Genomic DNA, 72089 nt, shown 5'->3' with positions numbered 1-72089 from the left:
AACTGTCAGTATTTGGACAGGGCCATAAGCAAAGTGGAAGTTCTCTCCTCCTTTAGAGAAAAGTATATCCTTCTCTGATGGCCTCTTCTTTCCACTGGGGTGTCACTCACAGAGATCCTTCATATAGGACTTTTTTTTTTTTTCCTACTGTGTCTTGGCTTTCCATGCCTGAAATGCTCTCATGGGCATATCAGCCAGTCCAGAGTGCCTTAAGGGCTGATTCTGAGGTCAGAGTGCTGTTTAGGGCATTTGTGATTCTTTGATCCACTGTGTGGACTGCTTCCCATGTTGGAACATTCTCTCCTTTTTAAGTCTATCTATTGTTATTACCAGACACTTGATCTTATTTATGTGATCCCTTTAACACTTAATCCTATCTATATGATCAATTTAACACTTAATATGATCACTTTAACATGTAAGATGGCTTTAATACCACCCAGCTTAATGAAATTTAGAGTCCCATGGCAACTTTTTAGCTTTACCCTTAGGGATAAGTCCATAGGAATGGGTGCATAACTGTACAGCACCTCCCTCTCTTATTCCTAATCTTATTTTTTACTGGGATCTATTTTCAACTGAGTTTATGCACCTATGATTAATTCTGTGTTAAGTAAAAAGTTAAACCAGTGATATGAAGTAGAAAAAAAATAAAAATAAAAAAAAATAAACTGTCCTTGACAGTCAAGACAAGGGCTGTTCAAGTCATTGCTTCTCATAGTGTCAATCACTTCTACAGGTTTCCTTTTAGGTACCCTGTTAGTTAGATCAGGGAGAACATATGGTATTTGTCCCTTTGGGGCTGGCTTATTTCACTAAGTATGATGTTTTCTAGATTCATCTTTTTTGTTGCAAATGACTGGATTTCATTTTTTTTACCACTATGTAGTATTCCATTGAGTACATATCCCATAATTTCCTTATGCAGTTTTCCGTTGGTAGGCATTTAGGTTGATTCCATGTCTTAGCTATTGTGAATTGAGCTGCAATAAATATGGGGGTGCAGATAACTCTTTTATTTGCTGATTTCATTTCCCTTGGGTAAATGTATGGTAGGACTAAGATTTCTGAGGTATCTTCAAACTGTCTTCCATAGTGTTTTTACCATTTTGCATTCCCACCAACAGTGGATTAGGGTACCTTTTCTCCCACATCCTTGCCAGGATTTGTTTGTTGATTTCTATATGAAAGCCATTCTAACCCGGGTGAGGGGAACCTCCTTGTGTGTGTGTGTATGTTTTTATTTTTTTATTTTTTGATAGGCAGAATTAGAGAGAGAGAGAGAGAGACAGAGAGAAAGGTCTTCCTTCCATTGGTTCACCCCCCAAATGGCCGTCACAGCTGGTGTGCTGTGCCGATCCAAAGCCAGGAGCCAGGTGCTTCCTCCTGGTCTCCCATGCGGGTGCAGGGCCCAAGCACTTGGGCCATCCTCCACTGCCTTCCCGGGCTACAACAGAGAGCTGGTCTGGAAGAGGGGCAACCGGGGCAGAATCCGGCACCCCAACTGGGAGTAGAGCCCGGGGTGCCGGTGCCGCAGGTGCAGGATTAGCTTAGTGAGCGTGGCACCGGCCACCTCCTTGTGGTTTTGATTTGCATTTCCCTGATGGCTAGTGATCCTGAACATTTTTTCATTTGTCTTTTGGCCATTTGGATTTCCTCTTTTGAGAAATGTCTGTTTAAGTTCTTTTCCCATATCTTGGCTGGATTGTTTATTTTGTTGTTGTTGAGTTTTTTGATCACTTTATATATTCTGGTTATTAATCCTTTATCAGTTGCATGGTTTGAAAATAATTTCTCTTGTTCTGTTGGTTGCCTCTTCACTTTCCTGTTTCTTTTGCAGTACAGAAGCTTCTCAGTTTGATGTAATCTCATTTGTTGATTTTGGCTTTTATTGCTGGTGCCTCTGGGGTCTTTTCCAGGAACTCTTTGCCTGTGCCAATGTCTTGCAGGGTTTCCCCAATGCTTTCTAATAATTTGATGGTATAGGGTCATAGATTTAGGTCTTTCATCCATTTTGAATGGATTTTTGTGTAAGATGTAAGGTAGGGGTCCTGCTTCATATTTCTGCATGTGGAAATCCAGTTTTTCCAGCACCATTTGTTGAAGAGACTGTCCTTGCTCCAAGGAATGGTTTTAGCTCCTTGATAGAATATAAGTTGGTTGTAGATGCTTGGTTTGATTTCTGGAGTTTCTATTCTGTTCCATTAGTCTATCCATCTGTTTCTGTACCAGTACCAGGATGTTTTGATTATAACTGCCCTGTAGTATGTCTTGAAATCTGGTATTGTAATGCATCTGGCTTTGTTTTTGTTTATATGATTGCTTTAGCTATTAGGTCTCCTGTGTTTCCAAATGAATTTCAGCATCATTTTTTCTAGATTTGAGAAGAATGTCTTTGGTATTTTGATTGGTATTGCATTAAATCTGTAAATTACTTTCAGAAGAATGGACATTTTGATGATATTGATTCTTCCAATCCATGAACATGGAAGATTTTTCCCTGTGTGTGTGTGTGTGTGTTTTCTATTTATTTCTTTGACATTTTGTGATTCTCGTTATAGAGATCCTTGATATCTTTGGTTAAGTTTATGCCAAGGTATTTGATTTTTTTTTTTTGGTAGCTGTTGTGAATGGGATTGATCTGAAGTTCTTTCTCAGCCATGACATTGTCTATGTATACAAAGGCTAGGAGTTCCAGTAGTCTCTTAGTGGAGTCTTTTGGGTCCCTTATATATAGAATCATATCATCTGCAAATAGGGATAGTTTGACTTCATCTTTACTGATTTGAATGCCTTTGATTTCTTTTCTCGCCTGATGGCTCTGGCTAAAACTTCCAGGACTATACCGAATAGCAATGATGAGAGTGGGCATCCTTGTCTGGTTGGATGCCTGGATTTTAAATAAGAGCCCGGAAGTCTTTGCCAGTTTCCTTTCTTTTGGACACCAGAGATGTCCCTGGGAGACTTTCTGCCTTTGGCCTGGCCTCAACCATTCCCAAAGAGCCTTGTTTTTTCCTGACAAGTAAAGTATTTGGAAACCAAAAGCTGCTCGGGAGGAGAGCCCACTGGGTGCCCTTGCTTCTGGGGCTTTGTCAATGGGAAGAAGTAGAGAGAAAGTGTGGGTGGGAATTCACACCAGTGTGCAGCCGGGCATGAGAAAGACTCAGTGCCATTAGATGGTCCTTGCCTCTCAGCCCTTCCTGGAGATTGAGAAACTGCCCAATAGATGAGCGGCTTACAGGGATTTTCCTCAATTTCTCTCCTTTTGTGCTGAAAATCGACTCCCAAGATACTGACATCAGGATGTGCCTTATCCGTATCTATCCATGTCTGTGTTCCTGGGGGCATACCCACTAGGGTGTCAGTCTTTGTGCCACCGATTTGATAGACAGTGTGTGCCATTTTTTTCCATGGGTTAGTTTGAAATTTCAGGAATCTCTCCACTTTGTTGATTTTGTAATAAAAAGCATTTCCGGGATATGCATCTGAATAAATAGGCCAAGCAAATGCATCCAGGAAGGAAGGCTCTCTTCCTTTGTACCTGTTCTCTTCCCCTGCCCCAGGGCATGTGCAGCCTCACCTGTTCAGAGAGGCCACCCGGGACAGGCCCCTGGCCTGTGTAATCATCTCTACTGCCAATCAAGGTGGGTATTTATGTCACGGGTTTGCAGGTGAAGAAACCAATTTTCAAAGAAATTAACTCCTCAAATCACAGAATTAGTAAGTGGAAGTTTGGAATGCGATCACAGGCGTGTCTAGTCTATAACCCTGCATTCTTGTCCGTTCTGTCACATTACTTATCAATAATAATCCTGTGTACTATTCAAGTCTAGAACTGAATGCAACAACTTGGGTGAGTCTTAGAAAGCTGAGCGGAAAAAGTCCAACAGGAAAGTGTGTGGACTGTAGGTTACACTGAAATGAAGTTGAAAACAACTGCTGATCCAGAGGTGGAGGGCAGGGGCTGATGAATGGGAACAGGCAGTAGTGCTGGGTGAGGGCAGTGAACTTGACCTGGGTGTTGATTACCCAGGCGGTGTTCATTTTGTAAACCTGGGCACTCATGATCTGTGTGCTTCATGGACACTTCATTACAGATTTACTTTTATTCTTAATTATTTTTTAAATTTCAGAGGCAGAGAGAAGGAGACAGAAAATGCTCCCACAGGCTAATTCACTCTCCAAATGACTCTAACAGCCAAGTCTGGCCCAGGGAAAAGTCAGGAGCCAGGAACTTGGTCCAGGTCTAGCGCGTGGGTAGCAGGGACCCAAGTACTTCAGTTATCACCTGCTACCCCCCAGGGTGAGCATTTATCAGCAACTGGAATCAAAGGTGTGGCTGGGACTCAAACCCAGGCATTCTGGGTATCTCAGGTGGTGTCTTTTTAAAAGCATGCTCTATTTATTTATTTATTTATTTATTTATTTATTTATTTATTATTTACTTATTTATTTGTAATTGGAAGGTGAAGGGGGCCAGTGCTGTGGTGCAGTGGGTTAAAGCCCATATGGGTGCCAGTTCAAGTCCTGGCTGCTGCTCCACTTCTTTTTTAATTAATTAATTTATTTGAAAGGCAGAGTTCCAGAGAGATAGAGGGGGAGAGAGAGAGAGAGGGAGTGAGAGAGAGAGAGAGAGAGAGAGAGATCCTCCATCTGCTGCTTCACGCTTCACTCCCCACATGGCTGCAATGGCTGGAGCTGCGACGATCTGAAGCCAGGAGCCAGGAACCTCCTCTAGGTCTCCCATGTAGTTGCAGGGACCTAAGGACTTGGGTCATCTTCCACTGCTTTCTCAGGCCATAGCAGAGAGCTGGATCAGAAGTGGAGCAACTAGACTTGAACTGGTGCCCATATAGGATGCTGGCACTGCAGGCGGTGGCTTTACCAGCGCTGGCCCCTGCTCCACTTCTGATCCAGCTCCCTGCTAATGTGCCTGGAAAAGCAGTGGAGGATGGTCCAAGTCCTTGGCCCCTCTACCCAGTAGGAAACCCAGAAGAAGCTCCTGGCTCCTGGCTTTGGATCAGTTGTGGTTGTTGCAGCCATTTGGGGAGTGAACCAGCAGATGGAAGACCCCTCACTGTGTAACTCTATTTTAAATAAATAAAGTAAAATAATTTTTTTAAAAAGAAAGGTAGATTTACTTACTATATACTAAGTTGATCTTCTGTCTATAAAGATAATTAAAAATGAATCGTGATGAAGAATGGGATGGGAGAGGGATGGTTTACAGTTGGGAGGGAGGTTATGGGGGGAAAAACTGCTATAATCCAAAAGTTGTACTTTCGAAATTTATATTTATTAAATAAAAGTTTTCTAAAAAAAAGAAAGAAAGGTAGAGTAAGCAAGAGAGAGGATGAGATCTCCCATCTGTTGGTCCACTCAGCAAAATTCCCACAACAGCAAGGACTGGGCCAGGTTAAAGGAGCTAGAAGTTCCATCCAGGTCTCCCTCATAGTCGCAGTGACTCAGGATCTGGCGCCATCATCTGCTGCCTCCCAGGGCGCACATTAGCAGGAAGCTGGATGGGAGGTGGAGGTGGGATTTGATCCCAGGCACTGCAGTATGGGATGCAGGCTTCCCAAGCGGTGGCTTCTCCTATTCTGCCACAATGCCCACCCCGACGTGGTATCTTAACTGATGCTGCAAATGCCCACTCCTGAGGATTTACTTCAGGGAGACTGAACCTGGGGCAAGTGTTTTGGCACAGCAGGTTCAGCTGCGTGGGATGCCCACATCTCATAATGGAGTTCCTGATTGGAGTCCTGGCTACTACAAGCTTCTGATACAGCTTCCTGCTCATGCACCTGGGAGGTAGCAGACAGTAGCCTAAGTTCTTGGGCTCCTGGCATCCACGTGGGAGACCTGGATGGAGTTCTTGTGCTGGATTCTGTTCTCTGTACCTAAGTAAAGAGTCTCTGCATAATCTATTTTATTTGGTCATTGTTTTTAAAATAATTAATTTGTGAGGCAGATGGAGAGAGAAAGAGAGACACCCCATCCTCCAGTTCATTCCTCAGATAACGGCAGGGGACTGTAGCCAGGAGCACAACCCAGGTCTCGCATGTATTACAGGGATGTTACTACTTGAGCCATCACCATTACCTCCTAGCGTCCACATTTAGCAGGAAGCTGAAGTTGGGAGTGGAGCAGGGGATTGAGCATTTGAGGTGATTCATATAAATTGTTCATTCACACTTCAGTACATTATTAGTTTAGCCTTCTTTGTATTTGAGACATGCGTCTAGACTTTGAGAGCTCTGTAGAACGTGGTTCCTATCTTGGAGGATCTCAAAATCAGCTATTGCCATAATCGCCATCATTGAGAAGTGATGACCACATTCTCTCATTCATCCATGTATCCACCAGCATTTACTGACGATCTGATTATTCTCCATGAATTCCTTAGCAGCCTCTCCCACAGCACCATTGCACGCGTGGACGGAACTGGTGTTCCCGTCACCCAGCAGCTACTCCGGGCTCCACCCACCTCTCCAATATTATTGGCTTCCTCGTACACATTTAATGGAACAGGACACCTTGGGATACATAGCAGACCAGGGACAGGCCTGAAACAAAGTGCGTTCCTGAAGCTCCCGTGGACGACCTTGAACGACAGCGGCTGCCTTTGGGGCGTGGAGGTGAGAGTGGGAGTGCCTAGAGAACCCCGGGGCCTAGCGACAGCTGTGGTCTCCACGCACGCAGAGGGTCTTCACACGCAGTGCTGCTGGGGCCTCCTCCCTCCCTCCCTCCTCTGCCACCTTTCAGCATCCCACCAAGAGGCTGTCCAGGGAGCAGGCCGGCTGTGTGAGTCCAGGAGGTCCCTAACGAATTAATGGGTGAGATCTAAAAAGTTAACCAGAGTCGGCAATTCTATGTCATTTTAACAGATGTGCATGCATGCATATGTGTGGGCACTGGGTACGCTCTAGGACTGGCTGAGGTGGGTATGGTGAAATACAAAAATAGCAAGGGTTAAAGTGTAAGATTCACTGCTGCATTATTGTCTAAAGCCGCATTAGAAAAATTCTAAAGCATTAATAAAAAATAAAAAGTCCTTAAAAAAATTCTAAAGCCCCAGGCACCTTTGTTCTTCAGTATGTGAACAGTTCCTAAGTTTTATTTCCTTAGCACAAAGCCTAAAGCCCAGGGCTGATTAGCAGGAGGGGACTGGAGCGCCTGTTCTTCCCCTTGGAGGAGATAGGCAGTGACTGCAGGAGAGCCTGTGTCTCAGGAGGGCGTAGACCTAAGCTTGCATCCACACAGCTCTCGGCCCCCTGCACGTGGGGAGACAGCTCTTAGATTCACAGTCACAACCCAACTCCCCATTGCGGCTGTCACTTTGCATGGGCCCCCAAAGCCTGGCCTGTCGGCTTTGCTTATTAAGTTATCTCTCCATCCCTAGGGTAAATTTCAGTTTGTCAGAATGAATATTGGATTTTTTTTTATATTTTGCTGAATTTGATTTGCTAATATTTTGTTCAGGAATGTTTGCATCATGTTCATAAGGGATACTTACCTACTATTACTTTTTTCCTTTTTTTTTTTCTTTTTACAGTACACTTGTCTGGATATAGAATTATAGTAAAATAGACTTAGTGGAATAAGTTTGAAAGGTTTCTTGTTTCTCTACTTTTTGGAATAGTTTGAGAACAAGTGGCTTTATATTAGTTTTTCCTAAAAAGTTTGGTAAAGGGGCTAGCATTGTGGTACAGTGGGTAAAATTGATACGTGAGATGCCAGCATCCCATGTGGGTGCCAGTTAGTGTCCCAGTTGCTCCTATTCTGATCCAGCTTTGTGCTCATAGCTTGGGAAAAGCAGCCCAAGATGGCCTAAGTGTTTGGGCCCCTACAATCCATGTGGAAGATCTGGATGAAGCTCCTGGTTTCTGGCTTCAACCTGGCTCAATTGCAACCATCTGGGGAGTTAAGTAGTAGATGCAACATTCACTCTCTGTCTCTCCCTTTCTCTTTGTAACTCTGCCTTTCAATAAATAAATAAATGTTTAAAAGAAGTTTGGTAGAAATCAGTATTGAAGGGGCCGGCGCTGTGGCACAGTGGGTTAACGCCCTGGCCTTAAGTGCTGGCATTCCATATTGTCACCGGGTCTAGTCCTAGCTGCTCCTCTTCCAATCCAGCTCTCTGCTATGGCCTGGGATAGCAGTAGAAGATGGCCCAAGTCCTTGGGCCCCTGCACCCACGTAGGGGACCCAGAGGAAGCTCCTGGCTCCTGGCTTCAGATCGGCGCAGCCCTGGCCTTTGCGGCCATCTGGGGAGTGAACCAGCATATGGAAGATCTTTCTCTCTGTCTCTACCTCTCTCTTTAACTCTGTCTTTTAAATAAATAAAGTAAATCTTAAAAAAAAAAAGAAATCAGTATTGAAGCCATGTGATTTTCTACTTAGTCTTCTAGTTTCCTAAGAAAATGGATATGAGCCTACCAATTTAACTATATAGACTCTGATTTCTACTATACTGATTCTACTTTGTACAAATGGAACTGTGAAGAGTGAAAATATGAGCTACATTTAAAAGGTATTATGTACAAAGTGTGATTTTATGTATACTAATTCAATGTTATTGTATGGACATGACATAAATATGTATGTGTTGATGAATTATACTTATAAGTATATTATTGGCACATTCAACTGATAGAACAAACAAAATATTTTGTTCTCACTTGGATATTCAACTCTATGTTTTTATTGTAAAGCATTTTAGCATTCTGAGATAATGTAAAAATGGAATGACCATATGCAAGAGCTGCTGGCTCCTGTCTAAAGATTGGTACAGTTCTGGCCATTGTGGCCATCTGGGGAGTGAACCAGCGGATGGAAGACCTTTCTCTGTCTCTATGCACATAAAGCTTATTTTAGAATATATTTATATTTTTCAGTGTCATTACTATTAAATATTCTTGTTACTCTTTTGCTGTGTCCCATTTTTACATTAAAAATTTTATGTATGGAGAGAAAGCAATTATATTATACCTATATCTATACCTGTATATATTTCTGTATTTATCTATATATCTATATCTGTCTATATATATCTTCATATATAAAAAATATATATTTATATAAAATCAGGAATCTTGTAAGTATCTAGGAACATATCACACACGCATAATGAGGGACTATACTATATGGATACATTACATCAAAAGAACTCCTCAAGAGATTAGGGCATCTTTTTCTGGAGTCATCAGTTTATTGCTTTTTAAACATGTATTTATTTATGTGAAAGATAGAGTTACAGAGAGAGGGGGAGGAAGGGAAAAACAGAGATAGAGATAGATCTGCCTGTTCACTCCCTAAATGCCTGCAAAAGCCAGAGCTAGGCCAGGCCATAAACAGAAGCCACGTGAGTGACAGGGTCCGAGTAATTGATTCATCTTCTGATGCTTTCTAAGGCACGTTAGCAAGGAGCTGGATCAGAAATGGAGCAGCAAGCCTTGAACCGACATGCAAGTGTTGAAGGCAGCGTCCTAACCCCGCTACAATACAACACTGGCCCAGTTTCTAAGATTGGAAAAATGTAACTAGTTAAAATATTATTTCTATGCTTTATTCTGTGAAGTTTTGGTCCAAAATCAATCAAGCAATGCAGTTCCATTTGACCTTGCAATGATCACTGGAAAAACATTAATTAGATAATTTTGGCCAGTCCATTATTCATTTCCCACTGCCACTAAGGAAAAGAAATATTTCATCAATATTATTTTACCTCTGATGTCACTTTATCATCACTGACATAAATATTTCTCTCTATATAAAACAATTATTGAGTCCGTGATTCCCTGCTCTATTCCTCTGGTAGGCAAAAGTAAGCACACTCAAGGTTCCGCCATAAACACCTGAACACAAGGTTTTGTTATATTTTGAAGATGAAGATAGCAAGCCTTGAATGAAGAATACATGTGGACTTTAAAAAAAAAAAAAAAAAGAGGACTTCAAACTTCCAAGCTGTATAACAGGAAGGTCATAGTAAAAAATTACCAAGGATGGCAAAATTCAAGTAGAGAACATAGCAGGGGATTATGGAATTTTGTTTGAAAATGTTGTGAGATGTGCATTGTAGTACACATGGAGATTCTGTGTAGGAATTTCATGTTGCAACCTGTAGTTTTAATTAAAATGCTAAGATTTGATGTTTATAGACATTGATAATATTTAAAGTGGTGAGAATATATATGATCATAAAGGGATTGAGTGAAGACAGAAAAGTGTCAAAAACACCTTAGGGCATTTCAAGTTCACAGTTTACATTAATTCAATCATTTGCAGAAAGACTATGAGATGCACATTTTGGTAGGATATGTCTCATCTAAAGGAAGTGGCTTGGGAAAGCCTATTTGACAGGAAAAAGGTAACCACAGGAATAAAAAGAGCTGAAGGTTTAAATGTTTGAGGGTATACCCAGGTCATGAAAATTGTCAGTCTCTGAGTTTCTTTTTTTTTTTTTTTAAGATTTATTTATTTTACTTGAAAGTCACAGTTACACAGAGAGAGAAGGAGAGGCAGGGAGAGAGAGACAGAGAGAGAGAGAGACTCTTCCATCCACTGGTTCACTCTTCAAATGGCCACAACGGCCAGAGCTGAGGCAATCTGAAGCCAGGAGCCTGAAGCTTCTTCCGGGTCTCCCACATGGGTGCAGGGGCCCAAGGATTTGGGCCATCTTCCAATGCCTTCCCAGGCCATAGCAGAGAGCTGGATCAGAAGTGGAGCAGCTGGGTCTCGAACAGGTACCTATATGGGATGCTGGTGCTGCAGGCAGCAGCTTTACCCACTATGCCACAGTGCCAGCCCGTCTCTGTGTTTCTTGATCAGTAGTCCATGGACATAGTATCAACTTTTGAAGAATGTGCTTTAAAATGAGCTTCTGTCTCTGTTATGATTGTCTAATTATCCTTATATCACTAAGAGCCATACAGAATAATTTTAAATCTTTGTAAAAATGTTCTGAAAAAAGAACAGATTTTAACAAGCATTAAGTAGAAACATAACTCTTCCTAAAGTGTATAGACAAGGGCTATATTTAATAATAAAATCTCAAAATATCAATTTGACTCATATACATTACTTTTTTGTACTCTGTATATTAGTTACCACAAATAAGGGGAAACATTGATATTTGTCTTTTTGGACTGCCTTTTTCACTAAGCATAATGCTCTCCAGTGGCATCCACTTTGTTGCAGATGTCAGGATTTCATTCCTTTTTATGGCTGAGTAGTATTCCATTGTCTATGTACACTGTTATTTCTTTACCCAGTTATCCCTCCTAGGATGTCCATCAGCAGGAAGCTAGAGTCAGGAGCCAGAGCCAGGTATTGAACTCCAGAAATAGACACAGGCATCTTAACCACTAAGCTAAACATGCACCCCACCATTACAATTTGACACATTAATTTCAACCATCTTTGCTTCAAATATTTTAAGAAACAATAGCTTACAAGTAGAGATGAAGGATCCCTCTGTCCAATTCCTATTCTTCTATCATGGGTGTATATCCTTTTACTTTTTTCTTTTTTGACTTCTCAAAAATTTATTTATATTTTTAAAGCATTTTTAAAATTTTATTTGGGGGGTTGGGCTGTGGTGTAGCAGGTAAAGCCACCGCCTGCAGTGCCAGCATTCCATATGAGTGCTGGTTTCGAGTCCCGACTGCACCACTTCAGATTCAGGTGTCTGCTAAGGCCTGGGAAAGCAGTAGAAGATGCCCCAAGTCCTGGGCCTCTGTATCCATGTGAGAGACTCAGAAGAAACTCCTAGCTCCTGGCTTCAGATCAGCACAGCTCTGGCTGTTGCAGCCATCTGGGGAGTGAACCAGTGGATGGAAGTGTTCTCTCTCTCTCTCTCTCTCTCTCTCTCTCTCTGCCTCTGCCTCTCTGTAACTTTGTCTTTCAAATAAATGAATAAATATTTTTTCAAAATTTTACTTGGAATAATTGACCATGTTTATGGGGCACAGTGTGACATTTCAGTACATGTATATGAAGAGCTGATCAATCCAGTATAATTAATATTGCCCTTTCTTTGTCATTACTTCATACTTGAAGCTGTAGAGCTCCTCTTTTCTATTTGCTCTGAAATGTATAAGTGATTAGTGTTCAATTTCATACCTACTATCCTGTGTAACATTAGGAAGTTACTCTAACTCTAATTTGATACCCATTATCCAACCTCCCTCTGTCCCCTCCCGGCCTCTAATATTTATTATTCTGTGTTTGTATTGAGATATTTTAGTTTCCATATGTGAGAGACAATATGCATTGTTGGTATTTTTGTGTCTAATTTCACTTAACATCCTTCAGTTCCATTCATGTTGCCTCAAATCACAGGATCTCATTCTTTTGAATGGCTATTAACATTCTATTGTTTATAAATATACAACATTTTCTTTATCCATTCACCTGTTAAGAAACACCTTGGTTGAGTTCATATCTTGGCTATTGTAAAAAAGTGCTGCAATAAAAATGGTGATGCAAGTATCTGCTTAATGTAATGATTTCACTTCTTTTAGACATGAAGGTGGGGTTGCTGGACCATGTGGTATGTCTATTTATAGTGCTTAAAGGAATCTCCCTACTGTTTTCCATACTGGCTATACTAACTTACATTGCTATCCACAGTATGTAAGAGTTCCCCTTTCACCACATCCTTGCAAGCATTTGTCAATTTCTGTCTTTTTGATAATATCCGATCTGACTGGAATTCAGTGATGTCTCATTGCAGATTTGATTGGCATTTTCCTGATGGCTAGTGATATTGAGCATGTTTTCATATGTTCATTGGCAATTTGCATTTCTTCTTTTGAAATATGTCAATTTTTTAACTGGATTCGTTATTTTCCTCTTTTTGATTTTTTAAAAGTTTTTCATATATTCTAGATGTTATCCTCTGTCAAATAAGTACTTTACAAATGTCTTCTCTCATTCTCTAAGTTATCCATTCACTCTGTTAATTATTTCCATTTCTGTGCAGAAGCTTCTTAGTTTATATAATCCCATTTGTCTAAGTTTGCTTTTGTTTGTATGTTTAGGGTCTTATCCAAAAATCATTGCCTACACCAAAGTCTTGAAGTTTCCCATTTTCCTCCTAGAAGTGTCAAAGCTTTTTTATTTTTTTTATATTTAAGTCTTTGATCCATCTCAAGTTGATATTTTAAAAACATTGATTTATTTATTTGAAAGGCAGAGTTACACAGAGAGAGAGAGGGAGAGAAAAATAGAGAGATCATCCATCTGCTGGTTCACTCCCCAGATGGCCACAATGGCCAGAGCTGGACCACTCTGAAGCCTGGAGCCGGGAACTTCTTCCAAGTCTCACAGGTGGGTGTGGGGGCCTGAGTACTTGTGCCATCCTCTGCTGCCCTATCAGTCACATTAGCAGGGAGCTGGATCAGAAGTGGAGCAGCCAGGACTAGAACCAGTGTCCATATGCCAGCATCGCATGTAGTGGATTAACCTGCCATGCCACAATGCCGGCTGAGTTGATTTTTTTTAAAGATTTACTTACTTATTTGAAAGGCAGAGTTACAAAGAGAGGAAGAGAGAGAGAGAGAGCGAGAGAGAGAGAGAGAGAGAGAGCACTCCATCTGCTGGATAACTCCCCAAATGGCTGCAATGGCCCTAGATGGGCCAATCTGGAGCCAGGAGCCAGGCCCTTCATCTGGGTCTCCCACGAGGGTGCAGGGGCTCAAGCACTTGGGTCATCGTCCACTGCTTTCCCCGGTGCATTAGCAGGGAGCTGGATTGGAAGTGAAGCAGCTGGGACTCAAATGGGCACCGTATGGGATACTGGCACCGCAGGCAGTGGTGTTACCCTCTACACCACAGTGCCGGCTCCCTGAGTTGATTTTGATAAGTTATAAGAGGTAGGAATGATGTTTCATTTCTCTCTCTCTCTCATGAAGGAGTAAGTTGGTTTTACATAGAATCATGATGATTACAGTTCAAAATTATCTATTATATATTTTATGAGAAAACAGAAGAAAGGAGCTCCAAGACTCCAGTCATAAAGTCTTATTAAAGAAGGAGAAATTTGGGGGTGGACCTTGTGGCACAGTTAAGCTGCTGCTTGCAATGCACATCCCATATCAAAGTGCCTGAATTTGAGTCTTGCCACCAGTTCTGATCCAGCTTCCTCCTGATGTGCATCCTGGGAGGGAGCAGGTGATGGCTCAGGTACTCTGGTCTTTGCCACCTGTGTTGTAGCCATTTAGGGAGTAAATCAATGGGTAGAAGATCTCTCTCATTCTCTCTCCCTCCCCCACTCCCATCTCTTCCTATCAATTTGCCTTTCAAAGAATAAAACTAAATAAATGAAACATTTTAAAAGAAGGGGAAATGTTAATTATCCTAATCGGTTCCATGCACATTGTATTCATGTACTGAAATGGCACTGTAATCCATAAATATGTACAACTAGTTAATAAAATATTTTTAAAGTTCAATCTAAGATTCCTTTTTAAAACTTCCAAATAGAAATTCATTTTTTAATTCTTCAATTCTATATGGCTCTTGATTTGGAAAAGCAAATGTAAGGAGATCTGTAAAGTAAGCTCACAGTCTTGCTTCACTTAGAGTAAAAAATCAAGCCAGGGCTAGCATTGTGGCATTGTGGATAAAGCCACTCTCTGCAATGCCAGCCTCATGTATGGACACTGGTTTGAGTCCCAGCTGATCCACTTCCAATCCAGCTCCCTGCTAATGTGCCTAGGAAAGCAGTGGAAGATTGTCCAATTCTTTGGGCCTCTGTACCCACGAATGAGACCCAGAAGAAACTCCTGGCTCCAGGCTTTAGATGGTACCAGCTCCACACATTGAGGCCATTTTAGGAGTGAACAAGCAGCAGATGGAAGATGTATATTCATATTTGCTCTCTCCCCCCCATACTTTTTTTCTCTCTGTACACTCTGAAATTCAAGTAAATAAATAAATTTTTAGAAAAAAGAATAAATAATCAAGCCAAAGAATAATAAAGTGAATCAATGACACAGAATAAGCAAGGACATTAAAGTCGTAGCCCTAGTAATCTCTTTCCTACTTTACATGTTATGAGATATGTGAACCTTTAATATAAGCATTTAAAAATTATAATCAGTGCTTGTTTATATTTACCCATACTTACCAGTTTCTTTGTTCATCATTGCTTCTAGATTCAACTCCATTGTGAGCCCAGCTAATTTCTCTCCAGAGGGCCTCCTTTAATGCCTCATTCTTGAATGATCAGTTAGTGGACATAGAATTACTGATTGATCATTACCTTCAGCACTGTGGAAATATTATCAGACTGGTTTTGCCCTTTGTTGAGAAGTCTGTTATCAATAAGTCCAAGTGTACATCCTTTATCATTAATTTTTGTTTCTTCAGAGAATTTTTCTTTGTATCTGAAGTATCTGAATTTTAATTGATAATAAGGATAATTCAAAAAGTTGTAGAAATGGAATTAAAGCAAGTTTATTTTGGTGCAAAAATTTTTTTATCCATGTATATAAGGAATCTTCTAAAAGTTCATGCAAAGATGTGTTTATGAAAAACTATTTGGGGCTGGTGCTGTGGCATAGCGGGTAGAGCTTCCACCTGCAGTGCTGGCATCCCATGTGGGTGCCAGTTTGAGTCCCGGTTTCTCCAATTCTGGTCCAGCTCTCTGCTGTGGCCTAGGAAAGCAGTAGAGGATGGCCCAAGCCCTCGGGCCCCTGCACTCACATGGGAGGCCTGGAAAAGGTTCCTGTCTCCTTGCTTTGGATCAGCACAGCTCCGGCTGTTGTGGCCAGTTGGAGAGTGAACCAGCAGATGGAAGATTCTCTCTCTCTCTCTCTCTCTCTCTCTCTGACTTTCTATGTAACTCTGACTTTCAAATAAATTAAATAATTCTCAAAAAAAAAATAACTGCGCAAGGATTCCAAAACTATTTTGCACCAAAATAAACTTACTTTTAAATTTCTTTTCCCACAAGCTTTTTGAAGCATGTCTTCATATATCCAGGTGTGAATCTGTGATAATTTAACCTGCTCGAGACGTATGTATTTCCTCAATCTGAAGATTCATGTTTTTCACAATTCTGGAAAATCTTCAACCTTTCAACTAGTTCACAGCAAACTTTTATTCCACAAAAAGTCCTTTGAACATACATTGGGACTTCTCATTCTGTTTTCCCTGCCTCTGAAGTGCTCTATCATGTTTTCAGTTTCCCTGTCATTCATGCTGTTTCAGGCAACTTCTTCATATTTTTAACCTAAGATTCCCAGTTCTCTCATCATCATTGTTTATCAGGCTCTCTAACCTTATGATGGTGTGTTGTAGTTCTGAGATTACATTTTGTCACTGCCATTGCCACTGCCAGATGTCCCCGGGAAGAGGAAGCAAAGTCTTCCCCAGTCGGCCCCTAAGCTAATGGTAGCCAATGACCAGGGCACAGAATGCTGTGGTAGGCTGAGCCTATGCAGTTTTATTTGACAACCAATTTTCCTCCAAATCCTGTCAACATTTCATAACTTTCATTCTTCTGGGTCATTGGCTACATGTACCCCAGGGATTTGCAAGACAGATCAATTGTGCTAATCAGCAGATACATGGAAATGTCTGAAATTTGGGATGGTCACAGCTGGAGAGAGAGGCATGTGTGACTGACATTGAATGGGTACAGAAACTGCTAGGTATCCCCAAAAGGAACTCCATCCAAAATGTCATGTGGGCCCCAATTTGAGGAACCCTGCTCTAACCTAACCAACTGTAAGGGCTTTGAGATTTCTTAGCTGCAAACATGGTGATTTTCCTATGTGTACATATGAGCTTTTTTTTAATAAACTCACTCAGCGTGGAGTTGCTTGTGCTCACTGATGCATGCTTGCACTAGACCATCAGTACTTTCCCCTGCTTTTGGTTTTTGGCAGTGTGTGTACAGAAGATATTTGCCTGCAGATTTCAAGAAGAGAAATGCTTCCGAGATGGGTAGCTTTACAGAACGGAACAGAAGAGAATATAAGCTTGAGACACACACTACAAGAGTCAAATATGTGTTACATTCAATGTGTAGATGATAGCCACAGTATTTTCTGTATGCAGAAAATTTCTTCAAGAAATTTCTACCAGCAGCCTTCCAAAAACTGAGAAAACTTCCAAAACTTCCAAAACTGAGAAAGCCCTCAGTTCAGACCTTTTCCTTTGAATGATCGTCCACAGGCAGGGGTTTTACTCGATTCCGCCGTTCTGCTAAACATAACTCACAGAGAAACATGGTGGCACTTACTAGTGATAGAGTGGCTGTCGAGATTCCTGCTGGAAACACATAGCTGAAGTGTTTCCTTATCAGGATTTCTTTGTCAACAGGAAAGGTAAGGGGAAAGTCAAGAGTGCTTTGCCCATAAAAATCCACAATGAAATTCCAGATCACTACAGTGAAGGTACAGCCACAGCTGGTGAAAAGGAAGAAGACAGATATTTTGTAACACATTTGGATGAACTCTGGGTATGGTGCCTTCATCCAGCTGACCAGAACGGCCACTGTGCTGAAGATCAGAACAGTCGTCTTCATAAAAATAGGCAACACTATCAGGTCCCGCCCATATTCAATCTCAGTCGAAATGACCCAGCTTGCATTGATAGTGCTAGACATCGGCACCTCTGTTACTGAACCAGAGATGTTAACTCTTTTGTAATAGAAGGCTTCCCAAAATCCAATGAACACAAAAGGCACAGTCTGGCTGTCGAATTCCCACACGCGCCAGGATCTGCTGTTGACAAGGCTCACACCAAAAGCCCAGGACAGATAACTGAAGAAGAGACCAATGAGTTTGCAGATCCATTGCTTCATTTCAGACAAACTGAAGATGAGGTGGAGGAGTTGTGAATTCAAGCCAGGGGCACCAGAGAGGAAACAAAAAACAAAATCAGATTGCATGAGCCATGGTTTAGGGAGGGCAGCAATACCTACATCCCGTCCTTGTCAGAAAGGTATATTGAACTGTTCATTATATGCATGTTGGCCTTCAAACAATCCTCTAAATATTTTGCATAACAATAAAAGATGCCTAGGAACCCATGACGGGGTGAGGGTATGAATTCATAAGGCATTTTAGGAGCACAGTCTGACAAGATCTTTGAAAAGTTCAAATGTTTATACTTTTATCTAGCAGCTCCAGACTAAGTCTAGGCTTACAAAAACGTTTGTAAAGAGATGTTAGTTTCAGCTACATTTGCAGTTGAGAAAAATTAGACATAATCAAAATGTCTATAAATAGAGGAATGCTTAAACTGTTGTACATCTGAGATAATAGTGGAATATCATATAGCTATCACCAAGGGTGAGTTAATCAATATGAACTATAAGAAGAAATTTCTATGTTATAGCAGAAAATGAACCATAATACATGTGATATGATAATTTGTCAGAAGAAAATTCCCACCTGATTAGATATGTATATATACATATATACACACATTTTTGAAAATTTATAATATACACACCAAATGTTTAATTCTTAACATTAAATGTTTATGTTTTAGACTTTGATTCTTTACATGTTTTTCTAGTTTGTACATTTTTAAATGCAAAACACACATACATTTATACTTACTAGCAGAAGGAACACAATTCTAAGGATCTGTGTATTAAACACAACAGATCTTGCCCATTCACATTTTTTCAACCACCATTTGCTCAATTGCACCTTCGGATCTCAACATATTCTAGATGCAACTTAAAAAAATCCTGAGTTATTCATCTTCCGTGAAGCAGTTTTGACATTATAAATCAATTTACTAGGGGCTGGCGCTGTGGTGCAGTGGGTTATTGCCCTGGCCTGAAGCACCGGCATTGCATATGGGTGCTGGTCCAAGTCCCAGCTGCTCCACTTCCAATCCAGCTCTTGGCTATTGCCTCAGAGAGCAGTGGAAGATGGCCCATGTCCTTGGGCCCCTGCACCCACATGGCAGACCTGGAAGAAGCTCCTGGATCCTGGCTTTGGATCAGTGCAGCTCCAGCCATTGCAGCCAATTGGGGAGTGACTGATCAGATGGGAGAACTCTCTCTCTCTCTCTGCCTCTCTCTGTGTAACTCTGACTTTCAAATAAATGAATAAATCGTCAAAAAAATAAATCAACTTACTAGGGCCATCTGTTCATTTGAATCCTTGGGAATAAGGGGTGGGAATAATCAGGAAATTACACTGCTCAGACATCCTGCCCTATTGTTCAACAGAAAGGACTGAGGTCTGCTCTGCTGGGGTACCAGGTGTGTGGATGCTGAAAGCAACTGCCCACGCAGAAGATGTTAGGGGCATCCAAACTACATCTCCTTGCTGTGAAGCCTGATATTTACAACACTGTAGCCGCTGCTCCTCACTCTTCTGCCAAATGTATTTCCAAGTCCCTGGAAGGCTACAGTTTTACAGCGTGGGAAGTTACCGTAGTAAAATGTGTGTGGAGCTGATCACCCATTTGATTAATTCACTGTGTTATTAGTACTTCCTTGCTACTGGGGGACTGAAGAAATGGAAACGAATCAGGGATCTGGATGAGGAAAAGGAATCAAGGAGGCAGAATGTGGTAGTTGCCAAGAAAATATGTCCATAGCTGAAACCTGTGGAGTGAGACACATTTTCCTAAAAACTTAATTTGAAAGATTGAGGTGTACATTTTTAAATTTTTTTTTATTTTTGATAGGCAGAGTTAGACAGTGAGAGAGAGAGAGTTATAGACAGTGAGAGAGAGACAGAGAGAAAGGTATTCCTTCCATTGGTTCACTCCACTAATGGCTGCCACGGCTGGCAGCTGCACTGATCTGAAGCCAGGAGCCGGGTGCTTCCTCCTGGTCTCCCATGGGGTGCAGGGCCCAAGCACTTGGGCCATCCTCCACTTCCCTTCCAGGGCCACAGCAGAGAGCTGGACTGGAAGAGGAGCAACCGAGACTAGTACCCGGCGCCCCAACAGGGACTAGAACCCAGGGTGCCGGTGCTGTAGGCAGAGAATTAGCTAAGTGATCCATGGCACCGGCCAAAGTTTACATTTTTTTAAAGATTTAAATTTAAAAATTTTAAAGAGTTAAAAGTTTTACTCTTAGGGTTGGTGTTTGGCACAGTTTTTCAAGTGCCACTTGAGATGTTTGTGTTTCCCATATCAGACTGCCTGGGTTCGAGTCCTGGCTTTGTTCCTTATTCAAAATCCCTGCAACTGCTAACCCTGGGAGACAGCAGGTAACATCTGAAGTACTTGTGTCTATGCCATCCACATGGGAGACCAGGATTGAATTTCTGGTTCCACTCTACAGCAGGGCACAATCTCAGCTGTGGTGAACATTTGGGCAATGAACCAGTAGATGGAAGATCTTTCTGTGTGCCTGTGTGCCAGCCTTTGTCTGTTTCTTTATTTTAAAATCTTTCTCTATATCTCTGTCTCTGCCTCTTGATTGATTGATTGAATGAATGAATGAATAAATAAATAAAAAATTTACCGGTAGAGCCTAAAAATTCCATACATTTGGATGCTTGGAGCATGGAACACACTCTTCATGGCAGTTGAATATGTTGAACAGGGAGAAGAAATTTTCCAGCCAACTTTAAAAGAATCGCAGAGAGGGAAACACCTACAGTTAAAAAATGTATTGTTAGGTAGAGTTTCAGGCTCTGAGCAAAGCCCCAGATCCCTGAGTCTCACGAAAGAGTTCTCACATGCTTATTGTATACTTTAAGTCTTGTTTAGGCTAGGTCCTATTCCAAACACTTGGGAAATAAAACTGCATTCAGTCATCATGACAGCACAAAGATGGCTGTGTGATTATGCTCTCAGCTTTACAGGCAGGACAACTGAGTGGAGAGGTTAAAGAACGTATTCCCAATCAATCACACAGATCTACACGGCATGCCAGGCTCCAGAGCCCTGATGCCTGGAAGTAGTGCTTCTCGGCTCTCTCCATACCAGTTGGTATATAGTCACATATAATGATAGAAAAATCCCATGTCGTTTATAGTAATGGCTATTGGTGGCCATGACTATGCTGTATTAAAGGAAAGTGAATCCTTTTGTGATAGCAGCACATGGGAAAATAGAGGATGGTTGTCTTTCTGTCTCCTTTATCTTGGTTTGACTAAAGACATCATCAAAGCTGACACTTTGATCTTTTAAAAAGAACAACAAATGTCAGGATGTGGAGAAATGAAAACCCTTGCACATTGCTTTTGGGAACATAAAACTGCGGCCATTAAAAACACTATGGGTTTTCCATAGAAAAAGCACAATAGTTACCACATGATCAAGTAATTCCACTTCAGGGTGTATACTCAAAAGAATTGAAAGCAGGGTCTTGAATAGATGTTAGCACACCCTTGTTCACAACATTATTCACATGAGCCAAAATGAGGAAACAACCTGAATTTCTAGGGATAGATGAATGGGTAAACAAAGCATGCTGTATCCAAGGAAGAAAATTCTGACACAGGCTGCTCATATAAAACATGGATGAGTCTTGAAAACATTAATAAGCTAAGCTAAGTGAAGTGAATAGACCAGTCAGAAAAGATAATTCCTCTATGATCCCACATATATGAAGTGCCCACAGTAGTCAAATTCATAGAGACAGGAAGTACAGTGGAGGCTGCCAGGGGCTCAGGGCAGGAGGGGCTATGGATACCGTTGCACATGGGTCAGATGAAAAGGTTTTGGAGAAGGATGTACAACAATTAAACATACTTAATGCCACTGATATATACACTTCAAAATGGTTCAGATGGTGAATTGTATGTTCTGTGAATTTAACCACCCTGAAAATGTAATATTATGAAAAACATACTTTACAAAGAACAAAGACATGATTCATGAACGGAATGACACCCGGTGATATGGTGACACCCTCACTTTCATTTCTTTTCTTTTTTTTTTAGCATAAATTCATTTTTAAATTTGTGTTTGCAAGTCAGAGAGACAGAGAACTTGAACTCAATCCGGGTCTCCCACATGAGTAGCAGGGACCCAAGTATTTGTGCCATCAGCAGCTGTTTCCCAGGGTGTGCATTAGCAGGAAGCTGAAGTTAGGATGAAAGGAGGACTGGAACCACAGCGCTCCAGTGATCCTTCTTAGGGAAATGCAGTTGTGATGGTCATATTACCCATGCTGTAGATACCATTTACATTCAAAGTGACATGCAGGCACCCTCAATTAAAAATGCCAACAGCACAGATTTAATAGATAACACAGAAAATGTCCAAATAAAGTGGCTTGGAATGATCACTTGTAGGACCATCAAATGACATTGAACTTCTTCATGAAGATAATAAAATGTTTAAAGGACTTCCAGTAAGCCTCAAGAATCTTTTTAACTGGAGGTAAATAATAAACCATAATGGTTTCCCTTCAGCAAATCAAAAGAGAGAGTAGGAAGTTTTCTCAGTAGTATAAAGGATAGCAAGAGCCAAATGGTAAAGTAATGAATGTGAGGACGTTCTTCGGCTTCCATGACTCAGAGGGCTGCTTGATGAATTCTGAATAGACAGTATGTTACACGAGAAAAGATAAAGGACCACAGTGGTCAAGTTCCCCCTGCAAGAGCTCAGAAGTCTTTTGATAATTGAAATGTCTTTTTGGAGGTTTTGGGTCAGTCACTGTAATCTATGAGTATTCCAGGAGGAAAATGGCAAAAAGCTCCCAGTAATTGAAAGAGAAATATTCTATGAGTGGAGCCAGAGGTATTCACTGAGAAGTCAGGGTTACCCAGAGTGTGCCTTCCATAAATTTCTTAGACAAGGAACTATGGCTAGATATTGACATTCTGAAATTCATAAGGCCCTAAGGTGTGCTTTTGTTTGTTTTGATTGCAAAAGGAAGTCCCATTCTTCTCTGTATTTTACATCAATTAAGGTTGTTGGAGCAGGTGTTTGGCCTAGCAGTGAGGACACCAGTTAAATTCCTATGCCTCACCTCAGAGTGTCTGTGCTTGACTTCTAGCTCCTGACTACAGGTGGCTGCTCATGTGGACCCGCCATGAAATACTCTACTCACCGGGTATGGTGGCAGCTGTTCTGGGTGTTTCTCTCTGTCTGGACTGGGGTTGAAGAAAAGGATTGGGAGGAGGAAGGCATAACCACTACTGACCTGCACTCACCCGTCAATGTCACTGGTGACTTCTTTTGCCCTGGTCACAGCAGCAAAACATTCTGGTACTTTCCAAGTCTCAACTCCTGCTCAGGTGCTCCTGGATACCTCAAAAGGATCTCTATGGGGAAGAAAGAATGAAATTAATGCCACCATTCCTTACAGCGCCCACCAGTGTGTGTTGTGCCAATCAAAATATATAAGGCACATTCTCTTTGCTATTTTTCTGAAAACAGTGGGGGAGGGTTCCTTAAATAATCTTTTCACAAGGTGTCTCAGAAAGTCATGAGATGTCCTCTTTTACCTTGTTTCCACCAAGCAGCCCCTGCCACGTTGAACATCTCACCTTTCACATCCAGAGCCTTTTGTTGTGGTCATCCTGTTCTCTTTTGAGACTAAAGGAAGTAGGAGGGCCCATGGGCCATTATCCAGAGCCCAAGCCAAGGCTGTCAGTTCTTTTGGTGGCCAGCAGGTGGCAGACAGGGAGTTGGTGCAAGAGCCGTCCTGTCCTGCCCTAGCCATATCTCCACTGCTCACTTCTGTTTGCCTGAGGAGATGTGATGTTGATTCACTTAAGTCACACAGGTGATTTTTTTCAAAGCCCTTCTATGCTTGGTGGTCTTTGATTAGACCAGAGAAAGATTTCACTGGGGAAACATGCTGTTTCATTGGGAACTATTTTCTTTCCTTTTTTAAGGTATTCTTTTTTTAATTTATTTTTTAAAGAATACAAATTTCATAAGTGCAACTTTAAGAATATAGTGATTCTTCCCACCATACTTTGCCCTCCCACCCACACTCCCACCCCTCCACCTCCTCCCTCTCCCCTTGCTAGTCCCATTCTCCATTAAGATTCATTTTCAATTAATTTTGTACATGAAGACCAACTCTATATTAAGTAAAGATTTCAACAATTTGCATTCACACACACACACAAAAACACAAAACTGAGAACTGGTTTTACAGTTAACTCTCAATACAGCTCATTGAGGTCAGAGGTCTTGCATGGGGAGTTAGTGCACAGCGTCTTCTGTTGTTAACAATTTACACTCTTATGTGTGATGTCAGTGACCACTAGTTAGGAACTATTTTCAAAGCCATTGTTGTAGTTGTGTGGAGTTGTGTGGAACTCAGAAATTAAAGTGATTATTATCTGAATTTTAACTTACTTATGCCATTTTGGAGCATTCATTTATTGTTGACTGATGTCTTTTTTTTTTTTTTTTTGGACAGGCAGAGTGGACAGTGAGAGAGAGAAAGACAGAGAGAAAGGTCTTCCTTTTTGCTGTTGGTTCGCCCTCCAATGGCCGTTGCAGCTGGCGCGCTGCAGCCCGTGCACCGCGCTGATCCGCTGGCAGGAGCCAGGTGCTTCTCCTGGTCTCCCATGGGGTGCAGGGCCCAAGCACTTGGGCCATCCTCCACTGCACTCCCTGGCCACAGCAGAGAGCTGGCCTGGAAGAGGGGCAACCGGGACAGAATCCGGCGCCCTGACCGGGACTAGAACCCGGTGTGCCAGCGCCGCAAGGTGGAGGATTAGCCTGGTGAGCTGCGGCGCCGGCCGACTGATGTCTTTTCAACACCTGTGGTGGTGTGAGCCTTCAAGCTGCTTGAATAGAGGATGTATGTCTTGTATTTTATATCCCCACAGCTCTTGGTTGTGTGTTTGGCAGCATCCCTTGCATGAAGACATTAACATTTGGTGAATGAATTAATCAGAAAGTATGAGTTGAAGTTGTGTCTCCCGGGGTGGCCTGTTTTTAAAAAAACTTATTTTATTTATTTGAAAGAGTTATGGAGAGAGGCAGAGACAGACAGAGAGGTCTTCCATCTGCTGGTTCACTCCCCAGAAGGCCACAACATCCGGAGCTGAGTGGATCCAAAGCCAGGAGCCTTCCCCATGCTGGCAACCACACAATGCAAAGAAAACTACTGGAACATTCCTCAAAATGCAAAGGTAGACTTGAACCAAGAGAAAAACGTATCCTGTCCTTTTTGTAAACATTGAATTGTCAACTTTATTTTCATTTGAAAGGCACAGAGACAGAGACAAGGGAGAAACACAGGAAAAAAGAGATCTTCCATCTACTGGACCACTCCCCAAATGCCTCAACAGCCAGGTCTGGGGCAGGCTGAAGCCAGGATTCAGGAACTCCATCCAGGTCTCTCATGTGGGTGGCAGAGACTCAACTACTTGAGCCATCACCTGCTGCCTCCCAGCGTGTGCATTAGCAGGAAGCTGGAATGTGGAAGGACCTGGGACTAGAGCAGATGTTCAAAGTGGCATCTTATTCACTGTGCCACATTCCTTTCCTCATAACATCTTTCAGTAAGGATAGTCAGTATTATAAATATGTAAATTATCCTGAAGTTAGTTTATAAAATTCCTTTGATGCTAGTAAAATTATTAGAAGAGTTTTATGTTTCTGGTCTTGAACAAGACAAATGGATTATAAAGTTCATATGAAAAAATAAACAGAAACAGCTAAGAAAGCACTGAAGATAGGATACAAATAAGATGCCAAATAACATAACATGGTCTTTTTTTTATTCGACAGGCAGAGTTAGGGGGAGAGAGAGAGAGAGAGAGAGAGAGAGAGAGAGAGAAAGGTCTTCCTTCCGTTGGTCTCTCCCCAAAATGGTTGCTACGCCATTTTGTGCCTATCAGAAGCCAGGAGCCAGGTGCCTCCCCCTGGTCTCCCATGCGGGTGCAGGGGCCCAAGCACTTGGGCCATCCTCCACTGCCCTCCCGGGCCAAAGTAGAGAGCTGGACTGGAAGAAGAGCAGCTGGAACTAGAACCTGGCACCCATATGGGATGCCGGGGCCTCAGGCAGAAGATGAACCAAGTGAGCCACGGCTCTGGCCCTATAATATGGTCTTTTTTTTTTTAATTTTTTAATTTTTTTTTTGACAGGCAGAGTGGACAGTGAGAGAGAGAGACAGAGAGAAAGGTCTTCCTTTGCTGTTGGTTCACCCTCCAATGGCTGCCGCGGCTGGCGCACCGCGCTGATCCGATGGCAGGAGCCAGGTGCTTATCCTGGTCTCCCATGGGGTGAGGGCCCAAGGACTTGGGCCATCCTCCACTGCACTCCCTGGCCACAGCAGAGAGCTGGCCTGGAAGAGGGGCAACTGGGACAGAATCTGGTGCCCAACTGGGACTAGAACCTGGTGTGCCGGCGCCGCAAGGCGGAGGATTAGCCTAGTGAGTCGCGGCGCCGGCCACAATATGGTCTTAAAATAAGTATCTAGTGGTTGGCATTAGTTGTGAACTGGATAGGTTAAGGAACACCTAAAGGACTGATACAGCAGTATATCCAGGCATGACTGTGAGGGTGTTCCCAGAGCAGATTGGTGTGGGAGCCAGTGGACACAGTGCGATGACCCACTAGATGTGGGTATATACTGTCCAGTTGGTTGGAGGTTCACATAGAACAAAAAGGCAGAGGAAAGGTGAATTCATTCTCTCTCTCCTTTCTCTCTCTCTCTCTCTCTCTCTCTCAGGCAGAGGAAAGGTGAATTCATTCATTCTCTCCTTTCTCTCTCTCTCTCTTTCTCTCTCTCTCTTTCTCTCTCTGTCTCTCTCTCTCTCTCTCCCCCTTTCTCTCTCTCCAGGAGTTGGGACACCCTTCTTCTTCTACCCTTGAACATCACAACTCCCGAGTTCTCTGGCCTTGGGACTCTGGGACTTACACCAGAGTGGACTTGCAGCTCCTCATGTTCTCTGGCCTTCAGTCTTAGACTGAGGAGTTATACCACCCCATTCCCTGGTTCTGAGGCTTTGGGACTTGGACTGAGCCATGCTCCCATCACCCCTGGGTCTCCAGCTTGCAGATGGCCAATCATTGGACCTCTCAGCCTCATAATCATGTGTGCCAGTTCCCCTACCAACATCCTGCTTTGCATATCTCCATCTTTCTAGCTCTAGATCCTATTGTTTCTGTCTCTCTGGGGAATCTTTTTTTTTTTTTTTAATTTTTTTTTTTTTTTGACAGGCAGAGTGGACAGTGAGAGAGAGAGACAGGTGAGAAAGGTCTTCCTTTTGCCGTTGGTTCACCCTCCAATGGCCGCCACGGCTGGCGCCCTGCAGCTGGCGCACCGCGCTGATCCGATGGCAGGAGCCAGGTGCCTCTCCTGGTCTCCCATGGGGTGCAGGGCCCAAGTACTTGGGCCATCCTCCACTGCACTCCCTGGCCACAGCAGAGAGCTGGCCTGGAAGAGGGGCAACCGGGACAGAATCCAGCGCCCCGACTGGGACTAGAGAACACGGTGTGCCGGCGCCGCAAGGCAGAGGATTAGCCTAGTGAGCCGCGGCGCCGGCCTCTCTGTGGAATCTTGATGAGTACAGTCTCTATATCTTAAAGTAAGACAGTGTTGACCCATGAATCCATGAATCCATGAAAGAAGTCAAACAGAAAGTCTAGAAATTAGCAAATATCTATGAAAATTAATATCTGAAAAAGAATCTCAAATATGGTGAAATATGGATTTTTAAATTAAGTTGTAGTTGTAGAAAGGGAAAGTTATTTGCAGAAAGAGAAATTTGGCCCAATATCTCAGGATAAATTCCAAATCAATACATTAGAAGTGAAATCATTCCAGTACGGTTAGGCCTCAAGGACCATGGAGGATTTGGTTCCAAGTCCCTCAAACCTCCTTCAGATAGCAGGCTCCACAGATGCTCAGGTGTCTTACATAAACTTGCATGGTATTTGCACGTAACCCATGCATCCTCTCCTATATTCTTCATATCATCTCTAGATTACCCACAGTAACTCCACAATGTAAATGCTATGTAAACAGATGTTGTGTTGTTGGGGGATAATAACAAGAAAAATAAAGCCTGTTACATGTTCAATACAGATGTAATTTTTAAAAATATTTTTGGGGCTGGTGTTTTGGCCCAGCAGATCAAGCTGCCACCCGGGACTCTAGGGTCCTATATGAGCATCTCTTGCAGTCCTAGCTCCTCCGCTTCTGATCCAACTTCCTCTTACTGTGCCTGGAAAGCAGCACAAGATGGACCAAGTATTTGGGCCACTGCTACCCACGTGGGAGACCCAGATGGAGTCCTGGGCTCCTGCTTCAGCCTGGCACAATCCCAGTGGTTGCAGCCGCCTCGGGAGTGAACCAGTGGATGTGAGATCTCTTTGTCTCTCCCCTCCTCTCTGTAATTCTGCCTAAATAAACTCTGTCTCAGTAAATGAATTTTAAACAAATTTTCTTCCGTGGCATTAAAATTATATTTGTGAAACCAGCAGATATAGAGGGTTGACTGTATGAGGAAAAAAATGAACACACAGTTGATACTATTCAGGAACATCACTTTCATAAAATAAAGCTTGTAAAGAATTGTTTGAGGTATCTAGTGTATTGATTGTCTTGGATAAACTTTTTTCTTGCTTGTTTGTTTTGTCTTAAAAAATACCCATGGTATATGTCACTTTGGCTCCACTGCCAAAGACGAGTACATTTGATAGTAAAAAGGAATAATGAATGCAACTTAGTGAGACATTTTGAACATATAGAAAACCACAGGTTACTGTTAAGAATACTTATGGTACAATTAGGGATATTTGAGCAATGACTGGGTACTTGAGTACGTTAAGAACTTACTGTTGCCAGCGCCGCAGCTCACTAGGCTAATCCTCCACCTTGCGGCGCCGGCACACCGGGTTCTAGTCCCAGTCGGGGCGCTGGATTCTGTCCCAGTTGCCCCTCCTCCAGGCCAGCTCTCTGCTGTGGCCAGGGAGTGCAGTGGAGGATGGCCCAAGTGCTTGGGCCCTGCACCCCATGGGAGACCAGGATAAGCACCTGGCTCCTGCCATCGGATCAGCACGGTGCGCCAGCCGCAGCGCGCCAGCCGCGGCGGCCATTGGAGGGTGAACCAACGGCAAAGGAAGACTTTTCTCTCTGTCTCTCTCTCTCTCACTGTCCACTCTGCCTGTCAAAAGCAAACAAACAAACAAACAAAAAATTACTGTTAACATTTTTGGTATGATAGTGGCGAAATGCTATATTAAAATGAGAACTAGTTTTAGAAATACATACTGAAGTATCTGTGGATAAAATAATATATTGCCATGGATTTATTCCAAAATAATCTATGACTGGGTTTGGGATAGGTAGAAAGGATAGAGATGAAACATGACTGACTATATATTGATAACTATTAAAGTTGAGCCAATAGTATCTCTAGCTTTAAATAAACTTAAAAGTTCTATAATAAAAACACATAAATACTATCATGAATCCATACTCAACAGTTGAGTTGCTACACACACAAAAAAAATGAAATAGCAAAACCAAAAAAACCAGTACATTCAACAACACTGAAGGTAACTTTTTTATTTTTATTATTATTATTATTTTTGACAGACAGAGTGGACAGTGAGAGAGAGAGCCAGAGAGAAAGCTCTTCTTTTTTCCATTGGTTCACCCCCTAATGGCCGCTGTGGCCGGCGCGCTGCAGCCAGCGCACTGTGCTGATCCGAAGCCAAGAGCCAGGTGCTTCTCCTGGTCTGCTATGGGGGTGCAGGTGGGCCATCCTCCACTGCCTTCCCGGGCCACAGCAGAGAGCTGGCCTGGAAGAGGAGCAACCAGGACAGAACTGGCTCCCCAACCGGGACTAGAACACGGGGTGCCAGTGCCACAGGTGGAGGATTAACCTATTGAGCTGTGGCGCCGGCAAAGGTAACTCTTCAATTAGAAATAAATGATTTGGAGAAGGTGTTTAGAGGAGTGATTAAGACATCAATGAGAGCTTGCACATCCCTTAGTAGAGGGCCTAGATTCTAACTTCCTTTTAATGTGCACCTAGGGAGGCAAGCGGTGATGGATCAAGCACTTGGGTCCCTGCTACCAGCATGGGAGACCTGGATGGAGTTCCTGGCTCCTGGCTGTTGTGGGCATTTAGAAGGTGAACCAAGGGTGAAGCAGGCGATGAAGATCTTTCTTTGTTTCTCTCTGCTTTTCAAATAAATTAAAAGTTAACAATTTTTTTTAAAAGAAATAAACAATTAGAGCCTGCTTATTTTGTATGCATTAAATTTTAGAGTAACCACATAACCATAACTGATAAAAGTTTTTAAAAAAATATTTGAGGAAAGGGCAGAAGAGAGAGAGAGAGAGAGAGAGAGAGAGAGAGAGAGAAGAGATCTGCCATAACTGGTTCACTTCCCAAATGTTGGAAACAGCCTGGGCTGGACCAGGCGAAAGCTAGGAGCCAGGATGCCCATCCATGTGTCCCACAAGGTAGCAGGGACTCAAGTACTTGAGCAATCATCTATTGCATTTTCCTGCACATAAGCAGGGAGCTGTATCCAAAGCAGAGGAAAGGAGTGGGTACTCCAGTATGCACTGTGGCTGTCCCAAGCAACTTAACCCACTGCACCACAGCAATCCCAGAGGGAAACCTTTTGACATAGATATTTCAACACCTAACTCTGGCAAGAATGGTCACATTAGAAAGGCACTAAAGCAACCCTTACTGTGATGACTCAGAGGTTAACAATTGATTAAACTGCTAGGGTTAGGTGGAAGTTTGATTCAGAAATTACAAGAGGACTTAGGCTTCCTGTCATAGATCCTCTGATCAATCTTACCATAACTTAAGGGACAATGACCACCTGCCACCTGGTGTCATGCAATCCACATGAAGTACAGGGCACCAGCTATAGAGGACTGTTGAGCTGTGACCAAATAAGGCACGTAGAGGTAACCTGTTAAATGGAAGTAAGTTGTCTCATTTTCTTCAGCAAATTAAAATCATTTTAAAAAATTGTAAATTTAATTTCCATTTATTTGAAAAGGCAGAGAAAGAGAGAGAGAGACAGAGAGATCTTCATCTGCTGGTTCACTTCTCAAATGCCCACAACCACAACAGCCAGGACTGGGCCAGGCTGAAGCCAGGAGCCTGGAAATCCATTCAGGTCTCCCAAAATGGTGACAGGGACCCAGTCACTGAGCATTCACTGCGGCATTAACAAGAAGTTGTCATCAGAAGCACAGCTGAAACTTGAACCCAGATATGTTAATATGGGATGCAGCATCTTAACCACCGTGCTGAACACCTACTCCATTCAAAATCATTTTAAAAGTAAATAGAGTTAGGCCGGCGCTGTGGCTCACTAGGCTAATCCTCCACCTTGCGGCACCGGCACACCGTGTTCTCTAGTCCCAGTCGGGGCGCCGGATTCTGTCCCGGTTGCCCCTCTTCCAGGCCAGCTCTCTGCTGTGGCCAGGGAGTGCAGTGGAGGATGGCCCAAGTGCTTGGGCCCTGCACCCCATGAGAGACCAGGAGAAGCACCTGGCTCCTGGCTTCGGATCAGCGCGGTGCGCCAGCTGCAGGGCGCCAGCCGTGGTGGCCATTGGAGGGTGAACCAACAGCAAAGGAAGACCTTTCTCTCTGTCTCTCTCTCTCACTGTCCACTCTGTCTATCAAAAAAAAAAATAATAATAAATAAATAAAATAAAAAAATAGAGTTAGTGTTTGGCCTAGGTGGTAAGACACTGGTTAAGATGCTCATGCCCTGTGTCATGTCCCATAGTGCCCAGATTTGTTTCCTGGCTCTGGCTCCTGACACCAGCTTCCTGCCAATGCAGAGACTCTGAGGCAGAAGTGATGGTTCAAGTAGTTGCGCTCTTGTCACCCATGTAGGAGACCTGGATTGACTTCCTGGCTTCCAGCTTTGGCCAGGCTCTGCCCCAGCCATTGGGGGTATTTGGAAATGAGCCAGCACATGGGTGGTCTCTCTCTGATTCTATCAGTATCTCTCTCTGTCCCTCAAATAAATAAATGGATACTTAATGCATAAATGAAAAGCAGACAGGATACTGCATGTGTGTGTGTGGTGGTGGGGTGTAGATTAAGACTTAAGAGACAGAGTGAGCAGTTGGTGTGGAACAAATAAAACTACAGAATTATTTTTGAGGCATTGAAAAGTCTAACTGATTGGAAAGCATAATTGTGCGATTTTGTAGGTATAATATGGTTATGCAAATAAACATCAAATTCCTGGAGAGTCACATTGAAGTACATGGTAATGAAGGGACCTGATGTCAGAGGTAGGCTTTAACATACTTCGAGATTAGAAAAATCTTGACAAATGCTGAGTCTTGACAAATGCTGGTTTTGTGAAAATTCCTTATGCTGTTGTGTCTGCTTTAGCACCTCAGGGTAATCTTTGTATGACAAAGAGATATTATCACCATGACTTAGGAATTAAGAGCCATTATTTTTGGAAGCAGAAGTTTCAGAGGGAGATATGGGAGGTTAATGTATTCATATACTCTTATTTACATACATGCAGATTTAGTTTTGATTATTTATTTCAGCCAACAGCAATTAAAATACAGATCCGAAAAGATCAATTGGAAATGGGTGAAGTTTTTTTTTAATGAAAGTTCTTAATTCAACCAACCAATGAACCAAATTCAGACACAGATTATAGTAGAAGGAAAGAGTCAGCCACTTTATGTCCCATGGTCTGGAGTCCTTATAACTATTTGGAAGATTATCCTGGGTTAGTCCTTCCCATAAACTCATGGGAATCGTGGATCTGCAAAGCCGATGTTACCAGAAAATTCGTGTTTTTGAAACCTCAGGATACACGTTCCTGTCCAGGGGAAACTTGTAAAGGCAGAAAACCAAGCCACTCAAAAACATGAGGAGGGCAGAGAGAGCTGCCACTAGAATGGCACTCCCAGCTTCCTGAGTACCCAGCTTGATTGGCAGATGGAAAGATGATGGGAAGGCAATGCCTTGTACATTCACAATGGAGTAGTAATTCCAGAATGCAGTGGTTAAGACACAGACACTAGTAATTATGTACAGGACTCCAGAAGCCACAAATGGGTTGAAGAGGGTATTCGTCCCCACAATGCCCATGTACACATTTCTAAGTGCAAGGATGATAAAGGCCTTCCCCAGAAGCCCTAGAAGGTTGGCAGCCAGCAGGAGGTGTTGAGAAACACGGATACTGAGAGGGAGGAAGGTATCATTGTAGGTGTGTCGGTGACAGAATTTGGTATGTCTGTGGCTTTGGTTGGAGTCGCGGTGATGGTGGTAAATGCAGGTTCTCCATATTCCCACACTGGCAAATCCTTTGGGGGAGAGCAAGGGGTCATCCATGTACCACAATCGCCACTCTGCAAGGCCCATGGAAGTGGTGAAGAGGATCCATCCTATGGTGGAAATGGCAAAACCTGCTACTTGGCGATTGGCACTATTGACAAGTAAGGTCATGGTGGCAGCACACCCACGAGAACTGCAAACAAATACAGGGCATCATGAGGGCAGGACTCTTGGGTCTGGCACAGTCCTCCATGGGACACAGTATCAACAGCGAAGGGTTATGCAAGAGGTCCTCAAAGAGGTCATGGGAAACGCAAGTGAAAAACCATGCACGGACTTCAAAATTCCTTGGAACCAAAATAAACACAACTGATTTTTAATTCCAGTTTTGTACAAACTTTTTGTGTTACACTCCTGTATTCACAAAAGGAAACATTTGACGCTGTCTGCTGGAGGGGGCAGGCATTCTGCATTCTGTGGAAGTTTCAGGAAGGACCATTTAAATGCACAAAACTTCAAATAATTGGTTCCACTGCTAAATGCTGGTGCACAAACATAATCAAGGTTCATGCACACTAATACTGAAATGTGCAAAATACTGTCTAGTCCAACAATAGGGCTTTACTGAATAACATGCTATATCCACACAATGAAGATATATGCCAACATTAAAAGTGGACATACAAGATGTAATATTGTATGCCTGGCACTTTTCACTTAGCATAATAGTTTCAAGATTCACCCGTGTTGTAGCATGTGTGAGAAGTCTGGCCATTGTAGTGTGTGTGTGTGTGGGGTGGATTCTGTATTATGGGTATAACACCATTTGTCAAGTCATTTTTAGTTTATGGATATCTGGACTGCTTTCATGTTTTGTCTGTTATGAATAATGCTACTGTGAAAATTCACGATTATGCACACACACACACAAACACACATATATGCATATGTATGAGTCTGCATTGATATATTTTCACATTTCTCTTGCATAAAAGCCTAGGAATACAATCGCTGGAATGTATATTAAGTGTATATTTGACTTTTTAGCAATTGCTAACCCATTTCCACAAGTCATCACACTATTTTACATTTTCACCAGTAAGATAGTGTAGGTTGCAGTTTCTCCACATCATCTCCAACATTTTGGTATTTGTAGTCTTTTATACTGGAGCAGTTCTAGTCACCATCTCATGTGACCAAAAGGAAGAATGCTCACAATACATCAAGTACAAACAACTTGGTATAAAATAGTGTGTGGATATAATCATGGATAAGAATTGAACTGGAAGGCTATCTGCTAATTATTAAAAGAAACAAATTTTATTTAAAAGGCAGAGTGATCTCTTTCTCTACTAGCTATCTATCCAAATGTGTGCAACAGCCAGAACTGTGCCAGGCTGAAGCAGAGAACTGTGCATTTTGTCTGGATCTCCTATGGAGGTGCAGGACCCCAAGTATTTGAGTTATCACAGTTACCTCCTAGGGTTCACATTAGCAGGAACTTAGAGTCAAGAGTGGATCCAGGACCTGAACCCAGGCACTCTGCTATGGAATGCAGGCATCCCAAGTGGCGGCTTGACTGCTGCTCCAAATGCTTGTCCCAAGAGAAATTTTTAACTGCGTCTGAGGGATTAGGACTTTTTTTTTTTTTTTTTTTTTTTTTGACAGGCAGAGTGGATAGTGAGAGAGAGAGACAGAGAGAAAGGTCTTCCTTTGCTGTTGGTTCACCCCCTCAATGGCCGCTGCAGCCAGTGCACCACGCTGATCCGAAGCCAGGAGCTGGGTGCTTCTCCTGGTCTGCCATAGGGGTGCAGGGCCCAAGCACTTGGGCCATCCTCCACTGTACTCCCGGGTCATAGCAGAGAGCTGGACAGGAAGAGGAGCGACCCGGACAGAATCCGGCACCCTGATTTGGTCTAGAACCCAGGGTGCCGGTGCCACAGGTGGAGGATTAGCCTAGTGAGCAGTGGCACTGGCCGGGATTATAACTTTTAAAAAGCTATTTGTATTGTGAAAACTCACACATATATAGAAAAATATGTAGATCTAAGTGTATAGTTCAATGATTTATCACAAGGTACACATCACTGAATTTGCAACAACTATCACCACTCGTGGCCTTTACAATTCTGTCACTTCAACATGCATCCCCAAAAACCCCCCGAACAGTGGAATTCAAGTTTGTCCAGTTTTCAAAACAGGCACCTTGAAGTAGTCATTCCCTCCTGACTGGCTTCTTTCGCTCACTACTGTGTTTATTTTTGACATTCATGTGATGATGTTTTTAATGATGCCTGGCTGCTCAGTAGTTTTTGATATTCTGTCATAAGCATGGTCTTTTAAAATAAGAAATAACAAAAAGCCTTCATTAAAAAGTTGTCAGACTGTGGAGGATTAACTAATGGTGGAATCTAAATAAGAGGGTACTTCAGAAAGTTTATGTGAAGGGCCGACGCCGTGGCTCACTAGGCTAATCCTCCGCCTAGCGGCGCCAGCACACCGGGTTCTAGTCCCAGTCGGGGCTCTGGATTCTGTCCCAGTTGCCCCTCTTCCAGGCCAGCTCTCTGCTGTGGCCAGGGAGTGCGGTGGAGGATGGCCCAGGTGCTTGGGCCCTGCACCCCATGGGAGACCAGGAGAAGCACCTGGCTCCTGCCTTCAGATCAGCGTGATGCACTGGCCGCAGCAGCCATTGGAGGGTGAACCAATGGCAAAGGAAGACCTTTCTCTGTCTCTCACTGTCCACTCTGCCTGTCAAAAAAAAAAAAAAAAAAAAAAAAAGAAAGTTTATGTGAAAATGGAATTAAAAGTATGAGTTTGTTTTCGTCCAAAAGTTTTTGCTGCGAAAAAAAACAAAAAACAAAAAACAAAAAAAAAACAAAAAAACAGAACAGAACAAAACAAAAAGAATGGCCGTTTGATGTAGCAGGTTAACCCACTGCCTGCAGCACCAGCATCCTGTATGGTTGCTCCACTCCAATCCAGCTCCCTGCTAATGCTCCTAGGAAAGTAGCTTCAGGCCCCTGCACATATGTGGGAGACCTGAGAGAAGCTCCTGGCTCCTGACTTCAGCTCAGCTCAGCTCCGGTGATGTGGCCATTTGGGGAGAGAACTAGCAGATGGAAGATCCCTTCCCCCACCCCTGTAACTCTGCCTTTTTAATAAGTAACATAAATATTGAAAAACTTTTAAAATGATTTTCTTGACACATGGAAAATGTGTATCAAGGAAAAAAATGTATGGGGTTCAAACTCATTTTAGCACCTAATTAAACTCATACTGCAACTCCATTTTCTATGAAATTTTTGAAGTACATAATTTAATACCTACTAAGTATGAAGGAACTTCAAGTTTATGGAAAACAGATTTAAAAGATAAGCTTAGGGGTGGACATTTAGCATAGTGCTTAAAATGCCAGTTTGTAGGCTTGTTTCCTATACTGGAGTGCCTGGATTCAATACCTGTCTCCAGCTCCTTACTCCAAATTACTCTTCATTCAGACCCTGGAAGGCAGAGGTTTTGCCTCAAAGTCTTGGATCCCAGCTAGATACATGCGAGACCTTGCTTGAGTTCCCAGCTTCTGGCTTCAGCCCAGCCCAGCCCTGGCTGTTGAGGGCACTTGAGGCATGAACTAGGGGACAGGAGCACTCTTTTTCTGTATCCATCCCTCTCTCTGTCTCTCAAATGAATACTTTATTTATTTATTTGACAGGCAGAGTGGACAGTGAGAGAGAGAGACAGAGAGAAAGGTCTTCCTTTGCCGTTGGTTCACCCTCCAATGGCCGCCGCGGCCGGCGCGCTGCGGCCGGCGCACCGCGCTGATCCGATGGCAGGAGCCAGGAGCCAGGTGCTTTTCCTGGTCTCCCATGGGGTGCAGGGCCCAAGCACCTGGGCCATCCTCCACTGCACTCCCTGGCCACAGCAGAGGGCTGGCCTGGAAGAGGGGCAACCGGGACAGAATCCGGTGCCCCGACCGGGACTAGAACCCGGTGTGCCGGCGCCGCTAGGCAGAGGATTAGCCTAGTGAGCCGCGGCGCCGGCCGAATACATCATTTTTAAAAATTAAAGACAACACTTTATTTTGGTGCAAAAAATTTGAAATTGGTGTACAGTTTTGACATGATACACATTTTCTATGAACTCTTTGAAGACCCTTCATACATAAAATTTAGATTTCTTTTATACCAAAACAAACCTTTAAGTCTATTTTCCAGGAGATTTTTGAAGTACCCTCATATTTTCAGGTGCTCATAACTTGCAATGGGGTTATGCCCAACAATCATAAATTCAAAATATTTTGAGTTGGGCTGGTGGTTGGCCCAGCAGTTAGGACCCGCATCCCATATCAGAGTGCCTGTGTTCGATCTTGACTTCACTTCTGATTCCATCTTCCTGCTAGAGCACACCCCAGGGGGCAGCATATGATAGCTCAAGAACTTCGCTCCCTGCTACCCATGTGGAAAACTCAAATTGAGTTTCTGGCTGCCAGATTTGGCTTGGCCCAGACCAGCCTGTTGCAGGAATATGGGGAGTATTCCAACAGATAGGAGATCTCTCTGTCTCCCTGCTTCTTAAATAAGAACTATTGTGAAAAAATAGGAAAAGAAAATATCATGAGTCAGCAATGCATTTAATACACTCCCCTCCCAAGCACCCTAGCTGAGCAACACAACACACTGCAAAGTGGTGCTTGTGTCCCTTGTGACTGTGCAGCTGTTGGACCTGTGCTCACTGTCACTGCCCAGTATCATAAAAGAGGATGGAACTGCAAAACACAAACCCAGGAGAAGATCCAAATGCAAAATTCAAAGTACTGTTTCTACTGAACGCATATTGTCTGATTGTAAAGTCTTAAGTTTTAAGTCCCACCATCCTAAGTCAAACCATTGTGAAAAGCCAAAGTGACTCTATTTTGAAACAATAAAAAGCAGCCTCCGTTTCCCATAGCAGACCCGAGTCCTTGTAAAAGCAGGCATTCAGGCATTCCGGAGATATCAAAGCTTACCAAGGATAGCTAGCTCAGCAGACCAAGGGCAGCTCAGTTGAGATTACCGAAAGAGGCAACTCCCTAAACCCAAGCCAAATGGAGACCCCCACCCCCCGCCCTGCCCTTGCTGACATATCTTCCCTCTAAAAGTGTCCCCAAACAAAGACCTGGGCCTTTCCTCCTTCCTCCGCTGCACCAGTTGGTTGGATGAGGTCCCTGTTGCAGCTTGTACCTTTTTAATAAAAACCTTGCTTTTGCATTTTGGTGTGATTGGGTCGCTGATAGCTTCTTAGGGATCTACTTATCTGCGCATAACACATTGTATGTCCAGGACTATCTATATGCATTATGGAATATTATTTATATTCACAGCATTAGAAATGAAGGAAACTCTGACACAGAATGTAACAGGAATGACCATTGAGCTCACTATGCTAAGTGAAATAAACCACATACAAGAAGATAATACTGTATGACTGTACTTACATGAAGTACCCAGGGTAGTCACATTCATAAAGACTGAAAGTAGTGACCGCTAGAGCCTAGGGGGCAGGAGAACAGGGGAGGTGGCATTTCATGCAGATAGGTTTCAGTTGGGGTTGATGAAAATGTTCCCAAGTTGCATATTGGTAAGACCTGCCCAACAATATGCTACTTACCTAATTAACTGTGGTGGAATGAGCAGACCTTGCCAAGATGGCACTGGTGAGCGAGTGTCAGTTACTCAGGAAATGGCTTCAGAACCCACCTGGCAAAGGAGCCTGCCTAGCAACAGGCAGTGATTGGTTATGGCATAAACCATCCGTTGACCAGATTGGCTGCCTTGGCTAGATAAGCTGCTACACCAACTGCAAGAGTCTGCAAGCTGCTCACCTCTAGCCGGCTTTCACCTGACTCCGGGTGTCTGTGTCGTGACTCCCCACCTCTTGCCCCCACTGTGCTTCTCCTTTCAAAATGAATTTACAGTAACAGTTTTCACATGGTCGGTTTTGTCATGCATATTTTACCACCATATGAGGAAAAAGAAAGAGGGAGGGAGTGTCCCCTTAACCAGCTGTGTGGTCTCCAAGTGAACCAGAAGCAATGTGAGAGAAGGCTGGCAGCTCACAGGGCCAGCATGGCTGAGGATGACACAGTACCTCCGTGACATCCCTCCTGGCTCTCCATCGCGGGCTTCTGGATTGAGGCAGCTGTAGGTGGCCCAGTGTTCAGTCACCAGGCCCTCTCTTTAGCCCTCCACTCTGGCCAACATCCACACTCCTTGTCAAGTCACCACCTTCTAAATTCTCAGTTGCTAGTCTGTGAATGCCATGACAGCAGCCATTATGTCATGGGCCATGACTACGTCATGGCTTTCTTTCCCTCCTTACTTGTCCTCTGTTCTGGCAGCCTGTAGGGGTCAGTTGGGGTCTATTTACACATGGACGGTGAGTCCATCTTCTAAGTAGGGATCCAGCTTGACATGACCCAGCTGTTTTCATTAGAAACATCCTGTCCAGTAGGTCTCCCTGGCACTCATCCCATTTAGTTTTTTTTTTTCCTTGTGAAGATTTATTTGAACAGTAGAGTTACAGAAAGGGAGAGATAGATGTCTTCCACCCACTGGTTCACTCTCCAAATGGCCACAATAGCTGGAGCTGGGCCAATCCAGACAGAAGCCAGGAGCTTCTTCTGGGTCTCCCATGTGAGTGCAGAGCCCAAATACCTGGGCCATCTTCCGGTGCTTTTCCAGGTACATCAGTAAGGAGCTAGATTACAGGTGAAGCAGTCCGGACTCAAACTGTGTCAGTATGGGATGCCACAGCACCAGCCCCAAGGATTTAGTTCTTTAAATGTTTTGTAGAATGCATATGTGAATCCATCAGATCCTAGACTTTCTTGTTGGGAGACTTTCAATATCTGTTTATTTATTTGAAAGGCATAAATACAGAAAGACAGGCAGAGAGAGAGAGAGAGAGAGAGAGAGTCTTCCATCTGCTGGTTCACTCCACAAATGGAGGCAATGGTCGGCGCTAGGCTGATCAAAAGCCAGAAGCCTGGTGCTTCTTTCAGGTCCCCCATGTGGGTCCAGGGACCCAAGGACTTGGGCCATCTTCCACTGCCTTCCCAGGCCATAGCAGAAAGCTGTATCGGATATGGAGCAGCTGAGACTTGAACCAGCACCCACATGGGATGCTGGCACCACAGGATGTCTTTTCTGGCTACGCCACAGCGTTGGCCCTGACTTTCGATTATTGTTTAAATCTTCATTACTTGTTATTGCTGTGTTTAGATTTTCAACATCCTGCTTAATTAATTTTGGGAAGCTGAATCTTGGGAAGTGTTGAGGATTTATCTGTTTCCTTAAGGTTGTCAAATTTGTTTGCATATAATCATTCATAGTAGCTTCTTTTTTTTTTTTTTTTTTTTTTTTTTTTTTTTTTGACAGGCAGAGTGGACAGTGAGAGAGAGAGACAGAGAGAAAGGTCTTCCTTTGCCGTTGGTTCACCCTCCAATGGCCACCGCGGCTGGCACGCTGTGACCGGCGCACCGCGCTGATCCGAAGGCAGGAGCCAGGTGCTTCTCCTGGTCTCCCATGGGGTGCAGGGCCCAAGCACCTGGGCCATCCTCCACTGCACTCCCGGGCCACAGCAGAGAGAATCCGGCGCCCTGACTGGGACTAGAACCTGGTGTGCCGGCTCCGCAAGGCGGAGGATTAGGCTATTGAGCCGTGGCGCCGGCCCATAGTAGCTTCTTATGATGGTTTATTTTTCTGTCGTATCAGTTGTAATTGTCTCATTTTCATTTCTAATTTTATTTGTCCTTCCTTTGTTAATCTAATAGTTTGTCTACTTTGTTTTTCAGTAAATAAGCTTTTTTTGGGTGCCAAGACATTGTTTGGGACATCCCCATCCTATATCAGCATGCCTTAATTCAAGTCTTAGCTCCAGTCCAGATCAGCTTCCTGCTCATGTACACCCTGAGAAATACCAGATGATGGCTCATGTGCTTGGTCCCTGTCACATACGTGGGAGACCTGGAATGAGTTTTGGGCTCCTGGCTTTGGCGTGACATAGTCCTGACTGTTGCAGGCATTTAAAGCATGAATTCACAGGTGGCAGATCTTTTTATCTGTTTCTTTCTCTGCTCTTCACATATATTGAAAAACAAAAAATGATAAATCAGGTTTTCATTGTGTTGGTCTTTTGCATTAAAATTTTTTTTGTTTACCAGTAATTGAAATGCATATCTGACTTTTATCATGCTACACCATAGAGCATTTTTCTGTTTGTCCAAAAGATGGCAGCACAAACACATCACATAAAGTAGCAGCAAAAACAGTGTATTTGGTCTGAAATCGAATGCTGATGTTAACTGCTTGTTTATTGGGACATGTTATTTACAAAAGAATTACTAATTGGATTGTTTATGTTTCTTGCAAAATGCCTATACATGCATTGCAAAATTGGTATAAGGGAGAAAAAATGCAAGTTACCTGTTGTAGTAAGCTCAGATACAGCCAGGGTTGAGTCTGATATTGACCTTCATGTTGGCAGGAATGTGATAGCAAGAGGAGACTACACATTTTTCAGACAAAATATGTCACCACCACCACCCAGGCAGCACAGTTGTTTTCTAATTCATCCTTTTACATCCAGTGTTTCTTGAGCCTTTTCCCCGTATGCCTGAATTATTTGACTTGGAGACTTTGAAGAATGCATGACATTCCATCCTGTGAATGAGTTGTAACTTACTTAATTGATTTAAATTAGGCATGTTAATTGTCTTTAAATGATAAAGGATTTCCCATATACAAAATATATGAAGAAAAATATTGTAGTCACCCAAATAATGTGACCAAATTTTTTAAATTTTAAAATATATTTCTGAAGCAGAGAGAGTCAGAGACAAAAAGGGAGCGTTCCCATTAGCTGGTTTGCTTCCTAAATGCCTGCAAAGCTTGCTCTGAGTTGAGGCTGGAACCAGGAGCTGGACACTCAATCCAGGTCCTCCATGTGAGTGTCAGGAAGCCAATTACTTGAGTCCATCGCTGCTCCCTTGAAGGATCGTCCTCAGCAGGAAGCTGGAAGCAGGTATCAAACCCAAGTACATTATTTTTTGTTAAATTATTTATTTGAAAATCAGAGCCACACACAGAGAGAGAAGGGGAGGCATAGAGAGAGAGTAGTCCTCCATCTGCTAGTTTACCACCACCCCACCCCCCAAAACTGGCCACAATGGCCAGAGATGCTCCAATCCAAAGCCAGGAGCCAGGAGCCTCCTCCGGGTCTCCCACACGGGTTCAGGGGCCCAAGGACTTGGGCCATCTTCTACTGCCCTCCCAGGACATAGCAGAGAGCTGGACCAGCAGCGGAGCACGAACCGGCTCTGTGGTGTAGCCAGTGAAGCCACTGTCTGCAGTGCTGACATCCTATATGGGCACTGGTTTGAGTCCCGGCTGCTCCACTTCCGATCAAGCTCTCTTCTATAGCCTGGGAAAGCAGTAGAAGATGGCCCAAGTCCTTGGGCCCCTGCACTGTGTGGGAGACCTGGAAGAAGCTCCTGGCTACTGGCATTGGATCAGCACAGCTCTGGCTGTTGCAGCCAATTGGGGAGTGAACCAGCAGATGGAAGACCTCTCTCTCTCTCTCTCTCTCTCTCTCTCTCTCTCTCTCTGCCTTTACTTCTCTCTCTGTGTAACTCTGACTTTCATGTAAATAATAAAATAAACCTTATAAAAAATAAGTGGAGCAGCCAGGCCTTGAACCCACTATGCCACAGTGCCCGCCCCCAAACCCATGTACTTTAAGATGAGAGACAGACATCTTAACCCGTGCCTTTCTCCGTAGGCTAAACATCCACCCCACTATCCACATTTAACACATTTTCACTTTTTTGCCATCTTTGCTTTAAATATTTTTAGAAACTATAATTTATAGATAGAATTGAAGAGTCCCTCTATGTAATCAATTCCTGTCTTTACATCTGTATATTGTCACTCTATATCATAAAGCATTTTTCCATTTGTCCAGAAGGTGGCAACATAGGCACTTCAGATAAAGTAGCATGCAATTTCTGCATATTTGTTCTGAAATTGAACACTGATGTTAATTGATCAGTTCATTTTTGACAAGTTATTTGCACAAAAATATTTATTAGGTTGTTTTTCTGATAAAATAACTATACAATCATTGTAAAATTGGTACAGAGAAGAAAAAAATACGTTAACTTAGGAAGTACTTCTTGAATATAGCCAGAGTTAACAATCTGAAATTTATCTTCATGGTTATAGACACATGATAGAAATAAGAGATTACATAAAACTTATCCCCCCATACAATTGTGTCTTTTTTTTTTAAGATTTATTTATTTGTTTGAAAAGCAGAGATACAGAGAAGAAGAGGCAGAGAGGGAGGGAAAGAGAGAAGGGGAGGGAGAGATCTTCCATCCCTTGTTTCACTCCCCAAATGGTCGCAACAGCTGGAGCTGGGCTAATCTGAAGCCAGGAGCCAGGAGCTTCTTCCAGGTCTCCCATGCAGGTACAGGGACCCAAGCACTTGGGCCATCTTCCACTGCTTTCCCAGGCCATAGCAGAGAGCTGGATCAGATATGGAGCAGCCGGGACTTGAACCGGTGCCCATATGGGATGTCAGCACTGCAGATGGCAATTTTACCCACTGTGCCACAGCGCCAGTCCCACAGTTGGTTTCTAATCTACCCTTTCACATCAAATGTTTAATGTGGAGCCCGCACTGTGGAGTAGCTGGTAAAGCCGCAGTCTGCAGTTTGAGTCCCCGCTGCTCCACTTCCGATCCAGCTCTCTGCTATGGTCTGGGAAAGCAGTGGAAGATGGCCCAAGTGCTTGGGCCCCTGTCCACACGTGGGAAGACCTGGAGGAAGCTCCTGGCTCCTGGCTTCGGATCAGCAGAGCTTGGGCATTGTGGCTAACTGAGGAGTAAACCAGTGGATGGAAGACTTCTCTCTCTCTGCCTCTCCTCTCTCTGTGTAACTCTGACTTTCAAATGAATAAATACATCCTTAAATAATGCATATTGTACCCTTTCCCCCATATCACTAAGTTCTTTGATGTGGAGGCTTTTAAGAGTGTTAAATTCTATGTATGCATTGTAACCTATTTCATTTTGTCCATGTTAACTCTCTCTTTCTCTCTCTCTTTCTTTTTTTTTTTTTTCCAGGTAGAGTTAGACAGTGAGAGAGAGAGTTATAGACAGTGAGAGAGAGACAGAGAGAAAGGTCTTCTTTCCGTTGGTTCACTCTCCTAATGGTTGCTACAGCCAGCGCTGTGCCGATCCGAAGCCAGGAGCCCCAGGAGCCGGGTACTTCCTCCCGGTCTCCCATGCGGGTGCAGGGACCCAAGCACTTGGGCCATCCTCTGCTGCCCTCCCTGGCCACAGCAGAGAGCTGGACTGGAAGAGGAGCAACCGGGACTAGTACCTGGCGCCCCAACTGGGACTAGAACCCGGGGTGCCGGCTCCGCAGGTGGAGGATTTAACCAAGTGAGCCACGGCACCGGCCCATGTTAACTCTCTTGAACTTATAAAAGATTCCTCATGTACAAAATAGAGGAAAATATTACATTTAATGAATAATTTTCTAAATTTATTGTTTAAATTTCTTTATTTGAAAAGCAGTGACAGAGATGAAGAGACAGAGAGAAAGAGATCTTCCATTTGTTCATTCACTCCCCAAATCACTGCAACAATTGGGCCTGGGCCAGGCCCAGACATGGCCAGGAGCCGGGAACTGCATCTGGGTCTCACAAGCACATGGGTGTAGTAACCCAAGAACTTGGCCATCTTCGCTGCCTTCACAGGGCCATTAGCAGGGAGCTGGATTGGAAATGGAGCAGCAGTGTGATCGGGCATTGTAGGCAGCAGCTTAATCTGCTGCACCACAATGCCTGCCCAATCATTTTCCAAATTAAAAAACTTATATTGGGGCTGGTGCTGTGGCGTCTGAAGTGCCGGCATACCATATGGGCACAAAGGAACCAGCTGCTCCACCTCCAATCAGCTCTCTGCTGTGGCCTGGGAAAGCAGTGGAGAATGGCTCAAGTCCTTGGGGCCCTGCACCCACGTGGGAGACCCAGAAGAGGCTCCTGGCTCCTGGCTTTGGATCAGCACAGCTCCGGCCGTTGCAGCCAATTGGGGAGTGAACCAGCAGATAGAAGACCTCTCTCTCTCTTTCTCTCTCTGCTTCTCCTCTCTCTGTGTAACTCTGACTTTCAAATAAATAAATAAATAAATAAATAAATAAATAAGAATTTTAAAGAAAACACATTGATTTCAGAGACAGAGAGACAGAGACAGAGAGAGCTCCTATCTGCTGCTTCACTCCCCAGAGGTACACAACAGCTGGGGCTGGGGATCTCTGGCCAAAGCTGGAAGATGTGAACCCATACCAATAGCCCATGTGGGTGGCAGGGAACCCAGTACTTGAACCATCACAACTCTCATCCAGACCCTGCATTAGCAAGAACTGAAATTGGGAGCTGGAGCTAGAAATCAGTCCCCGAAACACCAGTGGAGAACATGGTCATTTTAACCCACAGGAGACACTAGGTCAAAACTTGCCCCACCATTCCAGCGTGACACACTTTAATTTTTTTGCCATCTTTGTTTCAACTATTTTAAGAATCAATAGTCTACAAGTGGAATTGAATGGTCCCTCTATCCAATTAATCCCCATTCTTCCTTCCCAAAAGTAACCTGGGATCTAAAGTTGATGTGTGGCCTTGCTATCATTGATCTCAGACTTTATCAAAGCAAGTCCACAAGCAATATGGTATTGTTCCAAATTTTAAAACCCTGCACATAAATATGACATGTGCATATCCTTTACTCACTTAACATTACCATTTCTAAATTCGTCCCTGTTAGCACAGGTGTGACTAATGTGAACTATCTTAAAGATATAATTTGTAAACAGAATACATTTTTGTAACCCTTTCCTCTATTAATAAACAATTATAGATTATTGCCACTAACTGGGCCTCCATGTGCTTGTGACGGTGCAGGTGTGGATGTTCCAGCAAGAAGTATGCCTGAGAGGAATTGAGCACACCGTCCTGCGGCATTCGGGATTCCTGCAAGAGGCATGGCTGATGGAGGATGGGACTCAGGTTCTGCTAGATACTGTCTGTCAAGTTGCACTCCCGAATTCCTACAGTTTACAGTTCAGCTATGAGTGAGTGTCTGGTGCTCGCACTCTCGCAGCCGCTGTGTGGGAGAAGCCGAAGTTTGGAGCGCGGCTGAGGTTCAACGTGTGTTCCTGCTTCCTGGCCCTTTTGTGAATGTCCTCTGCATAGCCGTAGCTCCTCTTCCTTGTTTTTTTTCTCATTGATCTGTGAGTTTCCCCTGTAGTCCTGGTTCCGACAAGACCTGTACAGGCATCGCGCAACACACGGTCTGCGCACTCCCGGTGACGAAGGGCCGGCAAGGTGAACGTGGACCAGCCAGGCGAGCGTCGAAGGCCCATTCAGTCTCGGAGGCAGGTGACATACGGCAGAGAACAGCGCCTCAGGCTTGGAGGACCAGCCAAGTGTCTGTTGCCAATTCTTGCCCATGTCTCCGCGTTTCTGTGAGCTGCTGCCTTTGGGAGCGGAGGGCCCTGGCAAGCCCTGGGGTGGCAACCGCCTGGGAGAGAGCGCACTCCGTGAAGATTGGGCGCAGCTCCCGCCCCGGCAATCCCAGGGTACCAAAGCCTGCAGTCTCCCCTTGGGACCGGACCATCAGGCTTCCAGGCTTGCACATCTGGAGACCCTTCCCCTGGGCCCCAGGGAGGCGCGGAGGGGCATTCCAGGTCGTCATCTCCAGAGAGGAAGGCAGCTCCTCCGCAGCCCTGGTAAGAGTTCAGTGGCTACCTTCAGGGTTCCTGGACCATGGTTCAGCCCAGGCAGGTATAGGTGAACACCTGGCCTTCCCCGCGGGCAGGCCCTGTGGCATCAGGAAGCCAGGCAGGAAACTCTTTCCATATATCTTATGTGACCAACAGTGAAGTACTTGAGCCATCATCTGCTGCCTCCCAGGGTGTGCTTCAGTAGGAAGCGGGAATTGGGTGCTGAGCCAGGTGTAGGACCCAGATAGCCAGACAGGAAATGTGCACGTGTTAAGCACTAGGCCAAATATGTGTCCCAGTGATGGATATTTAATTAACTTGACTGTGGTGATTATTTCACAATGTATATGTACATCAAATAATCACATTGCGTTCCCTAAATATATACAGAAAAAAATTTTTTCTAATAAAAAAGTTTTTTTTTTTTAATTTTTGACAGGCAGAGTGGACAGAGATAGAGAGAGACAGAGAGAAAGGTCTTCCTTTGCCATTGATTCACTCTCCAATGGCCGCCGTGGCTGGCGTGCTGCGGCCGGCGCACCGCGCTGATTCGAAGCCAGGAGCCAGGTGCTTCTCCTGGTCTCCCATGGGGTGCAGGGCCCAAGGACTTGGGCCATCCTCCACTGCACTCCCTGGCCACAGCAGAGAGCTGGCCTGGAAGAGGGGCAACCGGGACAGAATCCGGCGCCCCGACCGGGACTAGAACCCGGTGTGCCGGCGCTGCAAGGCGGAGGATTAGCCTAGTGAGCCGCGGCGCCCGCCTAATAAAAAAGTTTTAAAGTCCTCCCACACGTCATCTTTTTGCATTTAAACTTTGCTGCAACTCAGCTGATTTGGTGGAGCAAGGAGTTAGGGGTTTGTAGGAGACAGGCTGAGGGCTGGCATGTATTTAGAGATCAGCATCAAAAATGCCCAGTGACTGAAAGTGAACATCTCATATGACTGGTACAAATTCCAGATCTGTGGTTGCCTGAATTGGACACAGCCAATCAGGAATTTGGGTACCATCTTGTTTTCCCTCCACCACCTAAGGTATCCTGGTCTCTAGGTCAGTGCTGGGCTGCCCCCAGGTCTGGGCAGCAGCAAGTGAGAAGAGAGATGAGTGGAGAGAAAGCACTTTCTACATGACTCAAAGTCCCAGGCCAAAATGCACATCTTACTGTTACCTATATGCACTTGGCGGCAACAATTTGGAGTGTAGCCACCTCCAACCACCGAGAGGGCTACTACATTAATCTGTGCGCTCTGGAAATAGGGGAGAATGGATTCAGGTGACAAATGCCCACCTCTGATGCAGAATCCAACTCAGTTCTCCCACAGGTGCCTGCCAAGTTCCCCAATCTATTGTATTGAATGGTTCCACTTTCCACATGCATCTGCACTACCTCTTTATAATTACTTTTGTGTGTACTAGTTTCAGTCCAATTCCTCAATAGATAATGCTTATTAATGCTTCAGTAATACACTTTTAAAAAAGATTTTATTTACTTATATGAAAGGTAGAGCTATAGACAGACAGGGAGAGACAGAGAGGATATTTATTGCTTTCAAAAAAATCTTATTTTTTGGCCGGCGCCGCGGCTCAGTAGGCTAATCCTCCACCTTGCGGCGCCAACACACCGGGTTCTAGTCCCGGTTGGGGCGCCGGATTCTGTCCCGGTTGCCCCTCTTCCAGGCCAGCTCTCTGCTATGGCCCGGGAGTGCAGTGGAGGATGGCCCAGGTGCTTGGGCCCTGCACCCCATGGGAGACCAGGAGAAGCACCTGGCTCCTGGCTTCGGATCGGTGTGGTGCGCCGGCCGCGGCGGCCATTGGAGAGTGAACCAACGGCAAAGGAAGACCTTTCTCTCTGTCTCTCTCACCGTCCACTCTGCCTGTCAAAAAAAAAAAAAAAAAAAAGATTTTTTTGACATAGTTAGACAGTGAGAGAGAGAGAGAGACAAAGGTCTTCCTTTTTCCATTGGTTCACTCCCCAAGTGGCCGCTACGGCCGGCGTGTTGCGGCCAGTGCGGTGCGCTGATCTGAAGCCAGGAGCCAGGTGCTTCCTCCTGGTCTCCCATGCGGGTGCAGGGCCCAAGGACCTGGGCCATCCTCCACTGCACTCCTGGGGCCACAGCAGAGAGCTGGACTGAAGAGGAGCAACCAGGACAGAATCCGGTGCCCAAACCAGGACTAGAACCCAGGGTGCTGGTGCCGCAGCTGGAGGATTAGCCTAATGAGCCGCGGCGCCGGCCCAAAAAAATCTTTAGTTGGGGGTCATCACTGCGCTAAAGCTGTGTGCTTGTGATATCTGCATCCCATATTGGAGTACCAGTTCAAGTCCTAGTTGCTCCATTTCTGGTCTAGCTCCCTGCTGCTGTACCTGGGGAATTAAAAAAGGCTCAACTACTTGAAACTGCCATCCACATGGGAGACGGGGATGGAGTTTGAGCTCCAGGTTTTGGCCTGGCAAAGTGCAGTTCATTATGTTCATTTGGGGAAGTGAACTAGAGTTAGAGGAGTTCTCTCTGTCTTTGTCCTTCTGTCTTTCAAAAATAAATAAAAAAGTCTTTAAAGCAGATTAAAATCCTTATATGATGATAATTTCAGTTTGTTTTCCATGTTTCATTTCTGAATTCAGCTTTTACTTTTTAAATTTTTCTTTTTTAATATTAACATTTCATATACTCTGATACTTTTAATCTTCTCTATCCACAGGTGGAATACCATCCCCATCTCAATCAGAGCAAACTGCTGGATTTCTGAAAATCAAAATATGTTGTTCTGGTTGCCTATGGTGCTCTGGGATCAAGTCAAGATCCAAAATGGTAAAAGAAACTCGGAATGCTTATGGAAAACACCACTGTTCATGAAATACTATTGGTTGTACAATAGTTAGTTTTGTGACGTTAATTCTCAAATGGCTAGGAGATACAGGATAACCTGCATTTGCACAACATCAGATATAATACTAACCCTGCTGGGCCAGTGGCCATCTTTGAGAAGTGCTGGTCTAGGGTGGGCCCCCAGGCTGTTCTGAAAGCCTCTTATCAAACTGAACGCCCTGCATCAGGAGGTCAGCTTTTCTGCCGTCCTTGCAGGGTGGACCAGAGCTACCCAGCTCTCCTGGAAGACCCAGTCATCAGTGCCCTGGCCAAAAAGCACAAGCGAAGTCCAGCCCTGATTGCCCTTCGCTACCAGCTGCAGCGTGGGGTTGTGGCCCTGGCCAAGAGTTTCATAGCGAAGGAGATCAAAGAGAACATTCAGGTGATGAGCATGTGGGGCTCAGAGTCCTTGAGATTTATTCCTTTTTGGAAGATGTCGATTTGGCTTACACATTGTATTTTTTGTAATTTTAGAATTCATATAGCTTGATATTCATATTGTTTTCACATTCATATGGTTTTCCTATCTAGTGAAGCACCATATAAATATATTGACTGTGTCTGCGTTTTTAATTAAGAAACCATTATTTAACTATTATTATTGTAGTTGTAAAATAAAAAATACCTTCTGAACAGATGATTGTATTTAACTAATTTATAACATCCTTTCGTGGATTGTGAATTAGCCCGGGCTGAGCCTGAACTCATTCAGTTTGTGTTCTATTTAGGCTCTTTCATGTACTTGCAATCCACCCCCCCCCCCCAATCATAAAGAGGCAGCTCCCTTTATGATGTTAACTGAGCATTGCATGGGATGCCTCAGTGCTCCTCCATGTACTTCTTCATCCTACAGCTAAGTGTCCTGGGCTTCTCTTCATTACATGGCACAGTCCAAAGGTACTGATTTCATACTGGAAAAGCCTTCTCAGAACTATCTAGCAATTGCTTCTGACAAGTTCTATAACCATTAACAGACCGGCCACACTGAAATTGTTGTGTAATAGCTAATGGATCCAAGGGGTATAGAGCCTAGCAAAGTGAAGTATTGGGAGATAGTTCACTACTCAATCTAGCATGTTTATGTATTCTGGGCTTTAATTTTATATCAAGATGTATTTGTTAAAAATTTTCTCAGGGCCCAGTGTGGTACAGCAGGTCAAGCTGCTGCCAGCAACTCCAGCATCCCATATGGAAGCCAGTTCTAGTTCTGGTTCTTCTCTCTGATCCAGCTCTCTGATGAAGTGCCTAGGACAACAGCGGAGGATTGCAAGGGTGTCTGGGCTCTTACCATCCACCTGGGAGATTAGTATGAATCCCCTAGCTCCTGGCTTCAGTCTGCCCAGCCTCAGCTGTTGTGGCAATTTGGGGAGTGAGCCAGCAATTAGAATAACTCTCTCTGTGTCTCTCCCTTTCTTTCTGAAATCATGTCTCAAATAAATATGTAAACCTTTTACAACACGTTCTCACAAACTGTATTCTCTTTATGGTATATTTTCACGATAAAAATTCCTACTTTTGTATGTTTAGAGTTTTGTGGCTGGTCCAAGTGTTCTTTATTTTGGGAACAGGATAATATTTTACTATATTATCTATAAAACATTATGGTCTTTATAAATTTGGTTATTAATTCAACTGGTGTTTTTAAAATACCATGTGAAAAATGTGTAAGAGTCCACTGACATGCATATATACTTTCAGAAAGAATATCAAGATTAAGAATTTGTTTCATTGCTTGGCATGCTGTTAGCTCATACTGAAATGCCTGGATTTGAGCCCCGGTTCCATAGGAATCAACAAGTTATGTCCCTGTGCTTGAATGCATGGAGCCCTTGTTAGAGATCCAAACTGATTTCCAGGCTGCTGGCTTCTGCCTCCCCACCACCCTCCGCTCTGATTCTTGCAGACATTTGAGAGTAAACTGGTAGGTGAGAGATCTCTGTCTTTCTTTCTCTCACTCTGTATCTCTCACTCATTCTGTCACTGTGTAATTCTGACATTTTGCCACATCAATGATCCTCTCTTTACTCTGCATATACATATCTGAATTCACTCCTCTCCTCAAGAGATTGTTTTCGTTTCTGTAGAGTTGCAAAATAAAGCTCTGTTTTCCAGTATGGTAAAACATTTACTAATACCTCATATTTAAAATATCTCAGTTACTTTTCATTGAATTAATTGTTATGTAAAATTTGTAAGGACTTTCACTTTCCACATAGAATAAGACTTTAAGCTGTTGCTTAATATTGAATTGAAACTCTCCATTAATTACAAGAGAATTTTTAAAAATACCTTTTTCTTTTTCAAATTATCAAAATTTTCTGTTCTTTTCTTTCTTCACTGATGGGATATAAACACATGACTACATCAAGGAACTTTACTAAATAATCTTATATATTTCAATGTTTGCCTTTAGAATCTTCTAGATCTTGTAAGTGCATGGCCCTATCTTCTTTAAGTAATGTCAGCTTCCTTCTACAGCTAACGTTGAGACTTCTTTTTATCTTTAATATTGTGTGGTTTTAATATATTATAATTAGTAGTGCACTAGCAAAGTGCACTGCTTTTATTTATTTTTTACTTTTTTAAAGATTTTATTCATTTGAAAGGCAAAGATACAGAGAAAGCAGGAGGGGAGAGAGAGAGAGAGAGAGAGAGAGAGAAAGAGAGAGAAAGAGAGAGAATATCTTCCATACGCTGATTCACTCCCTAAGGGTCACAACTCTTGGCCTGTCTCATGCTAAAGCCAGAAGCCTGGACAATAATCTGAGATTCCCACATGGTCGGAGGGGTGTAAGCACTTTTGACTTCCTCCATTGTTTTCCCAGGCCCATAGCAGGGACCTGTATCAGAAGTCAAGCATTTAGGACTCTAATTGGTGCCAACAAGAAATGACTGAATTGCAGGTGCTGATTAACCTTCTGTGCCACAAAACCAACTCCTCACACATACTGATTTTATTATTTTTTAAATTTTTTATGGTTAACATAAAGAGAACAGAATTTATATATTTCATAGACACAATTCTAAGACATATTGATACTTCCTTCAGTCCCTTGGCCTTTCCCTCCATCTTCCTTTCTTTATTCTTTTAATTTTTGATAGAATTAATTCCATTTATTTTATAACCATATATTTAATGTTCAAGTAAGTATTGTGTTTAATAAGTAAAAGTTGAAGGACTGTTCCACAGGAATATATACAAGAGCTATAAAGAATAATCAAATCATAGGATGTCAATTTCACTCTTCTACATTCAGGTGTGTGTGTGTGTATAGGTTTACACATGTGCATTCTATATGTTAGCTACTGCAAATCAGAGAAAACATATGATGTTTATCTTTTAGGGTCTCGCTTATTTCATTACGCATAATTCTCCTCGGTTTGCTTCTACTTTGTTGGAAAAGACAGAATTTCCTTCTTTTTTATGGCTGAGTATTATTTCATTGTGTGTATGAACCAGATTTCTTTATGCAGTCATCAGTTGATGAACATATGGGTTGATCTCATATCTTAGCTCATGTGAATTGAGATGCTTTAAACATGGGGATTCATACGCTACTCCATAAGCTGATTTAATTTCTGTGGTTAAATGCTCAGGAATGGGATTGTTTGATGAGCAGTAGAAATATTTTCAGAGGGCACTAGGTTGATCCTCCGCTTGTGGTGCCGGCATCCCATATGGGTGCTGGCTCTAGTCCCAGTTGCTCCTCTTCCAGTCCAGCTCTCTGCTGTGGCTTGGGATGGCAGTGGAAGATGGCCCAAGTGCTTGGGCCCCTGTACCCACATGGGAGACCGGGAAGAAGCACCTAGCCCCTGGCTTCATTTCAGCACAGCTCCAGCCACCTTGGCCATGTGGGGAGTGAACCAACAGAAGGAAGACCTTTCTCTCTGTCTCTCTCTCATTGTCTGTAACTCTACCTGTCAAATGGATAAATAAAATCTTTAAAAAATTAAAAAAAGCAATATTTTCAAATTTCTGAGAAATCTCCATACAATATTTCATCATGGTATACTAGTTTACATTCCACCCAACACCCAGTGCTTATTGAAGAATGATTTGCTTCATGTCTCAAAATGTTTGGAAATTTTTCAGGATTTTCCAGATTGACAAATATTCAGTATAAAAATAACCAAATATTGTACTTCTCTAACAGGTGTTTGAATTTCAGTTGTCTTCAGAGGATATGAAAGCTCTGGATGGCCCGAACAAAAATCTTCACTATTATCCAGCTGATATGTAAGTGGTTTTGGAAACGTGTTGTCTCCATTTATTTTCTGAAGAGGAATGTAGGAAAGGCATTAGCTTCTGTTGCCCTACTATCTATGAACATGCACTATGGGATTCACCAATGTAGCCTAATTCAGTGTTTGTAAAATGACACATACTTCTCTCATTGAAGGCATTTCCAACAACCTTGTGGTCCTGGGCAGCAGTTGTCTTCATTCACAGGCATGTCTGTTTATATCTAAGGTCATTAAGATAATTTGCCTTCCACGATTTTACAGACATGTAAGTTAATCAATAATCTCAGTAACTGTAATGTGCAAGAGTCCCCATTTTCATATATGATTGACTTTTGCTTAGTAGATTTTCTGGACAAAATAGTCTTGAATCATGGAGACTTTGGAAGAATTTAGCTTATACTAAAATACAAGGGACTTACTTAATATTTATGTTAGTAAGCTTGTTTGACATCATTCTCTTCCCTAAACATGTACCTGTAAGAACTTATAAATTAAATAAATAAGTTTCACCTGTATTTTTGAAACAAAGCAGTACTAATTTCAGAAGTCTTGAAAGTTTACTCAAACAAAACCTTTGCCGGGAAGAAAATAGAAGAATGAGTATTTACACGTTAAAGTAAAATTTATTTGTGATGAATTTCAGTACATCACACTAATAATGAAATCATAAATAAAAGAAACCCATTAGATTGGGTAATGCCTAGAGCAATACCTGATGATCCTTAGGTTTGATGATATGCATTTCAACAGAGCTTCAAGAATAGATGGAAAGAAGCCTTGAGACATTAATTTATTTCATAACAAATATTTTTTTTAATTTTTGGACTACTCTTGATCTTTTTTTTAAAGATATATTTATTTATTTGGAAGTCGGAGTTACACAGAGAGAGGAGAGGCAGAGAGAGAGAGAGGTTTTCCACCTGATGGTTCACTCCCCAGATGGTTGCAATGGCCAGAGCTGTGCTGATCTGAAGCCAGGAGCCAGGAGCCTCTTCCAGGTCTCCCACGTGGGTGCAGGGGCCCAAGGACCTGGGCCATCTTCCACTGCTTTCCCAGGCCATAGCAGAGAGCTGGATTGGAAGAGGAGCAGCCAGGACTAGAACTGGCGCCCATATGGGATGCCGGCATTCAGGCCAGGGAGTTAACCCGCTGCGCCACAGCGCCAGCCCCAACACCCTTGATCTTTTATGCATAAATATCTAGCTAATAAGTTTAGAAAGTAGTACTAATACAAACCTGTTCAGTATGTATGTTCATTAAGTATAAAGATTAGCCTTTAAAATGTCCTTATGCAGAAATATATATCCCTCAATATGGAATTGTCCCTTACAGACTTGTAACTTAATGGATTTCCAGTTTGACATTTTCCCCTTCCTTTTCACTGTGTGTTTATAAGGACTCAAATCCTTCATTTAGCTTGAGAAAGGCTGACCTTGCAAAGTTAATAGAAACATTGGGTATGATTGTATGACATATGGTAATCTCTATGCAGAGGATGTATTGTTTTTTTTTTTTAGATTTTTATTTATTTATTTGAAAGGCAGAGTTACACAGAGAGAGGAGAGGCAGAGAGAGAGAGAGAGAGAGAGAGAGAGAGAGGTCTTCCATCCGCTGGTTCACTCCCCAGATGGCCGCAACAGCCAGAGCTGTGCCGATCCGAAGCCAGGAGCCAGGAGCTTCCCCCAGGTCTCCCACACGGGTGCAGGGGCCCAAGGACTTGGGCCATCTTCCACTGCCCTCCCAGGCCATAGCAGAGAGCTGGATCGGAAGAGGAGCAGCCGGGTCTCGAACCAGCACCAACATGGGATGCCGGCGCCTCAGGACAGGGCTTTAACCCGCTGCGCCACAGCGCCGGCCCCAGGAGGATGTATTCTTAAAAGTAGCTTTCAAAATAAGGATAAGAATGGAGTAAAAAACATAAAAATGAAAGAGAATGTATATTTATATATTTATCATAAGAAATATATATGAGAATGTATATTTACATACTTATATATAAATATATACTTATATATAAATATACTTATATATATATTTATTTATATATATTTATCATATATGTGTTTATCATAAAGTCATGCTCATGAATTTTAGTTGGATAATAAAGCCAGTATGAAAACAAACATTTTATTTTTTTCTAATGGTAGTATCATAGAAACCACTTATTTAGTATTCTAGAAATGTGGTCACAGAGTATAGAATGTGCATTTTTCTCATTTCAGCTTTATTGGACACCCAAATTGCCCACATTCTGATGAATATGAATGTGGAGACCTTTCCCATGATTCTGCTGCAAGTTCTCCCACATGTGTCATGGGGCAGGAGACGTCCCAGATGCTGGTGACTGGGCAACTCTCTTCTGGTTAATCTATGCTGCCTAGCAACTGACCCTCAGCTGGAGCTGTATCTGCTGGGTATAAAGTCATGGCTACAACTTTTTCTCATTACAGAAAATAATATAATCTTGTTGTAGTGAAGACTTTTACCTACCACTGATTTTACTACTTGCCTGCTTTCTTTCATTCTGATTCATTAGTCCCCAAACTGATTTTCCTAGAAGTCTGTGGACTGGGGTGAGAGATGATAACGGACAGCCCACAGATGTTGCTGGGATTCATGTGCGAAGCACTGTCAGTCTGTAGAGCCGTTAACAAAGACTTTTCATACATGGCTTCTCCAATGCTTCCCGGAACAAGAAAACTCACTGTATAAATCCCCAAAAGCAAGGAAATACTGCAAAGATAACCAAGAGTCCAGAGATCCCTTCCCTAAGCTAATGGATCATAGCTGCAGATATTTGTATTTGGTATCTTTGGGGGAATGTTAAGTTGAAGGAAGTGGGAATCAAGGGGATTCAGCCAAGAAGAGTGCGTAGGAGTTAGGAGTGAGAGAGATGAGGAAGTGGAAAGTAAACACGTCTCTACTTGCAAAGGTTGACAAAAGTCTTTCTTTATTTCATTGTCTTCAAATAAAATGTAGGATCACAAGCATGTGGAAAATGTAAATAAAAGCCACAATGAAGTTTCATTTCACCCTACCTAGAATGGCTACCATCCAAAAATAAATAAATAAATATAACAAATGTCGCCGAGAACATGGGGGAAATGGTACCCTATAAACTGTTGATGGGAATGTATACGAGTATAACCATTATGAAGGGCACTATCGAGATTCCTCAGGAATCAAAAAATAGAACTGTCGTATGACCCAGAAATTCCACCGCTGGGAATTAACCCAAAGGAAATGAAATCAGCATGTGAGAGTTATCTGTACTGCATGTTTATAGCAGCTCAACTCACAATAGTGAAGATGTGGAATCAACACAGATGTCCAAAAGCGGATTATTGGATAAAGACTTTACAGTATACATCTGCAATGGAATACTACTCAGCCATGAAAAAGAACAAAATCCTGACTTCTGCAACAAATTGGATACAATTAGAGACCATTATGCCTAGTGAAATAAGCCAGTCTGAAAAAGGCAAATATATGTTTTCCATTATTTGTGGTAACTAACATGCAAAGTACAAAAAGTAATGTATATGAGTGAAATTGACATTTTCAGAATTTGTTATTAATTTTAGCCCATATATACTCTTTTTTTTTTGACAGGCAGAGTGGACAGTGAGAGAGAGAGACAGAGAGAAAGGTCTTCCTTTGCTGTTGGTTCACCCTCCAATGGCCGCCGCAGCTGGCGCGCTGCGGCTGGCGCAGTGCGCTGATCCGATGGCAGGAGCCAGGTGCTTCTCCTGGTCTCCCATGCGGGTGCAGGGCCCAAGCACCTGGGCCATCCTCCACTGCACTCCCGGGCCACAGCAGAGAGCTGGCCTGGAAGAGGGGCAACCGGGACAGAATCCGGCGCCCTGACCGGGACTAGAACCTGGGGTGCCAGCGCCACAAGGCGGAGGATTAGCCTAGTGAGCCATGGCGCCGGCCCATCTATACTCTTAAAGTAAAGTTGTTTCTACTTACTGCTTTTTTTAATGTGTTCTCTTCTAAGAACATTTTTACCAAATTTAGATTTACTTACCATAGCCTTCAGTGATATAATGATAATTAGACAATCACAACAGTGTCTGTATCTCATTTAAAGAACTTTCTTCAAAGGTTGAGACAATGTCATGGACTACTAATCAAGAAACTCAGAGAATGACAGTTTTCCTGTCCTGTATACACCTTCAGAAATTTAAGCCCTTAACTCTTTGTGTTCCTGTGATTACCTTTTTCCTATCAACTAGGCTTTCCCAAGCCATTTTCTTTAGCTGAGACATAGCCTACCAAAATGTGAATCTCAGACTTTCTGCAAATGATTCACCTTTGAATTAATGTAAACCGTGAACTTGAAATGTCCTAAGGCACTTTTGGATACTTTTCTGTCTTCTCAAATCCTTTATGACCATGGATATTCTCACCACTTTAAATATCATCAGTCGTCGATAAACCTCAAGTCCAAATCTTGAGCTTAACATTTGAGCTTAAACCCATGTTGTGCAATTTCTACTCAGAATCTCCATATATGCCTATAATGCGTATCTTACAAAATTCTCAAACAAAATCCCATAAGCAACTTGCTATGTTTTCTACTTCAATTTTGCCATCCTTCGCAATTTTTGAATATGCCTTTCCCTTTATACCACTTGGAAGTTTGAAGTCTTCTTTTTGCTTTTATTTTTTAAAAGCCCATATATATTCTTCATGCAAGACTTACTCTCTTCACCTTCAAAATGTATCAAAATTTTTCTTCAAATATTTGTGGCAGACCCTTGAGTGTTTTGACTTTTGCCTAATAGAGGAATAGTGTAGGAAATTAAGAACTCAATAAGTGTTTTATATGATGGGAAAGAAACATTTATGTCGATGATGGATTAAGTGAGATCAGAGGTAAAATAATATAATATTGATGAAAATTGCGTGTCTTTAGTATCACTGGGAAATCAATAATGGAGAGGTCAAATTGTCTGACTTTTTTCAGGGATCATTGCAAGGTCATATAGAACTGCATTGTTTGTTTGAAAATGGATTATTTAGAGAATAAATAGTTATTCTCTAAATTAATAAATATTATAATTATTATAATAATACATAATATATAATATTATTAGAGAATATTATATAATATATATTATATAATATATAATAATACATAATATATATTATATAATATATAATATTATTAGAGAATAATTATTCTCTAATAATAAATAAACTATTATTTAGAGAATAAAAGAGTTAATTTTTTTTAGATTTTATTTTATTTATTTATTTATTTATTTATTTTTTTTTTTTTTGACAGGCAGAGTGGACAGTGAGAGAGAGAGACAGAGAGAGAAAGGTCTTCCTTTGCCGCTGGTTCACCCTCCAATGGCCGCCGCTGCAGCCGGCGCACCGCGCTGATCCTGGCAGGAGCCAGGAGCCAGGTGCTTTTCCTGGTCTCCCATGGGGTGCAGGGCCCAAGCACCTGGGCCATCCTCCACTGCACTCCCTGGCCATAGCAGAGAGCTGGCCTGGAAGAGGGGCAACCGGGACAGAATCCGGCGCCCCAACCGGGACTAGAACCCGGTGTGCCGGCGCCGCAAGGTGGAGGATTAGCCTATTGAGCCACGGCGCCGGCTCAGATTTTATTTTATTTATTTGAAAGACAGGGTTACAGAGAAAGGTAGAGACAGGGAGAGAGGTCTTCAATTTGCTGTTTCTCTCCCCAGTTTGCCGCAATGGCCAGAGCTGCGTCAATCTGAAACTCGGAGCCAGGAGTTTCTTCCAGGTCTCCCACGTGGGTGCAGGGTCCCAGGGACTTGGGCCATCTTCTACTGCTTCCCCAGGGCATAGCAGAGAGCTGGATCAGAAGAGGAGCACCCGGGGCTAGAACCGGCGTCCATATGGGATGCCGGTGCTTCAAGCCAGGGCTTTAACCCGCTGCCCCACAGTGTCATCCCCTCGAGTTAATATTTTAACTAGTTCCATTTTCCACTCTTAGAAACTGGACCAGTGTTGTGTTGTACTGGGTTTTGAACACTGCCTTCAACACATACATCTTATATGGGTTGCTGGTTCAAAGTCTCTGTCTCTCAACTACTGATCCAGCTTCTTGCTAATGTGCCTTGGAAAACTTGGTCCCCATCACCCATGTGGGAGATTAGGAAAAAGCTCCTGGCTCCTGGCTTTGGTCTGGCCCAGCCCTGGCTGGTACAGACATTGGGGAATGAACAGGCAGATGAAAGATCTCTCTCTACCTCTGTCTCTTCCTTCCTCCCTCCCTCTCTCTCATAACTCTGCCTTTCAAATAAATAAATAAATGTTTAAAAAGCTAGAAATAAACTGATGACTCCAGGAAAAAAAAAAAACCCTCTAATTTCTTAAGGAATTTTTTGTTGCAATGTATCCATATAGTGTAGTCCATCATTATTCATGGGGGGTATGTTCTAAGATATGCACAGGATTCCTGTATACACATATACTTATATATAGATAGAGAAAGAAAGATAGATATAGAAATAGATACAGCTATAGATATAGGTATAATATAGCTGTTTTCTATCCATACATAAAAATTTAATGTAAAAATTGGGCACAGCCAAAGAGTTACAAGAATATTTAATAGTAATGATATTGAAAAATATAAATATTGAAAATAGCTATGTCAATGTGGTCATTCTTTTTTTCTCCATTACCTCAGAATGGTAAAAAGCTTCACAATAAAATCATAGACTTGAATATCCATGTGACAAGAAAATATTTTGCCTGTTCTATCATTTGAATATGTGTCAATAAATGTACCTATGAGTATAACTCATCAACACCTATATGTTTAATTATATAATTGTCATGTCCATGTAATAACATTGAATTAGTATACATAAAATCACACATTTTGTACACAATACTCTTTAAATGTACAATATATTGTCTCTCTTCACAGTTCCATTTGAACAAGTAGAATCAATATAGTGGGGGCTGGCACCATGGTGTGGTGGGTAAAGCTGCCACCTTGCAGAGCTGGCATCCCAGATGGGCCATGGTTCTAGTCCCAGCTTCTCACTTCTGATCCAGCTCTCTTATGGCCTGGGAAAGCAGTGAAGGATGGTCCAAGTCCCTGGACTCCTGCACCTGCAGGGGAGACACAAAAGAAGCTCCTTGCTCCTGGCTTCTGATCGGCCCAGCTCCAGCTGTTGTGGCCAACTGGGGAGTGAACCAGCAGATGGAAGACCTCTCTCTCTCTGCCTTCTTCTCTCTCTGTGTAACTCTGACTTTCAAATAAATAAATAAATCTTTTAAAAAATCAATATAGTAAAATTCAGCCTCTATAGTTAAATTGGTAGGCCCATACCCATTTTCTTAGGAATCTAGAGGCCTAAGCAGAGGACCCCATGGCTTCAATAATGATTTCTACCAAACTATTTTTTAAACATTTATTTATTTACTGAAAGGCAGAGTTACAGAGAGAGGGGGAGAGATGGAAAGAGAGATTTTTGATTTGCTGGTTACCCAGATGGCTGCAATTGAGCCAGGTTGAAGCCAGGAACCAGGAGCTTCATCCAACAGATTGGCAGTGGCGGAGAGGGAAAAGAAATCGTAGCTTTCTGGTTTTATAATTAAAAACAGACTAATAAAAGTTGGAGACTGAGTAAAATATAGGCTCTGTGTGTGTGTGTGTGTGTTTGTTTTGGTTTTTGTGGATTTTTTTTTCCTTTTGTAAATTTTTTTTTACACCAGTTTGGTGGAGTCACCAACAAACTTCCAACAAAGGTATGCCAACTATGCTCACTACACTACACAGTACAGCCATGGTCACACACTACCCACAGCGCGGCTCGGCCGCCGCTCGAGGAGGGACGATTACACCATTTGGAGATAAGCAGTGCCATTGTGTCTGGAGGAGAAGAGAGAGTTAAAAATAAAATAGACTTCAACGACAGCAATATATATATTATATTATATTATTATATATATTATATATAATATATATTATATTATTATATATATATTAAGAAACAGAAACAGGTGGGCAGGGAACTGACTTTGGTTGGTGGCCACACTCCCCAGGCAAGGCCCCACCCACGTGTGCCTGTGGTGGGGAGGGCGGCCGCATGGATTGTAAGGGCCCAAATAATTAGACCATATTAGGCTGCTTTTCAAAAGCTGTTAGCAGAGAGCAGGATTAGAAGTGTAGCAACTGGGACAGTAATTGGTATTGATATGGAATACTGGCATCTCAGGTATCAGTTTTACCCAGTACACATCAATGCTGGCCCCTTTACCAAACTTTTTAGGAAGAGCTAATATGAGGCCACTTGTTCTAAATATTCTAAAAATAGAAAAAAAAATTCTATATCCAGACAAGTGCATTGGGAATAAAGGAAAAAGGAAATGGTAGGTGAATATCCCTTATGAACATGTTGTAAACAATCCTGAACAAATACTAGCAAATAAATTAAACAAAATATCAAGAAAAAAAGCAACATTCATTCTGACAAACTGAAATTTACTATAGGGATTTAGAGATGACTTAACAAATGCAAATCAATACATAATATATCAGAACAATACAATGACATATGGAACAGAAGGGAATCCTCAGAAAAAAATAACACACGTATAAAAATAACTTATCTTTGACAAAGATTGAAAAACACTTCCTGGAGAAACAAGAGACTCTTCAATAAATGGTATTGGGAAAATGGGATTTCACATGCAGAGGTTTGAAACAAGACCTTTACCTTATACCCTATAGAGAACACAACCCAAAGTGGATCAAAGATACAAATGTCAGAGCTGACATTATGAAACAACCAGAGAAAAGCATTTAGAAAATATCCAAAATTGAGTTAAGCAATTATTTTTAGATTAAAAAACTCAAAATCACAGACAAGAGAAACTAATGATGTTAGCTAACAGTGTGATTGAGTACAATACACTAGAAGTACTGTCCGTGAGTTCTCACACACACTCTGTGCAGTAACTTCAGCTATCAAATTATTGTACAGATAAGGGCACTGACTTATCCAGGTTCACCTGAAATAAACGTTTCTTCCTCATTGCCTTTTCTGATTCGCAAAAGCAACCTGTAGTTTGGGACCATTGTTCACCTTCTCTCCCTTATTTTTCCCTTTATCTGACAACAGCTCATGGTAGATAGAAGACACTCAGTTTTTACTGCTGGAGAAATCTTCATGTATTACTTTTGCTTTATATAGAAATGGTTTAAATATTAGGAAGAAATAAGATGCTGGAACCCCAGCTTCCTACTTGTTTCTAAAGCCACTTTATACGTGAAATTTTTCACCAATTCTAGGGGCATATATTGACTTCCACAGTTATGTTAGAGAACAAGTAAGGTCTGTTTGATATCTTGCACGATTCTTGTGTAACCCTTGTCTCATGTTTCAATATTTCCATACCAAATTGTAAAGACCTTGTTGCTAACCATCTGCTTGGAGGTTGCAAGGATCACTCCAGCTGTAGATTAAAAGTTTATAGTATTTGGTGACCCCAGAGGTTATCTGGAATTGTCAGTGATTAGGAATGCCTCCAAGGGGTCAATGATACAAAAAATAACTTGATGGAAATGAGATCAGAATCATACCAGTTAGTTTTCCAAGGCTGACCTCCTCAAAGCACTCTGATTATGGAAATTTTTTTATTATTATTATTTTTTTTGACAGGCAGAGTGGACAGTGAGAGAGAGAGAGACAGAAAGAAAGGTCTTCCTTTGCCGTTGGTTCACCCTCCAATGGCCGCTGCGGCCAGCGCGCTGTGGCCGGCGCACCGTGCTGATCCGATGGCAGGAGCCAGGAGCCAGGTGCTTTTCCTGGTCTCCCATGGGGTGCAGGGCCCAAGCACCTGGGCCATCCTCCACTGCACTCCCGGGCCACAGCAGAGAGCTGGCCTGGAAGAGGGGCAACCGGGACAGAATCCGGCGCCCCAACCGGAACTAGAACCTGGTGTGCCGGCGCCGCTAGGCGGAGGATTAGCCTAGTGAGCTGCGGCGCCGGCCTGATTATGGAAAATTTTGCAACATCTCTTGAGTTTTCTGGTTTTCTTTTTCTTTTTTTAATATTTATTTTATTTATTTGACAGAGTTACAGACAGTGAGAGAGAGAGACAGAGAAAGTTCTTCCTTCCATGGTTCACTCCCCAAATGGCCGCTGCGGCCGGCGCACTGCGCTGATCCGAAGCCAGGAGCCAGGTGCTTCTCCTGGTCTCCCATGCGGGTGCAGGGCCAAGCACTTGGGCCATCCTCCACTGCCTTCCCGGGCCACAGCAGGGAGCTGGACTGGAATAGGAGCAACTGAGACTAGAACCCAGTGCCCATATGGGATGCCGGTGCTGCAGGCAGAGGATTAACATGGCGCCGGCCCCCCTCTGGTTTTATTTTTCTTGCCATGATTAATATTAAAACAGTCATTTTTTTTTGTAAAATGCAATCACTTCAGTAAAAGAGATGTTGCTTTAGGGGAGCGAGTGGGATTTTTTTTCACCATTTAAGTTGTTAGCCTCAGTAACAGCTCAATAACAGATTAAGCTGTTTCACCAATTATGAAATGGGCCAGAACCATACACATAGTATGATGATGCAATTCTCTAAACTGCTGTGTTTACATCAGAATCATAGTGGCAGTTTATTTCTACTTTTCTATCAGAAACTGATACTCAGTGTTTTATGACCTAGAGAAATAATGGAAGAAGTAGACAGCTTGCATTGGGAGATGGCAAATTCTTTATAAAGAAAACTTACTTAATGTATTATAAAGTGCCTGTTGACCTTTATTTTTTCCCAGATAAATTATAAAAAGTACTTCACATTATCAAGCTATAAAATCACCATTAACAAATCAGCCTTGATTATTGGTTGACTTTTTATAATTACTATAAAATATGTTTCTGACAAATAATAACTGGATTTTTCACCAAGTAAAATGTAAAGTCTTGATCTACACTACATTGTGCAATATTTAGTTATGAGGAACATCATATCCACACCTCTGCAATTTTTTTATAAGAAGGGAGAACTAGAGATCTTTCATCATCATTTCCATTTGGTTCACTAGCAAAATGGCCACAGCTACTACTTTTAGTAGTTTTAGTTGTAAATCTTCCTTGTTTTATTTTAAACTGTTTAAAAGGATGAGTTATAAATAGTCTAAATTATTTATAATGTAAGTAAATAAAATAAATATGGAGTTGATATTCAAGAAAATCTGATCAGTCAATTGTTTCTTCACATTCTTTTTTTTTTTTTTTTTTTTTTTTTTGACAGGCAGAGTGGACAGTGAGAGAGAGAGACAGAGAGAAAGGTCTTCCTTTTGCTGTTGGTTCACCCTCCAATGGCCGCTGCGGCCGGCGCACCGCACTGATCCGATGGCAGGAGCCAGGCACTTATCCTGGTCTCCCATGGGGTGCAGGGCCCAAGCACTTGGGCCATCCTCCACTGCACTCCCGGGCCACAGCAAAGAGCTGGCCTGGAAGAGGGGCAACCGGGACAGAATCTGGAGCCCTGACCGGGACTAGAACCCGGTGTGCTGACGCCGCAAGGCGGAGGATTAGCCTAGTGAGCCGCGGCGCCAGCCTTCTTCAAATTCTTGACTACATACAGCCTAACATCACTGCCATTTCCTGGGAATTCATGAACTTGCTAAGTTTGATCCTCATCTTATGCATAAATATGAGCCAAGTTTCCCTTTGTTCAGCAGGATGTAATCATCAAAAGACTACTTATCAATATTTCCCAGGTAGGTATTGACTCATTTACCTCCTCCCAAACCTCCCCTGTATATGATTCATGACCAATCTTCCACTGTAGTTCCCCTCTCACACTCTTGGTCAGTTCTCCTGCAAGGATATTCCTTCCTTGGTTTCCTGCAGCCCTCACCTTTGTACTGATGGTAGGGAGCCTCTGAACTGTTACTCATCTTTGAAATATATGTCACTTCTTTCAGACCAAATGCAGTGAGTTTTCTCTCTTCAGTGGTTAGAGAGAACAACTGGCTGGGAAACATCTGCTATTTGGTACTTATCTAAAAGCTGACAAGTGCAGGGACTCCCTCCTCAGACATGTCAAAGGAATGGTGGTATTTCTCACCACCAGTCCTCACACTGCTTATCATATTGCTGTTTGTCCTAAAGAGTCATAAGGAAACAAACCATACAAGTAATAAGTTCAGTGTTAGGTAAGGCTCTTGAGGGAAAGCGACAGCTTCTTGTTTTACACAAAACTATGATAATGTAGAGCCTTTGCTTTCTACTATGTGGACATAGGTATAGGCGAGTGTGTATTGGTAAACAGCATCTTGGATTAACCAGAAAACAGATATCCAATCACCAACATCAGAGATGCTGCCTCCATGATAATCTTCACACTGGACAATCTGATAGAATTCATAACGAAGGTGTCTATGTTGATATTAGTCAGAAAATGGATGGATTACTTGTCCAGAAACACTAAAATTCAAAAGAAAATGTTAAATTTAGGTACACAACTAGATTTCTAGTTTGATAAACAAGTAATATCTATGAAGTTATTATTAAGTTGAAAGATAATACTACTTTCCTACCTTTGTAGAATCTACCCTTCTTCGTTTTATGAATATGAATTTATAATAAATACAAAGTAAATGCAAATAATTTAATTTAAAGATAATCCTAGCCGGCGCCGCGGCTCACTAGGCTAATCCTCCGCCTAGTGGCGCCGGCACACCGGGTTCTAGTCCCGGTCAGGGCGCCGGATTCTGTCCCGGTTGCCCCTCTTCCAGGCCAGCTCTCTGCTGTGGCCAGGGAGTGCAGTGGAGGATGGCCCAAGTGCTTGGGCCCTGCACCCCATGGGAGACCAGGATAAGCACCTGGCTCCTGGCTCCTGCCATCGGATCAGCGCGGTGCGCCGGCCACAGCGCGCCAGCCGCGGCAGCCATTGGAGGGTGAACCAACGGCAAGGGAAGACCTTTCTCTCTGTCTCTCTCTCTCACTGTCCACTCTGCCTGTCAAAAAAAAAAAAAAAAAAAAAAAAAAGATAATCCTCATTCTTACCTAAAATTATCAACTTAATAAAACAATATGCCATTCTTCATTTAGAATAGCCAAGCATAAATTGAAACTTCCTTGTTTAGTACATTGACTCATCCATATATTAGCAATTTTGCTTCTATTTTGCTAATTGATTAATTATTTGCTGACTACTCATCATATAGAACAATGTGTGTTAGATTCTGAAATCAAAAGTATATCATTTATAAGAGAGAATTCCATGTCTGAGAAACTTATATAATTGGGAGATCTTTGTGCACTAGTAATAAAAGAAAATATGATAACATCAGAGTACTTAATAGGTTTTAAGAATGACTGTTGTTTGCCGCTGTTTCTTTGACTATGTACATACATTATTGTTAAATGTTTTCTACATTCACAAATATACTAGCAGTGATAATGTTGCAGGAGTCCTGTAGTTCTTGCTGTTTGGGTTTGTGCCTCATGGACAGCAAGATTGAGGTGCACAGACAAATAAAGTTCACAAAGGGTGTAACAGGAAGGAAGGTTTATTTAGCAAAAAGAAAAGCAAAGTTTTATTGAAGCATAGGAAAGCTTCCAAGGTGGGAGGGGTTTCTCAATAGGAATCCTTTAGGAAAAATTGGCTCAGGCTTTATATCCATTGAGCTAGGAGAGGATTGTACAGAGTTTCACAAACCTCTCAGTTAGTCACTGATGACCTCCTTGCTGGGGAGTCAGTATTTGGATTTGCACAGCTCCAGCTGTAAAGTCATTTTGTTTTGTTTTTAGTTTTTCTATCTTGGTTGTGAATAGAAGCATTGAGTTCCAGGCATGCCCTGCTCTAGGTCAGGCTTGCGTTTGCTATGTCAGCTGCGTCAACCTCTGCATGTCAGGCTTGAATCACTTGAGCCCCTTGTAACTGGCTGCAGACCTCATACCTCATACCTCAGCTGTCTCTTGTCTGTGTCAACAACAGAATCTCTACCACTTTGCATACAATTTTTCATTGTCAAATGTGTTTTCAAACATTGCCATATTTATTTCTTTTATCAATTAAAATTCCCAGTGTCAGTAGGAATACTAAATATGCCTGTTTATATCAATAATAGGATATCTAACTTTTTTTAACATACGAGTTTTCATTGTGTAATGTGTTTCCAAACAGCACCATGTTCATTTCTATCATCAATTAGAATTCCCACTGGAAGTAGTATATATTTACATGTATTTACATATGTATTTATAGGCCCTGTCTCAAATTTTGTGACCTGAGAGCATCCAGAAAGTTATGTGTTGTTTGTTGTCAACTTTCCCCATCTGTGGGACTTTGCCTCTGCACTCTTCCTTTGATTTTAAATCTCTCACTTTTCTATGAAGTCTACATCCTGAGAGTTGAACCCTCCATATTTCAAAACATTTCCAGAGAGACTCTCAAGTGTTACTGATCATGATCTCCAATTCTCCAAGCCATGGTTTCTTTCCAATGAGAAGGATGAGACCTATGACAGGCATACCTATTATAAGGCTGAGATAATGAAAAGAAAAAAGGAAATACTTCTTATGAACTCATTATTTAGGATTCTTTTCCAGTATAAGAATCCTTTCAACCTGCTAGGAAAAATTTTAATTCTACTTCCATATAATGTAAAGGAATTCTGATATCAGTAGTAAAATGATTTTGATCACACACATTGCTCAACTTCAGAGGCATTAAGAAATGAGTAAATATAGAGATCAACATCCAACTGAAGTTATTCAGAGACATTTCCAAGGCTCATTGGATCCACTGAGATTGCTGGAAAGTGAAACAGACCTGCAAACATTAGAGAATTTAATTGGGGATTATAACTTGGTTCCATTTTGTTGATTTTCTTTACCTAATATAGATGTTTTTCTAAAGGTTGGGAACTGCTGACCCCAGAAAAACATACTACCCTCTTTTTTTTTCTTTGACCTGATATATCCATATCGATTTGTCCACTGTTTTCCAAGGAGGGTATACTATTCTGAGACGTTATAGAATCCATGGATGTTACTGAACCCTTTATATACTATGTTCTTACCTGTACATAGTATACTAGTTACATTTTTCATTATTTTTAATTCCTAAGATAAACTACTTTGTGGGAATAAGGTTTATTCTACCTTACAGGCATGAGTTTCACATTTAAAAAACAAGTCGGCCCATTTGTCATTATCTGAAGGCAGAACATGTGTGGAGACAGGATTACATGGGAAGGCAGGAAGCAGAGTGACAGGAATTATGGTCTTCTTCCATGTACGCATGTCTTTATTTATGAATCATCATGATTTTATCATGGTCACTGAGCTCTATCTTGGTAACCTAATTCAGTTAAATCACATACCAAAGGCCTGGACTTCAGATTCTGCATTGCATTAAAGTCCTTCCCTAATCTGTTGGCATCAGAATTAACTCTTTAACCCTTAACCAGGCTTTAATATATAAAAATCAGCCTACATCTGGAAGCCAGATAATATATATATATTCACACATATATATTATGTATAAAATCAGTATATTAGTATTAGTATATATGTATAGGCATTAATATATATTATTAGTAGTATATATAGTTACTAGCATATGTTAGTATATTAGTATTAATAATACATATTATTATAATATATTAGTATAGTAATTTTAACATTAGTATATTTTATATTAGTATTAGTATTATTATTAGTATTAGTATATGCAAATATACTATGTATACCTAGTATGCATACCATATCATTTGCTGGATAAGTAGCTTACCATTGCATCTTTTCATATTTGTCATTCGCCTAACACACACACATTATGGGAAGGTGAATTTAGTACTTTACAGACATGAGCGTGCAATTGTGAATAAGTTTTCCCAACTGGGAGCAAATAGTGGGTGTAGGCCTCACCCTGTGGCTGGCATCATGAATAGCCTTCAGATGAACCAGGTTATGCTCCTCCTCATATTCCTGAACCCAGATATCCAACAGCACAGGCACAAACTAGAGGCAAATCTACAAACAACGCTTAATATCAGTGCAGACCAGTCAACTCACGCTTTGCTTCCCTCAAGTAACCCATGGGCCCTGAAAGTGTAGAAACATTTTGTTCTTGTAAAAAATTGCAGAACTATAGATATGTTCATCCTCATGATTAAATCTTGCACAATGTAGTTGTATATCAACACATCACATTTCACCTAGTGAAAAATCCAGTTATTATTTGTCAGAAGCAAATTTTATAGTAATTGAAATAGTGTCAACCAATAATCAATGCTGGTTTGTTAATGGTGGTTTTATAGCGTGATAATGTGGAAGTACTTTTCTTTTATGATTTATCTTGGAAAACAAAAATTGGTCAATAGACACTATTTATAATGAGTTAACTATTTTTCTCTTTATAAGGATTTGCCATCTCCCAATGCAAGCTGTTTACTTCTTCCAATATTTCTCTGGGTCATAAAATGTTGAATGTCAGCTTCTGACAGAAACATAGAAATAAATAGCTCTTCTGTTTGAGATACAAATCACAACAGTTAAGAGAACCGCACCATCTTTTTTTTTAACTTTTATTTAGTAAATATAATTTTCCAAAGTGCAGTTTATGGATTACAATGGCTCCCCCCCCATAACTTCCCTCCCACTCGCAACCCTCCCCTCTCCTGCTCCCTCTCCCATTCCATTCACATCAAGATTCATTTTCAATTATCTTTATATACAGAAGATCAATTCAGTATATATTAAGTAAAGATTTCATCAGTTTGCACCCACACAGAAACACAAAGTGTAAAATACTGTTTCAGTACTAGTTATAGCATTACTTCACATTGGACAACACATTAAGGACAGATCCCACATGAGGAGTAAGTACACAGTGACTCCTGTTGTTGACTTAACAATTTGACACTCTTGCTTATGGCATCAGTAATCTCCCTAGGCTCTAGTCATGAGTTGCCAAGGCTATGAAAGCCTTTTGAGTTCGCTGACTTCGATCTTATTCCGACAGGGTCATAGTCAAAGCGGAAGTTCTCTCCTCCCTTCAGAGAAAGGTACCTCCTTCTTTGATGGCCCCATTCTTTCCACTGGGATTTCACTCACAGAGATCTTTCATTTAGGTCCTCTCTTTTTTTTTTTTTTTTTTTTTGCCAGAGTGTCTTGGCTTTCTTTCTTTTTTTTTTTTTTTTAACTTTTATTTAATGAATATAAATTTCCAAAGTACAGCTTATGGATTACAATGGCTCCCCCACCCATAACTTCCCTCCCACCCGCAACCCTCCCCTTTCCCGCTCCCTCTCCCCTTCCATTCACATCAAGATTCATTTTCAATTCTCTTTATATACAGAAGGTCAGTTTAGCATATATTAAGTAAAGATTTCAACAGTTTGCACCCACATAGAAACACAAAGTGAAAAATACTGTTTGAGTACTAGTTATAGCATTAAATCACAATGTACAGCACATTAAGGACAGAGCTCCTACATGAGGAGTAAGTGCACAGTGACTCCTGTTGTTGACTTAACAAATTGACACTCCTGTTTATGGCATCAGTAATCACCCTAGGCTCTTGTCATGAGTTGCCACACACACACACAGAGTGTCTTGGCTTTCCATGCCTGAAATACTCTCATGGGCTCTTCAGCCAGATCGGAATGCCTTAAGGGCTGATTGTGAGGCCAGAGTGCTGTTTAGGACATATGCCATTCTATGAGTCTGCTGTGTATCCCGCTTCTCATGTTGGATTGTTCTCTCTCTTTTTGATTCTATCAGCTAGTATTAGCAGACACTAGTCTTGTTTGTGTGATCCCTTTGACTCTTAGACCTATCAGTGTGATCAATTGTGAACTGAAATTGATCACTTGGACTAGTGAGATGGCATTGGTACATGCCACCTTGATGGGATTGAATTGGAATCCCCTGGCACATTTCTAACTCCACCATTTGGGGCAAGTCCGATTTGAGCATGTCCCAAATTGTACATCTCCTCCCACTCTTATTCCCACTCTTATATTTAACAGAGATAACT

The 72089-nt window shown here is 42.4% G+C and overlaps 1 protein-coding gene and 1 long non-coding RNA gene across 8 annotated transcripts; one reads left to right on the top strand and one right to left on the bottom strand.

Annotated features, from left to right (window-relative positions):
* Nucleotides 1-16435: 16435 nt before the first annotated feature.
* Nucleotides 16436-39430, bottom strand: LOC100350428 (claudin-34). 7 transcript variants are annotated; one of them, XM_051821512.2, is made up of 4 exons: nucleotides 39283-39428; nucleotides 23090-23210; nucleotides 20456-20587; nucleotides 16436-17828 (listed from the first exon to the last, which is right to left on the bottom strand). In XM_051821512.2, the coding sequence occupies exons 3-4, from the start codon at nucleotides 20512-20514 to the stop codon at nucleotides 17156-17158; spliced, it is 732 nt and encodes a 243-aa protein (XP_051677472.2). In that variant the 5' UTR covers nucleotides 20515-20587; nucleotides 23090-23210; nucleotides 39283-39428; the 3' UTR covers nucleotides 16436-17155. The 7 variants fall into 7 exon arrangements, with proteins under 7 accessions (XP_051677472.2, XP_051677471.2, XP_069911725.1 ...); XM_051821511.2 differs by having other exon boundaries at nucleotides 23100-23210; XM_070055624.1 differs by having other exon boundaries at nucleotides 23100-23210; nucleotides 39195-39408.
* Nucleotides 39431-46707: 7277 nt separating this feature from the next.
* Nucleotides 46708-59053, top strand: LOC103351030 (uncharacterized). The gene is made up of 6 exons (XR_011381318.1): nucleotides 46708-46987; nucleotides 48183-48252; nucleotides 49677-49786; nucleotides 49948-50225; nucleotides 53998-54080; nucleotides 56311-59053. It is a non-coding gene; the product is annotated as an uncharacterized lncRNA (long non-coding RNA).
* The last annotated feature ends 13036 nt before the right edge of the window (nucleotides 59054-72089 follow it).

Source organism: Oryctolagus cuniculus, chromosome 13, assembly GCF_964237555.1.
Source record: "Oryctolagus cuniculus chromosome 13, mOryCun1.1, whole genome shotgun sequence".
Taxonomy (NCBI): Eukaryota; Metazoa; Chordata; class Mammalia; order Lagomorpha; family Leporidae; genus Oryctolagus; species Oryctolagus cuniculus.
The sequence above is the reverse complement of the archived record's forward strand: the minus strand, read 5'-3'. Positions and strand labels throughout refer to the sequence as shown.

Bases quoted from the DNA above. Each gene is read 5' to 3' on its own strand.
- LOC100350428 (XM_051821512.2), bottom strand. From the start codon at position 20,514: ATGAAGAGTGTGTTCCATGCTCCAAGCATCCAAATGTATGGAATTTTT. The intron at 17,829-20,455 runs GTAAATTTTTTA...CCTCATCTTCAG, and splicing joins GGAATTTTTAGGCTCTACCG to TTTGTCTGAAATGAAGCAAT.